This window comes from Anopheles maculipalpis, chromosome 2RL (assembly GCF_943734695.1).
Source record: "Anopheles maculipalpis chromosome 2RL, idAnoMacuDA_375_x, whole genome shotgun sequence".
In the NCBI taxonomy this organism is placed as follows: domain Eukaryota; kingdom Metazoa; phylum Arthropoda; class Insecta; order Diptera; family Culicidae; genus Anopheles; species Anopheles maculipalpis.
Genome location: NC_064871.1, coordinates 92,202,268 through 92,274,356, shown reverse-complemented (window position 1 = coordinate 92,274,356; position 72,089 = coordinate 92,202,268). Strand labels below are relative to the sequence as shown.

The 72,089-nt window shown below is 43.3% G+C and overlaps 1 protein-coding gene across 2 annotated transcripts; it reads left to right on the top strand.

The window, feature by feature from the left end:
• The first annotated feature begins 29,031 nt into the window (after window positions 1-29,031).
• LOC126568380 (zwei Ig domain protein zig-8-like) lies at window positions 29,032-59,873 on the top strand. Of its 2 annotated transcripts, none has more exons than XM_050224849.1 (9): window positions 29,032-29,049; window positions 37,110-37,247; window positions 44,060-44,205; window positions 44,453-44,523; window positions 47,382-47,545; window positions 57,135-57,346; window positions 58,242-58,347; window positions 58,657-58,707; window positions 59,739-59,873. In XM_050224849.1, the coding sequence occupies exons 2-9, from the start codon at window positions 37,175-37,177 to the stop codon at window positions 59,858-59,860; spliced, it is 945 nt and encodes a 314-aa protein (XP_050080806.1). In that variant the 5' UTR covers window positions 29,032-29,049; window positions 37,110-37,174; the 3' UTR covers window positions 59,861-59,873. The 2 variants fall into 2 exon arrangements, with proteins under 2 accessions (XP_050080806.1, XP_050080805.1); XM_050224848.1 differs by lacking the exon at window positions 29,032-29,049 and adding an exon at window positions 29,284-29,306.
• The last annotated feature ends 12,216 nt before the right edge of the window (window positions 59,874-72,089 follow it).

The window sequence follows — 72,089 nt, the reverse complement described above, 5'->3', positions numbered from 1 at the left end:
CGAAAGTGCACCACGGACCGAAAAATGCCGGACGATGCAAACTCTCGAAGGGCCAAATCCATTTAGTGAGCTTAGGAAATTAGTATTAGTTGCCCGGAAGAAGGCCAGTTGCGCCGGTGTGAAGCTGTGCGGATTGTTTTCGCTTGGTCGCAGCACCGAGGGAGATCGAGGGAGATCCGGGAACGATTTCATCGAGCGAACCATTTGTCGTCCATACGGGAATCCACTTGGAATGGTGAACGAGCGAGCGAACGAGGGACAAAGCGAATAAAAAAAAAAATGAAACGAAAAGATATACGGCAAACCAGCGTATCCTAAGAGTGTCCCTCGGATGATGGTGCTGAAACGCTCGAAGCAAATCGTTTCGACCACGACCGTAACCGTTGAGGACAACTAGTTGGAAATAGTTCCGAATGGGAATGGGTGGACTTTCATTCGTTCAATTTGCTTTTGTTTTTGGGAAGGTTTGTGGAAAATGTAACAAATATTGTTGCCGACTCGAACCACACGTCGTTGGACACGTGTGTGTGTTTTGTGGGTGGATGCTGCTAGCTGGGAGTTTAATTGTACCCAAGTATAAATTACTAGTTTTATGATATTTGATGCAATTCTTACGTTTCTGGATTGAAATGTGTACTTTAAAGTACTGAATTCAGGATACGGAAATGTTACGTTTTGCTTTCAGAACTCCTGCAAAAGTAACATTTTAAGTCAGCATAAACCTTATGCCGGAAATTAAATATCAACTAAAAATATTTCAAAAGATTTTTCTTAAATTTAGGCTCCTTAAAGGCTAACTATGTTTGGTGATTGAAATGAAATAAGCTCTTCATACAAACAGAAAGTAGAAAGAATTACAAAATAAGACTTTCTATAAGCATTTTAGTCCTGCAAGTATTAGGCATTTGGATGGGCTTGTACATTAATTTTAATGTCCTTCCTCCTCTAAGCAGGGCAGATATTGTTTTTACAATTTTTAGGCCCAAAACGAGTTTTTAATACAAGAAGGATTTCACCTCTAGCTAGGAATATTTATTTTATATTTTTAATATTGTACTAGTTTTACCGTAACTCTTAGACACTTTCCAAATCTAGATTTAATATGAACGTGCCCGAATTTCCCTCTTTCCAATTGGAGTCTCCGGAAAGCTTAAATCTAACACTAAATTTGAAGGCAGTTGAATAAGATTAGCTAATGCTTCTGTCATTACTTGATAGCTTAAGTCTTTGCTAATAGATCAGGCAATAGGCTTGGGTTTTCAAGGATGTGCTTCCACTTTTTCTGATGAAAATTAAGCTTAATTATACAACATCATTCGAAGGTATTCTAATGCAGCATAAACCAATTGCTCAATCTGTAAAACTAAGTATAACAAATGTCCCAAATCAATTATTGATGACTGACTTAGAAATTTAGGCTTCAAAGATATACCTAAAGTACTTACTGTGTTTGAAAATTTCATCCAGCTTACTTTAATACTCGGTCAGATATCCAACACTATCCACCCTCGGTACTGGATAACGGCAACAATTCGTTAATCCTTCCCTCGATCGGTCACAAAACCCTCTGTACTGCAACATACATACACATACACACTCAATATTGTAGTGTTTCTGGCACACAAAATGACAAAACACACATAAGTACGGTTGCCTGACCCTGGCATCCTTCTTCAAGGGTGCTCAGAGAAATGGCAACGAAATTGTGCCCGGTTTTAGTAATTCGGTCTTGCTGTCCCTTCCACCGTTTCTTAACGTTTTTCTTCCATTTTCGAACACACACACACACACGCTTAATCCAAGCTGCTTTGTGTCTATTGGTTGACCACCTAACGGCAAACAACGGAACGGTACGAGACACTCGCACGGGGGCGAAGGATGTCGGGTGTGATATACATTACAAAAAGATTCTCTCACTCACTGGCTTCCTCTTCGGTTGCCGCCCAATCTTCCGCCCCCCTTTTCCGCTCCCGGACATGGGAAAATAATTTAAATAACAATGGTAACGTTATCCTATTGCCGAACGAGCATACATACGGCCCCTGTTCCGGGTTTCTCCATACAATGCTTAAACTTGAATTGTATGCGGATGACACTTTCTAGTCGTAACACTCTTAATCGGGCAATGGGACACACACACACAAAGTAAGGAGGACCAAGTTTGGTGGGATAGTCCGGTGAGAAAGGGAAGGGAGTAAAAGGGGGCCAGGTTGATTGGGAGGCAATCCTTGAAAAAAGCGCGTTAAAAAGAAACGTATGCCAGTACGTATGGACTATCGGAGAAAGAGTATGCCCTCCCCGGGGGCCACCGGGGGTTGTGTGAGTGACAGACGAGGTAGCTCTGCTTCCCCACACGGGAGAATTGGAATATGCATGCTTATATTTAAATTTTCAACCTACCACCATTAAAGAGCTAGGCGAAAAGCTCAAGTGGAAAATGCAAATACGGCAGCAGTGCCGATTATCGGCATACGATTAGCGCAGTAGCGTTAGCCATTGTCATTTGGTGCGTCCCGGTGGTACCTGGTAGAACAGGAATTTTAAAAATGTTCCCGCCTTCAATGTGAATAAAGCTTGCCTTCAATTTATACAGCTAGAAGCATCGCAGAGAGAGAGAGGAAGAAAAGGGAGCAACCAAGGCTATAAACCCCCGCCAAAAAAAAAGCGTAGGAAGTGTCCCCAGGAAATGTCAGTAAATTGAAAGGAAAAATAACGGAAACGATCCAGGAAGATGCTTCTGCTGCTGCTGCTGCTACACACAGAACAGCTCGTCGTCCTGCAGAATTGTAGGTAGGATGGAAAATAAATCTTTCCCCAATCGAATAGCGGAAAGCATTCAGCAGCAGCAGCCAGCACAGCGCTCCATTTTTTGAGTCCAGTTCGGTGAAAAACCGGGAAACATACAGCCAGCACTGAATGGAGCTGGAGCAGAAGACGACACAGGTGATGCAACAGGGCAACCGGAAGCTGTCAGCTGCTGGAATGCAGGGCAATTTTTAGACGCCTTTTTTTTTTACATACATATCTGGTTCGTTGTTCGCCGTTCGGCAAACCGTTCATCGTTGCTTTCGGCATTACATGCACCATTTCAAGCAATTGAGGTCGTCACTAGAATACGCACACACACACACACACACACATAAACTCCATGAATTCTCTGGCACGCATACTGTTGCTGTCTCCGCACCTTTCACTCGGCGGAACAGAATGTGATACCAATAGAAGGGAGAGCGGTAGGCGGAGAAGGAGAGAGACCAAAAAAAAAAAAGGAAAGGAAAGAAAAATTATATGTATTGTGCTGTGTGCGCCCTCGGTGTCGTGGAGTTTTGACATGACTTTACCATTTGGCGACTGGCGACACCAAAATGCTAGCAAAAGTATCCCCGGCGGTCGTTCGCTGGCTAGCTGGACATGGAGACGATTTTTATACATACAAGCAACTGGTTCACCCACAAACACACTTACATAGCCGCTTGGGAGGAGGGAGGGCGCTGCTGGGCCATATACACCGGGTTGGTTGAGTAAATGGGGAAATGGGGGGAAAAAGTCAAAACGAAACACACGCGCGGTAAGCATCCATGCGGCCAGGCACGCGCGAAGCTATTCATGAAGCTGATCGTATCCTGGCGGGCAAAACCGTGATACGAGATATCTCGGCTAAGCGGACTGTATATTAAAGTTGTACATCGCAGGGTTCGTTTGTGCATTCGGCAGCAGGGTATGGTGTGTTGCAAACAGTTTTGTGAATATTAACACTTCTTCTTTGTTTAAATTTTCAACAACAGTTGTACACGAATTTCGCTTAGACGTGGAATACCTGAAACTCTAAAAATTTGAAATATTTGGGAATCGCACGCACGCACTCCCGCTGGCACAGGTTACAATACGGGAGCAATGTGACAATGTGGTGAGTTAATCTCTAAGCTATAAAGAAGTCTATAAGCTTTATGTTTCAGTTGGGAATATGACAAAAGATAAACAAAAGACTTTCTTTCTAAGGCACATTCGTTAGTCAAACTAAACATCAAACAGAAGAATCAATCCTTCAGACTCAGTGGCTGGTGAAGTGGCTTTTTGAACGGTCAACTTCAATCTTAATGATTCTGAAGAACCGAGATCACTAGAAAATGCCATAGTTCGATCTCTGGCAGTGGTTAATTTAATTTTAAGACGATCTATTACAGAGAGATATTTTAGCAGATCACTACTGATTTCATACCTTCTGTTCGATGGCTCTAATAACTTCCTCCAACCAGAGTTAAAATCATGCAGTGACTCTCTGCGCTTGGTCGGGTCTACCCTTCAGCTTATGCTTCGTTGAGATCCATCGTGATGACAATACGAGGAATGTTCCGTAATAGCAGTAGTAGCTTGTTGATCGTACATCAGCTAATTAGGTGTATATTGTCATTCTTTTTTCTCCTATTTCTTGCTGTGTTTTCGGGCTTTTCTTAAATATTTTGGTACCAAATCCTTCCATCGCGTGAACCCTGCAGAAATTCAAAAAATAATAATAAAAACATAAGCCTCAAAAATATGGCGGGCACAGCAAGGCACCACAGCGCAACCATAACCATTACAATTTGACAAACGGCATGACATCCCGGGGCATCAACCCCGTGCATACATACAGATAGGAAAGAGAAGACAACAATAAAAAAACACACACACACACTAATAACAACAACGAAAAAGTTCCCAGTACCGGGTAGGTACGTATCGCGCACGGCTCTACCGCAAAAGTTCGATACCGTTGCGGTGTGTGCAGTGTTTCGCTGCGAATGCGTATCTCCGCCAGCATTCCGATGCATACAAGTCTGCCCTGCAGTTGATCAAACATGTTGAACAATTTGTGTGCGGTAAATGCGCAGCAAACATTGATTCACAAAACTCATACGGTCGTGCAATAGACCGGTGTTTGCTTTAATTAAATGCGTGTACATGGCATTTCGATTTGTTCGGTGGGTGAGAAGGAGTGTAGGGGGAGGAGAAGCGAATAGGGGGTTCAAAAATTGCCGCGGACAGTTCATCGAAAGCGATCGGGCTACAGTGATGCAGGGGAAAATATTTTGTGTGGTAAGCAAATGCAGCCATTACCGGGAGCGGGCAATGTTAGGCCAAAATTGCTCTTTCCAGCGCAACTGTTAGACATTGAGCTGAGGCTTTCAATTCATTATACATATTTAAACAGGTATTCGTTGGAAGTTAAGGAGAAACCCCTATCACCCTCGAGAATTCTTTGTCGTTTAACGATCAGCTTACGAGGGTTGCTGATTCCAAGTAGTTGGATAAACAGTCCTCACTACAGATGGGAAAGCCACTACAGATGGTCAGCAAAGGTACTATTTGTTAGTTATTTAAAGGAGTGTCCTTCGTGTGTAAAAATCAACTCAATGTTGACAATATTGTAATTTCACCATCAGAAAATAATCTACCAACTATTAGCAACATAAACATACTTTATGCCTGTTCGTGTGCTTAAGTGATTCAAATTAATATTCCACGCTTCAACAAAAAAAAAAGAATGATAATGATCGTAAATGAACCCAGCATCGCTCTAGGTCGGTCGCTCTCAACGCTACCGATCGTCCGGCCAAACGGACGATGGATGCAAGCAAATTGGTTCCTGTTTCCAATTCGGCTTAGCCGTATTATCAAATTAGGACGAGTAAACTTCCGCACAAAGTGAAATTCATTACAGTGGCCGGTTCGCGCCACTGCGCCTGGTGCTGCTTCGGCGTGTAAACAACAATAAAATGCATCCGCAGGTCAGTAGGGACACGGGAATGGGCGGTGCGGACCAAAAGGGTGAAAAACGGTTGGAGAAGACGCGGATCGTTTCGCTTCGCTGACCAGTAATGGTGCAGTTTGCGCTTCGGTCGCGGGTAAACTTCATCAGTAAAAGTGATTTGTATGTACTTTGTTACCGAATAGCGGGAGTGTGCGGCGCCTGTGTGAGTGTGTGTGTGTGTGTGTGTGTGTGTATCAAGCAGATCCCTTTTGTGTGCCCGAAACCGGGGCCTGGGAAATGGAAATGAATGTTTCCCACCTGCAAGTGTGTACGATCGCTGTCATGCGAGTGGCGCACTTGAAATGGATGTAACCAGATAAGTGCATATGCTAAGCAGCTTGTTAACGATGTGTGCAAAGGATTTCCACTTCCCTCCCCGCACATCCGTCTGCCAGCCCCGCTGGATTAGGCAGGTGTAGGCATTATGTTACAAGTGGACATCAAAACCTCATCGAGAAACGGTGGGTGTGTACATTGTTTGGAAAAGCGGCAATGGCAAACGTATACGTTTGCTTCCTGCACGCTGCATACGAACCGAAGCTGTAATGGTGTAAAAACAGCAGAACAAGACCGGAACAAAAAATCGTTTGATGTCGATACATTCATCGGCACTCTTCAGCTTCGAGTGGCTGTGCTGAAATTATGTGTCCTTTCCTTCTGTTTTCCTCCCCAGTTCCGCAACTATTCAGCGTTTCCCAACCAACTTCGTAATACACTTTACGATGATTTATGCCTTTACGTTTTACCCCAGCTACCTCAAAGTAAATCGTCCAGGGGCAGGGGGCTGTTTTTCAGCATCCTTTCACTCCCATCGAACGCACCACCGCCTCAACAGTCAATTAATCATCCACTGCACATCGGACAAAGCGTGATGTGCTTTTGCTGGCTGGGCGAGAAGACACACAGCAACACAAACCGCTTCCTGCTGTGCTTTTCCACCAAACTGATCAATTAATTGAAAGGCGAAAGGCGTGAGCGATTGGGGAAGAAAAATGCACCATTAAGCAGGAGCGATGGTAGCAACAACAAAACAAAAAATGGTTGCATTCAATCCCAGATTCAATCAATTGCTCATCCTCGCTGGCTCACCGATGAAGTATGTATTTGCTGTTTTGTAATTGTGCAGCATTTCGCTGAGTTTAGATTTTCTTCAAATTGAGTGAAGCTTTTTTGTTGTTGCCCTTTTTTGTTACTATTAGTGCGGAGGAGGTTGCATTGTCTGTGCAGCAAAGAGCTTGAAGTAATTAATTTTAACGGTAATCAATTGCACTCGATGATTGTTGGAATTTTGTGTGAGAGGATTCTTAGGACTCGAGGTTTTACAGGGGTTCGTCGGATGGATACTTTAAATGCTTCTCAACTCAGCACTCAATTACTTAATGATTCAAGCTAATTAAAGTAATGCTCATTTCATTGTAGCTTGACACACTTGCTTCCACGAGTTATGAGTGGTTAAAGAAGGCTGAAACATGCAATGAATTATAAATCGTTTTGTTTCAGATTCAAATCAATTTATTCACCATTGTGAAATGACTCATTGGCTCTGGTTTGGTCGTACCATTCTCTGCATGCCGGAAGATTCCTTGATCTTAAGGTCTTTTATGCCAGTTTGTTAGTTAGAATTGTAGAAATATCCATCTTTCCAATCCAGAAACCTTGCTCCGTTCCGTTATCCGTTATCGTACGTATTGTTGGTTGGTCCAAGCTAAGTTGGGATCCAGAGGAACGAAACTGCGGACCTTCTTGGCAATCAAGGCCGAAGAGGAACGACAACATCACACTATCCAAAATTGACATACTTTTCTTGTCCAAAAATGAGGTCTCTGGCACCTGACTGTAGCAAATATCAAAGTATTCCCATAACGCCTTTGGAAGAGGAAAAGGAGCCTCACACACCAACACCAACACTAAATAGAGAAATCTACTACTTCAGCTACTTCTATTGGTTTCAGTCAAATATGTAGACCATTACAGCTACACCTACGGCTTGCCTCAACAGATTTGTGTATGAAAAATGCATTATCAATAGTAAGCGAATAATAATGGCAGTTAATTAGCAAGGAAAATCAACCGTTCCATGTCGTATTGTTGAAATACTTTGAACTTTTACCATTATTTCTGATCTGATTCTGTTACTGACACTTTGACAGGTAATTTTGACAAATGGTTTTAAGTATCAGACGCTGCAATATTCACTCAATATTCAAGTACATTGTTTAATATATCAGCGCTCTTGCATTTTCAACTGTTAGCTTTCCATTGAACTCTTCATTTCCAAAATCAAAGTAAAACTCGCAAATCTAGCTTTCGCTGTTAATCCATATTAAGCACTATCGGAAATTTCGCATAATCTCATTGATGCTTCACTGCTTGCGTTTAAACTAACATTGTAATAAAGTTGTTCTTTTGAAACACAAAACCATCAATCGAGCCCTTAGCAGGGATCGTTTTTGTATGAGTTCCAGCTGTTTGATCGTTGCGGCTACTCCCGTAAATTATTTGCATCCCAAACTCCATTTAACCCGGTCAGTATTGGGCGCGTTTTCATTTTTTCATTGAAAATAATATTATTTAATACAAACCAACGCACTAACTGGTACTGGAAGACTGTCACAATTACATCAACTTTATAATGAAAAACCGTTCCACTGCATGCCGCCTTGGTAATTTGGAGGATTGTTTTGCTTAATTTCATTGTGTGAGAGATATTTTTTGCAACTTTCTTTGCGCCCTTCGTGACGTGACGTGCTGAGTGTTCGTTGAGTTTCCAATTGTTGTTTTCTCGTTCATCGTCATCATCATCTTCCTGCCCAGTGCTGGCAATGGCGCCGACTCGACTGCATCACGAGGATCAGTTCATTCGCTCTGCGTCAAATTCAATGTAGTTGATTTGTACTTGCGAGGACGTGCGGCTGGATGTTTGTCATGTCCCATTTTCTTAAACCCACCACGCTCGTTAACCGTCACAAATCAACCGGCACAAAAATGGCGCTAAAGTCTGACCAGAATGCACATTTTGGGTAGCGAAAGCAAGAAGGAAAAGCAATTTCGTTGCTCACTCTGTTTTTTTTTTTTGCTGCCATTGTTGTCGTTGTCGCTGTACAGAAACATTTTGTTTCTTGTATGCTGTGTACACTGTTTGTTTCGGGAATATTTTTGAATGTTGTGCATTTTTGTGCAAAGTTTTTTCCCACCCCTAACAAACCTCTCTCTCTCTCTCTCTCTCTGCCTGCTCGTAGCTTGTAGAACAAAATCCGCGACGTAGAAAGAAAACGTGAGTGAAATCGGCCTTCGAAAATGTTAGTTAGAAAATGGGGCGAAAAAATTCGAAATTGCACACCAATGCACCCATGCACATGCTGGTAAGGCAAGTAGCAACAAACGGGAGGGAAAAACTTTTTCCCAACCCCAGCCCCTTCTCTCCCTTTTCCTGTACCACACCACACTGTCCGTTCCCAACATCCCAACGGGAACAATAAGAATAAATTGAGTAGTTTTACCCGAGAGCGGAACGAATTTCCGCCGAATACGGCGACTAATGAATAGTTTGTTCATTAAAAGTAATATGGGGGCTTGGGCTTTTTTTCCCTTCGTCGTCGTTCTTATGTTTTCAAACACAGGCATTTGGTGCAGTGAGAAACAAGCGGCCACATTTCAATCGGTGAACGAAAGTTGCTTTGCTGGACCGTAATAGGAGAGAGAGAGAGCGAGACTGCGAGCACTCTGTGAAACGAATGATGATCGAGCAAAGCAATAGCAGTTTTTTACTTTTTCCACTTTTTTTTTTCGACCACCCCTTAAATGTCACTAAGAGTAAGGAGTCTGCAAAACCCATCGTGTATAGGCGATCCACGATTTTCCGACATGCTCTCACACGTCCAGTGCTGACGCAAGCCGCGCAAACTGGCTGCTGGAAGTCAGCAGCTATGGATCAGTCCGGCTAAGCGGATTGGACTCCCAGTAATGGGAGCTTGATGAGGAGGGAGGGTGCGTGATTCCGAGGAAAATGAAGGCGAACAACAAGGCATGAGGGATGCAAAAAGAATGGAGAAAATTTGAGAACAATTTCTGCCTCCAGGATATGCATTTAGGATGTACACGGCTGTCGGATTCGTGTCGAGTGCGGTAGAATGGTTTTATGAGAAAAAAGGTCCGGAAGTGTGTCAGAGAGAGAGAGGGAGGGAGAGAAGGAGAGGGAGAGAAGGCGATCAGTACAAGCTAAGCTTTTAGACTTTCCGAACAATGGGTTGTGCTGTGGTTGAACTGATGGTTACATCGATAAGCATTTTCATAACAAAAATTGAAAATTTCGCGCATATTCATTCCAAACAATTATAAATTTTAATTGTTTTTTAAAAGCTGAAAAATTCGTGGCGTAACGACTTCTGAGGTCACGCCGGCCATCTAACGGCTTACTAGACTTGCTGATACCACGTAGTTGGGTTTGGATGGGATTTGATCACCGGTCCTGGAGTATGAAGATCGGTTCCGATGTCGCTTACAGCACCGGTCCGCCCCCCTTTCCCCCCATTTTACTAATTACATTTATGATTTTTTAAATCATTTGTTGATACACTGGAACCACCGATTTGAAAGCTTGCAATCAAAACAATTCATGTTTTACGACGCCCAAAAAGCACTGAAGATGTCAGATGAGAGTTTACGATGTATTTGCGTTGAAGGATAACAAATTTTATGAGGAAAAATTGGCTACGTGAACCTTGTATGGAAGTTCAAACGAATACACCTTCTACGACGGATTATTTAAGATAACTTTGGGCCGTATATTGCTTGAAAGGCCTTGTTCAATTTTTAATGCTGCATCATAAGGCTTTTTTTGACAAAGTGCCATAAATTAAAGAGCTTTATATAGCTCTATATAAGCTTACAATTGAAAACATTCTTAAAGTCCGAGAAAGTTTTTAAACCTGATAACACGCTGTTCGTTTACAGAACGCTATTCTGTCAATATTTTTTATCAAGACAATATAAAAGAGGTAAATGAATCAACATCAATGCGGGTACAATAACACAAAACCTGGCTATAAATCAATGCAAATGAGCTATAAATGTAAAGAGCAAAAAAAAAAAATAGTTTTCCTACTCCAGCGCTTATCTTTCAAAGCGACCACTTTTCCGTCCAGTCCAGCACACTATCACTCTGAAAACTTTCGATGACCACCAAAATTTTACCCGTTGTGACCACCGCCACCACCCAACAGCATCACCCACACACAACCCCAGGCTCCGAGAAAAGCGGACCGGCATTACAGTGCTACGGGCTGATGATTAAGTTGTTTGTACATTATGCTGTGTTCCGTTCCGTTACCGGGGGTCCGAAGCAAACCCCCCAAAAAAGGGAGCAAAAACAAAATGCGAAGCAAACGCCCGTTCTTGAGTGCGGGTGTTCTCTTGACTCGAGGGACGATGGCGTTGTTGGTGTGTGTGCTTTTTTGCTTCTTCTTCTATCGGCCGTACGATTTTTTTTATGTCATTTGCCGTTTATCGAATGTATGTGTGTGTGTTGGGCGATGTATGCGATATTCGCATTTTCGGTTGTTTTCTTTGGGTCATTTCTCCGGCGTGTGACGCCCCACGTTTTCCCATGCTGCCAGAAAATTCACATTTTCTGCATTCTTTCCATCGCTCTTTCTCTCTTGATTTTATATCGAAGCTCACTCTCTCGCTCTCACTTACCATCCCAAACCTCCCCACAAAAAAAAGCTCTCCAGGTACGTCGAGTGGCAGCAGTTTTCTCATCTCATCTTGTCTTGTTCTCGACCGAAGCTCCTTTCTCACAATTCCATTTGATTGCTCTCCTTATGGATGGTGGCATTGCGAAGCGGGGCGCGTGTACGGTGCGAAGGTGCATGTTTCGGGAGTTTTGTTTTGCTCGTCAGTATCCTACGTTTCCTAACCTCCTTGCAGAAACTCGTGAAAAATTGACAGAGAAAAATCGGCCAGTTTTGCGACAGGAAGCGCCCCAAAAAAAAAAGCACCGAAAATAAAGCATGAGCCCTAGCGTCATGCAGGACAATCCATCGTCATAACCGAACCCTGGGTCGTTGTCACGAGAGATCGTGGAAATGGATTCTTTTTTTTCTATCTGTGTTTGTTTCGGAGAATGCCCTTTTTCCGGGTATGGACACTGCGTAGTGCGTCTATCTTCTAATGGATCCAATGTTCGGACCCAACCGTTTGCATTACGTCCATAACCCAGCAAAGTCTGCCGGTATTGGTAAGATTACTGTAACCGATTCAACCATCTTGCAGTGCGACAGTGTCCACATGACTGGACGAATTCTACGAACCCGGTGGCGTCCGGTTTCGTTGCATTACGTAAGAGCATCCGGACCTCAACTCCATCTTTATACCATGTGCGCCGTTCATGGTGATGATGCCGTTACTTGCGCTCGGTTTGACTTATTTAATCGGATATCAGATTCTTATCGTGTTTTTTTTTCCTGGGGAGAAGTGCTCATTTCTGGCCTCCGCCAGTTAGGCGAAGGCACACCGCCACCGCCAGTGCTTCAACGTTCAATGCGGCGAAACGATCATCCACCCCGGGAGGATTATTTTGCTTCCTTTGACACCCACCCTCCAAACCGTGAGTGCCCATGTACGAGGGTTCGTCAGGATGTGGACCGTAATAAATCGCCCCGGACTATTGAAATAAATGCAAACATGTTAAAACGGTGATTTACCGAGCACTACGGCACGGTGTAAGACGCTGCAGCACTAGCAGAAACTACAACAACCAGCGTCTGGTGGCTAGGTCAGGGACGTCAGGGCGCTGGGTTTTTTGGAGGTTGCTTTCGAGTTGGGAAAGGAAGCGCGAGAAAGAGAGAGAGAGAGAGAAAGCTTGATTGTTGGGATGTTCGATGGCACAACTCCAAACCATCTCTGATTTTCCAACAAAGGAGAGCGAGAGTGAACTTTAGACAATAGCTGAGTAGCGAGCATGCGCCCTGAACAATCCCAGTACAACTTCGAGAGCTAGCCGGGAGAGTGTTTTTCTCACTTTCTACAGCCCGAACTGTTCGAGAAAACTTTTCCACGGGGACTCTCCTACCTATTGTACGAAAGGTGAGCGTGCGCGCTCATTTCATTCTCACACGGGCTAACCTTGGTTGACAGAACAAGTGTAGCTAACCGTCATGCTATTTCGCTCACTCAAACGCACCCACAACGCCTACTGAGCACAAGGTTTCGGATTCGAACTGCTCAGGAAGAGCTCCAGCAAACAACATCACAGAGGCGCAACGGAGAACGCAAAACCAGATAAAAAAAAAATCGGCTCGGTCGCTCATAGTTTACCAAGCGGGGCGCACCAGGAATTTCTAGGACTGCGTGCGTTAGACGAGTGTTAGCATCCGTACCGTGCGCACAGTGTATGCGAGTGCAGTAGCCCCAAGTGTGTGTTAACCCATAGTTTTGCCTGCGTGTTCGTCGCCTGTGACAAGCAGTAGCATAAAAAAAACACACACACACACATATACATACATACAGTGCATCGCGGTTACCTACACGCGGGTAGGGTTGGTAGCAAAGGAGCAAACCCTGTGTCCGAATCGTGTGGCAGCTTCCGGTGTATGGTGGTGGTGTGTCGTGAAAGTCAGTTTTGTCAGGTGGAAATTCCAAGACCGAAGATATAGTACCCATGGTGAAGCTGATATGACAAGCGACCGCAAGCGGTTGTGTGTGACAGTGGGTGTGTATGTGTGAGTTGTGTGTTTTTTCTCCTTTCCATAGCGACGAGCCTTGAAACACCAGAAACAGCAGGCAAGAAGAATAACAACAACACGCACACACAGCGGCATGCACGCCATTGGTGGGTCAACCGAAACTGTCAAGTAAAGGTAGCCGAGTTAGAGGACTGAAAACAAGGTGAACTTGAGCTGTACTTGGTGTACCGGGCACTTCGTGGTTTCAGGCTCAGGTGAACTCAAAACGCAATCCTGTGCGTGCATGCGTGCGTGCGTTCGTGCGTGTTTTGTTCCTCTTCTTTGGCTGCATGGTGGTGGTGCCTTCATGGGACGCGGCGGCTTTAGCCAGTCAGTCATTTAAGAGGATTATCATCGAACCAGACCACCAAAAGCGCGTCGCATATCGAGCGAACGATTTACTTTACCCTCACGTATAATTAAGCACGTTAGTGCTGAGGGCCACCACTATACCGGTGTGTGCTGCTTGAGGAATGGAATGTGAAGCAAACGAGGAGAATGGTAGGATTATCAGACACAGAAGAAAACAATCCTCCCTGGGTCAATAACAGTGTGGCGGAGACCGGTTACGTTGTTGTGTTTAAAAAAAAAAAAACGTGTGTTACATCGAATTGCCTACTTTTAGGGGCGTAAGGTGTAAAGCAGCTTTCTTGCAAGACATCTCGTGAGCAAAGGAACTGTGCTAAGAGGATTTATTGTTACGTGTACTTTAAGATAACGGTAATAGAACCGAAGATAACTATTTGAGCTGTTTAGCTGTGTGTAATTTCGTCTCCCAAACATTGCTTCCCGTGTAAAGGACCATGCGCCTCCATCGAACAGACACCGGGCTGGGTCAACCAGTATCGATTGTGAATGTGTGCAGAAAAAGAACTACAAGCAATTTATTTCTGGTTTTGCTAAGTACATAAAAAAACCATTGCTCCTCGTACAACGAGAGGGAAAAAAATGGAACAACAAAGCAAAAAATAAGTACATAAAAAATTAAATAACCTTGCTCACCCTTCGCAAAAACCACGAAAACAACACAGTTTTTTTTTCCTTTGCGTGGCGATTCTCTCCGTGTGTCCCGTCGGTGCTTGGAGGCAGTGGGTTTCTGCGTCCTTGTGCCCGATATGCGTGTCCAGCAGTAGGGTAGCGTGGAATGTGAACGCAATTCTCGCAATTCGCCTTTGTAGGCGAAATGAGCGCGCGCGTGTGTGTGTGAGTGCGTTTGGCTGTGTGTGTGTGTGTGTGTATCTGTGTTCAGAAGGATGTTAAAACCGAATGCAAATAAAATACGAAATACGCGACGGTAACCGCAAAACCGCCTATTTTGCTTCATCAAGATTAGTGGGCAAATAAGTGGTGGGTGGTGGGCGCTGCTGGTGGTGGCTGTTGAGCGGTTGCTTCGCGTTTCTGGCAAAAACCGGCATCAAAACTGTGACGTCTGTCTGCAGCCCCAGCCTGCAGCTCAAGCTGTGCCAGTTACTAGCGCAAAGCGGAATACGAAATCAATCGGTCGCCTCCGGGCCAAGCGGGAGGTCCCGGTCGTTTACGACAATTCAAACGAACCACCCGAAGTGAACAAGGATTCCGATTCCGACCCAATCTCACCCAGCACCCGCCCCACCCCACCCCACTTGAATGCCTGCTGTGAATGTGCGTTACATAATCTGATCTGATCTTGCAAGAAGCAGAAGAGCTTTCACGAGTGAGTGTGTGTGTGTGAGTTGAGTGAACGAAACAGCTACATCATGTGTTAAAGAGAGAACGAAAGAAATAGAGAAAGAGAGAGAGAAAGAAAGGGAGAGAGAAAAGGATGAGAGAAAGAGATCGAAAAGCACTTTAGTACTAGCAAAGAGCGGGAAAGAGAAGGCGAGATAAATCGAGCTTTTCAGAAGCATCCTTTGCGTGCATGTTGGTGTTTTGTGTGTGCCGCTGAATGTACAAATAAACCTGTTTTTCTTTCATTCTTCTTTTCTTCCTCTTCATCTAAACCGTTCATGCGGGAAAGAAGATCACAGTGAGCAACGGAGCGGGAGAGATAACAGTGCGAACGTCGTAGTGTTTTTCGTTTATCTCACTGAATTTACTGTGCAAGTGGCTTCTGTTTTTGTGTGTATGTGCGCGTACATTTGAGTGTGAGTGTGTGTAAGTGTGCGTGAGGGAGGTAAAAAACGAGACAACCTTTGGTTAGAACCGAGCCACTCCGGTCCACCCGGAAGGAAAACGTGGGAAAAATATTATAAAGTCCAAAATAAAGCATCATACCTTCGACGTGGTGTTGGTGCTTAAAAGCTCTGGTGCGAAGAAACAAGAGTTTGTGTGTGTGTGTGTGTGCGCTAATAAAATCGCGTTTTTCACCCCGGCAGAAAACTGAGTTTGGATAATTTAAGTACCCAACCAACGGGTCCACCAACGAGCGTGTGTGGTTTTGTGAATGTTCGTTCGCGGGCTTACGAGCAGTGTGTGAAAATTCGCGACCAGCGGTAAGCAAGAAGGAATAATCTGCATATACCGTAACATACAACTTTAGCCCTCCCCACGTTTTTATCGGTGTTGTACGTTGTTTCGCATTTATTAGCATCTGAAGCAGAAGTAATAATAGTAGCAACAGAAGCAGCAGAAGCAGCAGAAGCAGCAGGAAGCAAGGATACATATTACATACTACTTCTACAAAGTACATCGAGCAAGAACAAAACAATTAAGCGCTACAAACAGACAAAAAGCAAAACAAGGTAAGTGAGCTTAAAACAACATATTGTAACGTTCGTGAGCACATGTTTTTTCATGTGCGAATATAAAGTTTTATTACATCAATTTTCGTTTTCCTTATGTAACTTTTCCAACACCCTCGAGGAACTTTTGGCGTGAATTGAAGCGATTTATATGGATTATGAAATCGTTTCTCGCTGGCAAGGATTTGGCTCCGTTCAATAAAAAAGAAACATCCCTAATCGAGCGTAGGAAAATGAAAAAAAAAATCCCACCCCAACCCCACCATGCTACTTTTAATGTGCGTGCTGTCTTATCATTATGCCTCGACAATCCGCCAAACAGCGCAACAGTGTGAAATATAAATTAGGATCGCAGAAAAAAAACCTCCCCTAATTTGGAAAATGAAGGATGAGAAAATGGAAAAAAAGGCTCGTCGATTTCGTTCAAGGGTGATTGAAATCCTTTTCCCCATTTTAAGGCAGCCGTCTTCGGCCAATTTTCTTTCTTTCTTTCTACGTTTGTTGGCACACCGCTGTGATCCATCATTTTATCCTAAATGCCAACCCCTTGAGATTAGAACGCAGCGCAAATTTTGGCCCTCGCCCAAAGTTCAAATGGCTACGCACATTCTCCAAATGGGGTTTCCTTTTTAAGGGGGTGGCTCGTACTTTTGCTCGATCCTTGCCTTAAAAATTGTGTAAAGCCCGACGCTAGTGCTAATTAATGAGAGCCTTGAATAATTAATGGAAAGACAATGTCAAATTGGTGTTTGCATGGCGTTCTGCGGATCGAGTAATTTATCTGTAAGTAGGAATGGCAAATGCGTGGATAAAAAGGGAATTATTAAAATGCGTCGGTTGACGTGTAGGGGGCGGGTAGATGAGAGGGGTTGGGTAGGAGGGATAACAGGGGACATCTTTTTGCTCTATGCCCCGGAAATAATTAAATCGCACACCACTCCCAACGCACCGGATGCTCCCTTTCCGGTGCTCTCTTTCTTCTGGCCCTGACCAATGGATGCTGACGGTGTTGGATAGCTTTTTTTCGTATTTCGTTGCGTACGGTGCATTCGGAGAATTATTCCGAACCTGGCCGGAGCGCCCTTTCTGCGTAACGAGGTGGAGAGTAGAATTTCACTTCATTTTAATTGATGTTTGGGTGCGGTCTTTGTCGGTTTTTTCGTGGAACAGGTAGTGGAGCACACGTAAAGGCGGATCGACACAAATTCTTTGGCGGGTTTGCGAGTTTCATGGTTTTACCTTTTTTTTTTTTTTTGAGCTCCTCCACGTGCCGGATACCGTTACAGCGCTGACATTTGGGAAATTTTCTGAAAAACCAACCGACAAGAGAAACACCATATGAATATCAGTTTGTTTGATAACGGCAAAAGATTCGACGAAGCGCTCGGTTGCTTTTCCATGCGCAAATTTATTGAAGTTTGAAGCGAAATGAAAGGTTATTTTTGTAGCTGAATGGTAATAATCTGACATTCATATCTGTTTGTCTTATGCTAATGAGCGGCTTACCATTTGGGATTGAAATTGAAAATGGTATCCGCTTTCAGTCTATGGAAGCAGTCTGAAAGTAACGGCAAATAAAGCTTATAAAAAGCGTCATATTAACCTTACATCTTTTTAATTCTTTTGGGAATAATTTGTATTCAAATTAGCATGTGTATCAACCGAGTATGCCCGGGATAAGGCAAAGAATAAGGAGGAAATGCCTTATCAATATAATTGTACTTTTTTTTTTCAACACAAGTGGTGTTGACAATACGGCACTGGACCGTCATATTCAATTGTAAATAAATAAAATAAATAGCATGTGTATCAAATGGAAATACATTTAAACCAATGGATTTTCAATCATATTTACTACTGCTTACATTGTTTCTATTGTTTTGATTAATTTCATTTTTATTTATTTATATTTGACTATAATTTAATTTTACATGATTTTAATTTGATATTATATTGGAAAATCGCTCTCCACCGTATTGTCATCGCAATTGATCCCTTTTGAGAAAATTATTTGTGTTTTCTGAAAAGTTTTTGGCATTATTATAATCGAAATGATGTAATATTTAGTACATCGTTAACAATACTGTTTTCAAGTTTATCTAAAATGTATTGTTCCAGTATTTCCTGCTAATGGGCCGAACTTGTTTCAATATTGTTTTGATCTTAATACAGTTAACGAGCTTGGAAGTATTATGTGTCATTATGCGTATCGCTACGCAACCATTCGAATCAAAATCTTCTAGGAAAATAATGATAACGAGATGCAGTGATCAAAACAGTAGAAGAACGAGTATTTTTAGTTCCATGAGTGCTATACTTGGGTGAAATAATTTGAGATAGTGAGCTTCCTGTATACTGACCACAACTATTTGCGCTTAAATAATATCCTCTCTCATCTGGACATTGAGACAATTGAATGGTGCCAACTTACTGCCAGTTTCTAGAAAGAATTGATCGTATTTTGTTAAGATTGCTGATTTATCTCTCCTCATTTTATTTTTATCATTGTTTAATTCAGATAGTTTTTATAAAAATCCTTACAGTTTTTAGGGCTTTTAGTAACAAATATTCATTCCTAAATAAAAATTATGGCTTATAGATATAACATATTAGTATCCTTCAACTCCAACCGATATGGAAGCATTTCCTTCTGTAAGGCTTCTTGTCCCGAGATTCGGTGTGTGATGTTCCGTGATCAATTTGACAAGCCCTTTACTCTGGTAGTCCGATAAAATGGCCAGGCCGTATTGCCAACAACTAATTTATACATAAAAACTTGTTTCACATTATTCGGAGGACAGTTTCTCCTCCGAATCGTGTAAGGGTACCTTTACCCAGGTGTGTTCGGTTGAAGGGTCAAGCTGTTGAGTTTTAAACATAATTTTTAACGCCATACTAAATCAATAATAGAACATGGTGTACGATTGTTTTATGTGTATTAAAAAATCTGTTAGTGGGCAGAGTAGTCATCCAGCTGATGCCCCAGAACTGTCTCGTATTTGGAGTCTGTTGTAAGAATTTCCGGCAGATTTTATTTGGTACAAATGTCCAACGCTAACTCGACTTAATTTGCCACCGATAATAAAGAAAAATATTTGGCAGCTATGTTTAACACAACCACTTGACCCTGGTCCATCACGGCACCAAATGCCGGACACAAACGTACAATTCCCATTTGAATCTGAATCGTTTTTTTCCCCCCGCATTAATGTAAATAAAACCAAAGCTCCCTTAAAAATGCATTAATTTTTATTCACAACCGCACTATAAACCATTAAAGATAACTTTCAACTAAAAATAATGCCTTTTTAAGCAGTTTCACTCTCACGCCGTTTGTGTCCACTTTCGCTCCACCTAAACAGGCCACAAATTCTTCGCGCGACCACAATACTGGCACATTTACCACGCGTGCAAATGGTTGCCTGCTTTTGCAGGGAAGCAAAAGGAAAAATTGTGGACGATTTATTGCACCACAAGCAAACGGTCTGTCCACCCGAAAGGTGCAAAAATAAAACACATAATTCAGAGCGCACCGTACCTGAAAGCTGGCGCGCGGCAGCATAAACAGGACACACGAGCAGGACACATCTGTTGCTGCGAACCCATAATATGGTGGCGAGGGTGTCATGTTTACACCTTCTTTTATGGCCACCACAGTACTCTTAGCGTTGGGGCCTGGGCATTTTTCTACTGGGCTCAAGAATCAACCTTCACCGAAAGCGTTACCTTTTACGATACCAATCTCTTGACGGTGGAGTTTATGGCTGCCAACTTGTGGAGGGCGACACCGGCAGAAATCCGGACCATAGTTCTCGCTTTTCTTCCGCTTTACCTTCAAGGACTGACAACACGCACTGATAGTTGACACCGACATTACGCATGTATTTCTGCGAGTGTCATACGACCGCTCTAATGTCACCGTTAGCGCTCGTACTTCTCGTAATGGTGGGATGCCTTTTACTGTACCACGGTAGGGTTGTTTTTTCTAATTATTTTTCTTGCCCCATTCCTACCCGTCAACTTAGTGAAAGTGTGGCTAAGTAGGGTGTGTGTGTGTGTGTGTCGCGCGCAACACTTCATCTTCCCACGTCACGTTATCGGTGCTGCCGCACGGGTCCCGTGATTGCTTCGGTCGTTTCGAAGCAATCGAATTATTCAATTTACTACGATGACGTGCGCGGGCACTAAAAACAGTCAAACCCGACCCCGGCCTCGCTTTTGCCGGAAACGTCATTAGAAGTCAGCAGTGTGATCGCCATCAAGCGCACTGCTTGGTTTTACGTTTATTTATTTTATGTCACACCCTGTCATGAAACAGAACTTCAACAAGTTCTCCGTGTAATCCTCCGAGACCGCCCCAAACCGATCGGGACGGATTGGCGCTTGTTTTTCCGGGTGTTCCGTGACAGCGTCACCGTGCTCACCATCAGCAGCGTGACTGGCACGGGGGGCACGTCAGAGCCGTAAATTCCCCTCGGGGGTAATGATTCTCGTCACAACGGTCTCTGTCTGCGGGACGGGACCACTTCTCGGCAAACTCGACGCAACTTTGCAGGCGTGCTGCGTCATGACAAGTGTGCGTGTGATGTTTTTTCCACCGAAACCAGGGAACGAGCGCAGGAACAAAATCGGGACCATGTACTTCTTGTGTAAATGGAAAAATAGTACTCTGACGCTTGTTCGAAGAAAATGTATATATTTATATGTATTTGTTTGTTGCTCACTCTTTGTGACATGACTTTTCCACTGTGTGTTTGCTATTCTCTTACTTGACTGCTCAGGTTCTTTACAATTTAACCGAGCGCATAAACCTGTGCTACACTTTTGCACGGAACTTATGTTTGTGCGGACATCTGCAAGAAGACGACAACGACGACGAAAGCCATGTCAAAGGGAATTGAATAAGGCAGCAGCAGCAGCAGACAACGAACGTTGGTGGAAAGATGGATGCGATGCATTTGATTTGCCGCGCGCTGTGGGTAGCGCCGGTGCAGATTTTTCTCAACTACCGTTCGGCTCATCCAACACAAGTGGCCACTCGTGCTACAGAATCCACTTGAGGCGACACGACACAGAAAACTTTACACAATCCATTCGTTTCCTTGCTGCTGTTGCTGTCGCTTCTGTACCTCTGCTTTTGTTTTTCCTTCCAACCCATGTCCTTTCTTTGTGGAGTACACACACACACATCGAGGACGATGATGGAGGGTGCTTGTGAAGCGGGATTTCACTTCACGTGCTTTATAGTCTTTTTTCACCTTTTGCTAAGATATCCTTTTCTTCATTGCAACCAATTTTGAAGTGGTCGATGGTTGTAGAACAGCTCTAGCCTGGGTTAGTGAGCATGGTGAATAAAGATTTATATTTTTCGTTTGGGCGTACATGGCCGAACCCCCGGGAAAAGTTTTGCATTCTTTTTTCGCAGAACTATGCGTTATCGTTCTGATTAAAGGTGAAATAGTTACAAATAACGCTTGACATCATGTGGGTGGTTTTGTTTTCTTTTTCTCGTGAAATTACATACTTTTTTCGTGTCCGTTTTTATCGAAATACCTGACAGAACGGACAGTCGGAAAATGTCGGTGTTACCCCTATTAATTGCACCAGTGATTCACTGAAACTCATAACTCGTTGCAATACGAGCATAGAAAACAATTTTTCATGTTCTTTATGATGATTTTGACATTCCAGTTGCATTAGTTTGTAATTTTACTTATGCTGCTTTTAACAACTCTACGAAATTGGAGGTTCAAATATGGTATTTTTGGGGTGGAAAACATCACGACACATATTTTCGCTTTTTTCTTGTCAGGGTTTCGTACCGGAGAGTGAACCACAAGCTATCTGGAATGAAAAGTGTGATCAAAGCGCTAGGTTTCATGTAATTAAAATAAAGTTTTCGTGTTAAAAAGTTTTGCCTACAGCACGGTACACCGGTGAACTTTCTGCTTAGTTGCTGTTGCCATTTTCACGGGAACGATAAATTTGCTTATTGTAATGAATGCTAGTTCATAGGAAGAGAAAACGTACGGATTCGTTGAAGGCGTTTTATTTTGTACCCTGTCTAATTTGTCGGAAATGTCAATTAGTTACGATCACGTATCAGACAAAACAAATTAATTAGTAAAGTGTAGCATGAATTAAAATGTCAATTAAACTTATTTGTTTTAAAAAAATTTGTTTGTTTGTTTCAATATTTTGTTTCAATGACACTGTTAGGAGCTGAGGGCTTTGACTGAGCCAACTGACCTCCTGCGCATCATTGACTGTTCAGTCAGCATGAAGGTTCTAGATGAAGCTCTCCATTACTGGAACGTTGAAGATATCGAGTCCATATGTTTGGTAGGTGGCCTCTCGATGCGGAAGAAATAATCCTTATAGGAACTCCGGGGCCGGGCGGAGATCGACGCTGGTCTTCACATGCCAGGACGGCGTTCAAATCTCAGATTCTCCCCTAGTCAGAACTGATTATCAAACTACGTCTTCTTCTTATTCTCCTTCTTGGCTTAACGACCTTCTAGATGGCTTACTAGACTTGCCGATACAACGTAGTTGGATTGCCAGTCCTCACTACGGGAGGACGGTCCGGATGGGATTTGATCCCCTGTCCTGCCGTGTAAAGTTCGGCTACGTGTTACGTGCTCCAACGACGTGTTATCAGCAAGTCTAGTAAGCCTATCGATGAGTGGTGTGGCCTAGTGTGTTGTTAAGCCAAGAAGAAGATGATCCCTTCCAGGCATGTTGTAGTTTTTGAGGCCTGCTCGTAGGTAGCGAGACACTCAAAAGCTCTTGAAATATTTGAACGCCAGGTTTAGCTGATTAATTCATTTAAACTCGATTCTTAGAATAATTTTTGCTCGGTTATTTTGTCACTGAAAAATTGTTACAAATTTGCCGTTAGCTTCTTTTGACGACTGCGCTTGATGCACTGCGCAATGATCGATCGTCCTGCGATGCATTTCTTGCATTCTCGATTAAATGTTACTTGAGTGTAATGAATTGTCTGTCTGAAAATTCATGAAGTTTTTTAATCAAATGGATTTTTTTAATCGAAAGAAAGCTTAAAGTAAAGCAACTACTGGTGATTGCCACAAACTAACCATAAGCAATTTCATAAGCCAGTGTTATAAAGCAACAGAAAATAACCAATCAAAACTCAATACGTGTGAATGTGTGTGTGCTAGCGTCCTAGTTTCTCTGTATCATCGGCACCAATCAAATTCAATCACTTCTTAAGCCTCTCACAGCACTCAAGTCCATCTTGCGTGCCTACATGCTGCTGCTGCTGCTGCTGCTGCTGCTGCTGCTACTGCTGTTGCTGTGTATGTTTCTCCTTTTTTTCTCCCATCTTTTTGACATATGCTATTTGTAACTACACGAGCAACGAATCGATCGAAGCGGCCAGAGAAAAGAGAACCCAACAGTCAGACCCGGGTAGTGGTCTCGAGGCCCCCCAGTTTGCCCTCGATTGATTTTTCTCATTAACGACGGATACACGTAAAGGCTTATTGCCTCCTTTGATCCAATTCCACTAAAGCGATACGACACACGTCCAAACCATTCAAATGAGATTATGCTTCATTCGGGGCAGCACCAAATTGGCAGAACAACACGACTGACACGAGCCGAACATCATCATTCAAATGCAGAAAAGGCTGGGCAGCTACCCGCCTGGATGCAGCACCGGGTCGAGATCCTCGGGCGGACAAACTGTTCCTAATTGAAAATCCTTTCTTCGTCGGTAAAGAAGTCACCCGAGAGTGCGGCAGTACGAAGAAGCAAGCCAAACCTCCCAAAATAACCCGCGCGGTTGGTTCGGGACTATAGCTTTACCGCGAAAAATCCCCCTCTGGTAGTTTGGCTGCTGGTGATGGGTCTATTTTGGATGTCCCATCAAAAGTGCTTTCGTTTTGTTCATGTGTGATTGTTGTCGGTTTTTTTTTGTTGCTCTTCTTGTGTTTCCTCCTTTTCCAGCTCGTGCTGGGAAGATTTTTCGCTTTCCCAGATTCTGGGGTGTTTCTTTTCTCCGAATATCTGACAAGCTTAGTTACGAGCTTTTGCAGCTGCTTTTGTGTGCGGAGGTTCGCCGGATGAAATTGTTTTTGCACTCTAGTTCGCCGAATACAGAGCACCTTGGCAGGTTGGCAGGGTGCTCTTTTGGGGTTTTGAAAATTCAGTATTCACAAGTTTAGCCTTCAGGTGGTTCAGGTGGTAAATCTTGCAAGCGTGGCACAGCTCACGAACCAGGGACCTTCACTGAACACACATTCCACTCGAAGTTAGCTCGGCTGTTGGGATGAGGTGACAAAATCTAATAATCTAAAGTTGTACACGTGCGTTCGCCCATACACACACACAAACCTCACTTCCACATACACAAATACGAAAGCAAACCGGTGCAAGAGACAGCATGTGAGGCTGAAAAATCCGTTGACAGCTTATTAAAAATCGATCCATTCCAGGCACGTCTCGGATTGGCTTTTTAGCAGCCATCGTTCACTGTGCATCGTTCGCGTTGCCCAAGAACGGTTGAGTTAAGCGGATCAGAAACAGCGACAAGAACAAGCTCCTTGCTCAACATCGTTTCCCGCGTGCTTTCCCGACACCAGCGAACCCAGGGAAATCTTGTCTTGTCATTGTGGCTATCTGTACAACCGCTGCTTGCTGTCAACCCCGGGCCCGAGTAGTTGCAAGTTGACTGCCGCTTGACACATTTGTCGACCCGAAGGCGTTCGGCCCGAAGGTTGACGGGTTTTCTTACTAAGCGGGCTTAATTACTCGTGCGGTACTAAACTTCTCACCACGCTCGCCTCGTCTCGTTCGCTGCAGATGTGTCCCATGATTTCCCGGGACGAGCTATCTTCAACACGTAAACTTCCTTCCCATACTGGACCATGGCACCTCACGAGACAGCATGCGGGTAGATGCATGCTCGATGACGTTCATCTAGCGGGCCCCACATAATTATAGCTGGATATTTATGATCCCAGCCTGACAGCCGCTTGTGTCTACTTCGCTCTGTGCCACAAACACACTGTTGGCTTCGTTGCGCCCTCGAGAGAGATCCACTTCTGGCTGGAAGTCATTTCGGGAGTTCATGACATGACCATTACATTAACGGGAATTGTGACTGGGCCCCGGAAATGTTGTGTCCGAAGCGCTCGTCCACTCTCGGGTGTGTGTGTGGAAAGCGCGCACTGATGACACTTTCATCGGCATTCGAAGCCATTTTCACATCACCAGGCTGGCTAGGCATGGCTGCTGGTGTGGCTGGGACGATGACGACAACGACGACGTAACATTCGACGTTTATTGCTGTTTGCCAAACATTGATGTGTCTTTTTATTGAAACACAGCACACCACTCGGCCTGGCCGGGCGCTTTTTGTTGTGCTGCGTGTGGGAAAGTTTTGATTCAATTGTAATGTTACTTTAGCGCGTTTCTTCTGATGTTGCTACTGCCAGCTGGAGTAGCTTTTTAATGCTGTTCCTCGATGATGAGCTTACCCATAAACACAGCTCAACACAACAAACAGCAATAACCTTTCGGGATTTTCGCTAGGGGAAAGGTAAATAATGGGGACGATATACTTGGTACGCTGCCCATAAAACAAGAAATCCTGATTGAGCAAGAATTTCGAAATGTCTGCCAACCATGAACTGTTGTTGGAACTGTTATTAACCTTTTTTATGGTGAAAGCTTACATAGTGTAATGGAAAATCTCATGTCATGCCTGTTGGACGGAGTCTGCGTATCTTGTCCAGAGTGCTACTTACAATCATGCCCATTAATTGAATTAATAATGAGCTTTCCGGAGGGTGAACCAAACTTCCCATGTAACAAATTATTATTTATCCTTCACTATTCCGACGAAATGCCCACATCAGTCGGCAGTACAGCACAGTGTTTGCCAAAACGCTTCACATCCTTTCTGGCCAAAAAGTTTGCTAATCTGTTCCGGCAGCGGGGAATGCAACAGGAAGAAAAAAAATATCAAACGCTCAACTCTAGCACTCTATCCCATAAGCCCCAACAGCATCCGGACTGTCAGAATTCTTCTCACCGGTTCGTCAAACACACAATCATCATCCTCATCGTCATCATCTTCAAAACGTGTACTCGTCGACAAACGCCTCTTGGGCATAACTTTTAATAAGTTTGCCTCCGTACAGGATGCCTCTCCCCTTTCCTGTTGCTTTGTGCACGCTGCACAAACATCATCAGCACGTCAGCAACGCAACCAACGAGAATGTGCAACGAGTGCTGACAAACGAGTGGAACAAGTTAGTGGTTGCGCTTGGACTGCGAACCGAAAACTCTCGTCATTACGTCGCAAACGGTGGGCGTCGGGATCGATGGATGTGGATGAGGACTCTTCGCCCACCACAAACTAGTAGTTGAACTAGTTGCAGATGATGCCAACAAGATGCCTGTTTCGTGGAAAGGCTTTTGTTCGGGATGGGAAGTATTTATCGTAAACTGATGTACTTTCGCTTTAGTTCGAGTACCACTTCATATGGTTTTTGGGATGGAGCCCGAATCAAGATGATGCTGTTGGATCAACTAACAGCCACAAGAAAAGCCCGGCTAGCCCGGACCGGATCCCATCATCAGCGGCTAAGGATACTCCACCGAGCTGCTGCTTCTGGTTGTTCTGTTTTCTTGATGTAAAATTTAAATTTTTTGTTTGAAGAGATTCCCTCTAGAAAGTTGCCAGTACTGCTGCTGAAGTTGTTAACAAGAATCATGAAGTCTCGCGTGTGTGAGTGTGATTGTTTTTGTAGCGAAATACTGCTTCGTTCCAGAACATAAAACTACAAATCGCAAAACTTTGAACGAGTCCGCAAACCTCTCTGGAGGTGAAGATCGTTTCTGATTTGATGTCCATCGTCACTGGGATGACTTCCCTGGTTATGAGATCGTTTTTATGGCATTAAACATCGACCCACCTTCCAAAGTCCCAATAAAACCCTTCCACAAACCTTGTTCCTTGTGTGTGTTTTTTTATGTCCCTCGCTCGAAATGTTGTTTGTCGTGTCTAAGTGTGTTAGTTACGGATATAGATCCAACCATAAATATTAATTGAGCGAACTCAATCCCACCCGAGTCCCGAGCGCAAAGCGCCACTGGAAAGGAGTTAGTTAGCAACATTCCGATTAAACTCGGATTACGTACCGTCATTTGTTTTCTTCCGCATTTGCCAGCGGTCAGAAACACCTCAGGAATCGGGACGGGCAGTCGTCACAGCATCAAATACTAAGAATACTTCTAAGAAATCAACGAATCGAAAGAAAAAATCTACGAATATAAGAAAAAAAAGAGCTTAAGGGTTGGTTAATAAATTGCGTATGGCCTTAAGGGCTGATATCCAAGGACGCCCCAAGACGGTGTAAAAATCGGAAAATAACAACTCTTGCTCTCCAGTGCCGGCATCAGCGCTGATACGAAGAATGTTTTTTTTCTTCTTCTGAGAAGCGAACCCATTCCGTACCGTTCCGGTCCATTGAAGGGTTTGCTTGCGATGGCCCTTCAGCCTTAGCCATTTGGGATGGGATGCAAATGGGTCCTCAATTCTGACCATTACCGGGTACCCGGTAGGCCTAAGGGGAACTCGGTGAATCTTGTTACTTTTTGCACAATTCTTTTCCTTCGCCCCTTGGTCCCGTTTGCTCGTTTACACGTAGCGAAACCATCCTTTTTGCAGCCCGCCGGCCTGCACGATGGACCGAGTCAAGCTCGCACCTTCTACACACGCGTACAAAAAACAACCCCGCCAGAGGGCGCTCGTTTACACCCAGCGTAGCAATTTTCCATTTCGCAGCGCGACTCTCTCAAATCGATCCGCCCGAAACGAGACGCTGTGTAGCGTTGTTGGTAGTGATCGTCGTAGTTTTATTCGTCCTCCTCCCAGCCCTTGTCTCTCTCGTCATTCATTCGCGTGACGTGGGATACGTTTAAGGTGTGAACAGCTCACACTGTTCGCTCGCTCCGGCATGTCACCGCGTTGTGTGAAATTCATTTTTCAATAACCTTTTGCAGTGCTGCAAGCATGTCAGTGATGGCTTCATTTCCCGGTTGCAAATGGCAGAACCGGCGAAAAGGTTAAAGGGTGTACGCCCGGGGTTACACAGGTCGGCCGCCACTTGGTCAGCCGTTCGACCGAACGTGACAGCCGTGTGACAAAGCTATTTATGGGCGCTGGGTGCCGTTGCACATTAGCGTCGATGGGTGTGCGATTCTTTTTCCTCTATCAGATCGGTTAATACACGGTGTGTAATCAAGTGGGGGCTTTGGCCCTGCTGCCCTTAACGCACTAAAGCCGAGCTTCCGATGGGCTTGGTCATTTTTTTATGGAAACGTTATCAGTGGAAAGCGTGAAAAATATAGTTATTGTGATAGCATCTGTGATTTATTTCAATATATTGAAGCTGAAGGTCGATACTTCCGTAAGAAGGAAACTGGCAATATTTTTAAGAAAAACAGCAAACGATAAGATGTGAGCGCTAGGAGTTAAACTATTCTTAACGATGCATTATAACTTGTCAGAAAGATAATATATTAAGAAAAATTTGTCCCAAAATTTGTTGCTTCTTTATTCACAATCTTTCGTACTATTTTCTAATTATTTTGTCACTGACCAGTATAAAAATTCACGTACAATATTGGTTAAGTCAGCAATCAATATAAATTGAATAGAATGATTGCATTTTTATCCTTGAACATGAATATCAATTCTTCAAAGTTTCAAATTTCGTCTTAACTAATGATCGTTTTTTCACTCTTATTTTTTCTATTACAGGTTTTCCAGTTTATAGTACATAAAGCAACACAAACATTGTATAAGAATCAAAGCCAGCTCCTTCCCCAAAATAAGCAGCGTATATAGCTTCTTAATCAATATTATAATTACTATTATTGTAAAGAGTTCGTAGAAACAGCAAACCCCGATCGCACGATACATCTACCCGTAACCGATAGGCTTGTGTATATTTCAATAATTCATTAGCTTATCGGGCGAGAGCGAAGAAGAAGAAGAAACGTTCAATTGTTCACCTTTATGAAGCCAAACAGGTGAGCTCATATTTGCTGTTAAATAAATTGTATGTGAGTGAACCGCGTGTGGGAGACTTCGCTTCCATCCATCGGAAAACCAAGCTCCAGTCAACTCCTCCAACGCAATACATTACCGTAACAAGGGGCACGAGGGAAAGAGAGAGAGAGAGCAAGAGAAAAACGACATAATAAGTGTTAATACCTTCAAGGCACGTGTGGGATAAAGCATCAAGGAAAGGAAATTAAATCCCTTTGCCAAGCGATGAAAGCAAAGCAAAGCGCTGTGAGCGCTTCTGTATCAAAACAATAGCCAAGGTGAAGAGTTGTTTCGAGTGAAATAAAAAAAAAAACACACACTCGCACAGTAAGTGAAGCCGGCACGAAAAAAACAAAACGCTGCAAAAAACGCCGGTAACGGTGGAAAAGTTTGTCGATCGAGATCATCGAATTTTGACGTAACGCAAGTCACACAGCCAAAGTAAAGAAACGGGGAGGGCAAATATTGCCTTGGAGCAAGGGAAAATTGAAAGCGCAAAGAAAAAAAACGCACAAATAAACGAAAAGCAAAACACAAAAACAAGCAGCATCGTCCCATCGCGCCAGACAAGTTCAAACGATGTGAAACGGTCGGGTGTGCCGTAAGCGGTAAGGTTGAAACGAGTGAACGAGCCGGAAACGGTAACTCAGCTTAGCCGCCGGGAAAAAGAGAAAGGAGGGAAAACCGAGTGGGGAAAAATTATACTTAAAGTAGGAAGAAAAAAACCCGGCCCAACACAACCAAAAAAACAAAAAAAAAACAAGGTGAGTAAAATATTAAGAGTTCAATTTGGAAATGAGTTTAAGATGAGCCGCGAGCCAAGCTTGCGCGGGCTTCGTTGGCCCGGTTTTTCCCCGCTCATTTGTCCTCCCAATGTCTTTTTCCCCAACCGCCCGCCCGCTTACAGGGAGCGGTGTGGAGCGGTACTGTGTGCGTTATGCGTGCTTTGTTTGTGTGCGGAAAATGTAGAGCTGAACTGAGGCTGAAGCTTACACAAAAGTTTCTAATGAATTTAACATGAAAGGAAATCAAGTCAACTGTCTCGTCCGACAAACTTTTCCTTTATGTTGATGTTTTTCCAAACTGGGATTTTTTTGGTTTTTGTTTCACTGTTTTTCTCTTGCTCGCTGTTAATCTTACCCGCTCCACTCACCCTGTACTGCAAAGCATAATTATTTTAGAGTTTAATTTCTCGCACAGGGAAGCGTTTTCGTGCACTTTCTTTGTGTGCGTTTGGTGGCCAACGGCACAACCTTTGCCGTACGAGCATCGAGATGATTGCGACGATTACGTGGCTTGTTTTCAATTTATTTCAAATTACTGTGCTGCTGCTGTTGCTGCTGTTGCTGTTGCTGGTTGCAGTTAAGCGCTCCGGGTTGCGTAGGTTTTAAGTAACCCCATTGCTTAATTCCACATTAAATGGATTTCCCGCTGGGATGAAATGAACTGGAAAACTTTCACGCAGAGGGAGGTGATGGATCAAGCGAAGGGTGAAGAAATAGGGGAGAAAAGAAAAGAAAAATCTTTATAAACCTCTTGCAGCTTCTGTGGGCGTTGGTTTTCATGTGCATTAATCCTACCGGTGTGAGATTGGAAATAAAAATCACAACCGCCCACCGTGCGGACACTGAGCCAGCGTAGGTGTGTGCTTGCGTATGTGTGTGATTGTCTGTTTTATTCACAGTTTTTTTTCTTTAAGCGAATATTATTTCAAACCCCAGACACCGACAATGGGAGCTTGATGGTGGTTTTCAGCGACAATTTTCACCCAACTTTGCTAAGGATCTCCAGGGAGACACACGCCATTCCACCTATAGTGCACCCCTTTTTCCCCCCAGAGCGCTCATTATGGTGTCCGCGTGGGCTCGGTATGCGGCCCATTCTCGTTATCGCAGCCAAACATGGAAAATCTCAAGCCCCCCAAGGGGCCTGAGTTTGGATGATGTTGATGTGCGCAAAAAGGGTTTTTTCTTTCGGGCCCTTCTTGCTCTAGTGCCAGCGGAATAAAGTTGACAATTTTACAACATTTAACTGCAACATCCGCTCCATCCACATTCCCCGCTAGCTTGACAGGCTTTGTTTTGTGAAGGGAAGGTGGTGGGAAGCGAGCCAACTCGCACCTTTGGGTCAACACCTCGGCGGGTGCGGTGCGTTTCACGTTTGCGCCTTTAAAAAATGAATATTTATATTCTACGGGCACCGTTTAGTCACCGGTCTGGGGTAGCAAGTGTATGGATAAAACCGTGAAGCTAGGCAGAGAAAGGAAAACGAAACAAGAAAGCAATACACAGTTGGAGAACAATAAAACAGTCAGATTTTTTTTTCTCTCCATTTTTTTTGGGCTTCACCATGAAGTTAGTTTGAAGCTTTTTCGTTGTGTTTTAAATATATTTTTACATGGTGGTTGGAAAGGCTTTCTTTACATGCAAGACGCCTCCGGTAGAGAGTGGGAAAAAAGCACAGGAAATGCTTCACCACGCACACATACACACCCACACGAGCGCGCGAAAGACATTCTGCGGCCATGCCGTAACATGGTGCAGGTGTGTTGAGGTAAAACTTTTGAATAAATATTGCTATTTTTCATACCATTTACGCGTTTCAGTTGGTGGGGTTTGGTTGTTTTTTTAGCGCTGCGAAGGCGAACTAAGATTCTCCGGAGCGTACGAATTTGCTGACAGTTGTCAACTCTTGCTTTCGTTTTCTTTGCTGCTTCTTTTCGAAACACACTACTGCGGCTCGTACTTTATTCTATGGTTCTTATTCGTGGACATTTATTTCGCCATTTTTGAGGCTGTGGAGGCTTTCATTCTTTTTTCTACCTCTTTTTGGTGGTGCTCTTAACAACATTCTATATCACTTTTTATGAGGAAAAGGACATTTCTGTGCTGGTGTGATAATGATGGCAGCAGCACTGCCAGTGGAAACTGCGACGGTGTCCAGAAATGCCAGTAAAAGACTAAAGGGGACTTATTTTAGACAAAAGAAACTAAAACAACTGCAGAACTAGCGCAAAAAAAAAAACTGAAAAAGAAACAGAAAAGATGAGCCAGAAAGCCAACATGATTCACATTCACTACTTCGAGGTGTAAACTCACCTTGTTTCCTGGTGGTGGTGTGCTGTTCTTTTGTTCTTGTTTCGGGAGGTCGTGATTCAGAAATAACTTCTAGTTTTTCTCTAAACGAGATTGTTATTTTCTTCTTCTATGTTTTACCTTTTTCTTGTGTCCTGGAAATTTGTTACACTTGAGGGTAAAAACAAAAAAAGCACACGAGATAGTGGGAGAAAAAGACTAGGAAGAGGTAAAAAAAACTCAAGCCCAAACCACTGGACCAAGGATGGTCGGAAAATCATGGCACCTCCACAACCCCCTCCCATCCATCCGCCAGCCCACCGTCATAATCCGGCTATGGAATACGTTTTGTTCGTAACTGGCATTTTATTCGGTCGCGGGCCCTCACGGGCGAAAAGCGCTTTTCATTTGATTATAATTTATGGGTGGCAAAAGTTTTCAAAATTGCTTTCGCTCATAAATTGTGCAAAATTACTTTAGGAGTAGAGGCAAACACACACACACAGCCCTACAAAAAAAAAACACTGCTGACACACACACACACACATCTACACTAACCTGGAAGAAGAATGATGAAAGTATAGCTCACCACCTCAATGGTTGGATATGTGCTGGTGTGTTTGTGAACTTTTAAGGAGAAGTACCAACCACCAAAGAACAAAAATTGTACCAAACGAGATGGACAACACTAGCGTAACGGTTGGTAAAGGTATATGAGGGAGAAACTTAACAAATGGAGGCGCCTGGTGGTTTGTAGGATTTTTCGGTGAAAAACGAGCGTTGGTTGGTTGTCTACGGTAGCCCCCAACCTCTCCAACCAGAGAGGAGAGGAGGAGAGAGAAAAATCATATAAAAAGGAATATTTTTCACAAGAAAATACGGTCATCAAGTTTTTTCCAACCAACAGCACCAACCAGGAGGCATCGTTTAGGCGGATTTTTTTTCTCATTCGTTTTCGTGAACCTTTTTTTTACCTTGTAGGAGTGCTTTCGGTACACATTGATTGCGTTTGAACGGAACAGAACCCGGCGAAAGACGAATCGGCACGCACCCCGAAGAAAAATGACAAATGAGGGTGAAAAAGTTAAAGTTTTTCGCCCAAATCACCCAAACCATGCTGCCCGCCCGCCCTACTTATGCTTACTTTTGCAATGAGCACTCAGTGCCTTGTTTGAGTTTGAGTTGCTTCCGTTTTCTTCCGCTGAATAACCGAGTAAATGGGGCACTCGCATCCTTCGGTACCCGCTTTTTGCAAAAGGTCAACCGATCGTCTCGAGAAAAGATCGCACCGGCTGGCAAATGGTGGTAAGGTTGGATGGAGAGAGAGAGAGAGAAAAAACAGTACACAAAAAAAAAGTATAAAAAAGAGACCCGGCGAGTAATGCAGTGGGTCAAACTAAATTTCCTAATTCGATAGAGTTTACCCGAAAGTCCAAAATAAACACAAAGAATTTAGTTTTCCCGAGGCATTACGGCAAAATGGAGCAACCGACAAATGCCTCCGGGTTGAAGCAGTTAAAGCACCAGAGCGAGAAAGGTAGTCCGTCCTAGGGAAAGTTTAAGCCTAAGCATAGTCCAATGTTTCGAAGGGTAGGTCCCGCAGTTCATCGCATCCGAGACACACTCGGAACACACGCCGCTATCTGTCTGTCGGATATAAAAGGACAACTAATGAACTTATATGAATTTTTATCCATGCTCAGGCAAACGAACTGAGTCTGTATCCGAACCGGGTAATGGAGAGAAGAAAAAAAAGAAGCAGTAGCAAAGCCAAAATTCGGTACACAAAGTTGTGAAGGCGGAAAATTGGTTTTTCTGGCTGACCAATTCTGATTCGTCTCGATCGGTCCTGTTTGGATGTTGAAGCTGTTTCTGCAGTTGCGATGGCTGCGCGAGAGAGAGAGAGGGAGAGAGAAAGAGAGAAAAAGCATGAAAGCAAGACAATTTTCACTTTTGCATAATCAACCCCCCGGTGCTCAGTATTATCGAACACGCTTACCCATTCGAGGGTTTTCCCCGTTGCTTACCAGTGTTTTCTTCTTAACCAAAAATGAATGGATTTGCTACCTTCCTTGCCCACTTCAAGCACAACTAGTAAACAAAACGTTAGCCTCCGGCACTGGAAATGGTCTCCGCTTTGTTAGCGATCTTCAAGCTGAAGATCGAGTCAAAGACGGTTAACTTAGCCGAGTTCTTTCGAAACACTTCCCCGGGCGAGGAAGGGCAAAATATGATGATGATGAGAATCAATCTATTGTGTAATAGGTTGCCTGAAATTTGATCTTTTATCGGTGGTCAATTCGTTGGAAAAGCTCGACCAAAAAACCCTCCCGAAAAATGCTTCCGACCCAGCCGCCGTTATTATATCGTCACAGTGCTAGCTTCAACGGACGGAAGTAATGACAGACGGTGGGACCGTAGGGGGAAGGGAAAAAGAAGCGAAACCCCGTAGGAAGTTTTCCCATGTGAAAATTTTTCCCCCGTTAAAAGGGAAAGGCCCGGAGAGACCAGACGGCAAGAGCACCAAAGAACAAAGTGTCGCCGAAGCAATTAGGTGACATAAAGTGTGCCTGAAATTGAATTTTAATTTGGCCAGTGGACAACGTGAGAGGGGGGGGGGGGGGCGGGGGGGCGGCCGGCCGGGCTCATTTGCAGCTATCAAACTGATTGTTCCGAAATCGTACCATTAATGAGCAGAAGCAGCAGCAGCCGAGAAGTGGTTTGCTGTAATTTAGAGCCCAGGCCATTTTACATGCAGCACGCATTAGGAAGCCCAAACAGTGGCGAATGCGCGTGTTGGAAGTAATGCTGCCTGCTGGAAAGTAAGGAAAATAAGAAGCGCAAAAGAAAAGAAATGAAATCATTATAAGAAAGTACCCACATCCTACACGTTCCGGAACGCGTTTGAGGAAAGCAAAACGGAAGGCGAAATTTTCGGTCCACATTATGCCAACCCACCAAAGAAACGCGCAGAACTGTACGGTGTTCAACGTTCGCGGAAAAAAACTCGCGTTTTAAGCAAACAAAAGAAGTCAGCTAACACAAGACAAGGCAAGAAAAAGACGGAGACCACCCTGCCATCCTGGTTCGTTTCTTTTTTTTTGCAGTGAAGATTTTAAGCTTTCGATAGCTAGCCAGCTGGCTGGATCGCGATACGGGAAGCTTATTGAAGCGTAAAGGCGTGGGATGGGATTGGAAAAGCTATGTGGAGGTTTCTGTAATTTCGCTACCTTCAATTCACCCACTAGAATGGGTTTTTTTCGCTGCAATATGCTGTTTTTGTTTTGGAAAGATATCCGGCCAACTCTCTGCCAAGAGGTCCAGAGCGAGAAAGAAAGAGAGCGAAATATATGTAGAGAGCGGAAATCGTTTGCCAAAATGGACGACGTCGATCATCGGACGGTTGCATTTTTTGGAAAATTAAGATCGTTCGATGGCACGACTGGCAAGGAATGGGGATGCTTGGGGTGGGATTTTTTCGCCTTTTCTCCATAATAGCTGAGTTTGGGATGCAGCCAGGTGGAAAGCGTCGGGACGTCGAGAGCAAATGTCTAAATAACCGGAACCGTCCAAGAAAAGGCCAAATAAACTCAAGCCCAAACCTAAACCTAGCTGCTAGCCAGGACTAAGAGTCTTTGTGTCTTTGTGTGTGTGTAAGTCTGGGAGATTTTGCCTTTCCTTTCTTTGCATAATATAGTCAAACAACCTTTGGAACGGTTCCCAATTCGTGCTGGAGGCAGACAGGACTTTATCGTCGCCACAGATTGCATTGGATAGCTGTGGTTAGGCATTAAACACACACATACATACACACCTATTCTCTATTATCACTTACAAGCTCTGACTCGCAAGTGGTGGGCTTCGGTTTTGGACGAAATGAAGACAAAGCTCATGGAGGGAAAAAAAGCGATCAAGCTCGAACGATTCTGGGAAGTGTTCTAAATTCCAAAAAATGTCACCAACCACCCACCAACCAACCATTACGTAGGCATTGGGTTTGTGTCGCGGAACCAGCCAACGGATCCGTCATAAGATTTAATCGTGAGCATCTGTTCTGAACGAGAAATCCTGCGGCCTTCGGCATTGCATAAACCATTCGGTACTGGGCGTTATTATGGGGCTTTTTTTTCCTCCTCTGATCGGTGTATGAGAATGAACACTTCTTTATTCCTTGGCTGCAGGAAATTATACTACCACTTCAAGTGTAGCTCAGGCCAGCTTCGGGAATTGCCACCGCTGCTGCTACTGCAGGAGACGGAAAATTGGATTGAATTTGCCTGGGCGCTCTGGTCCCCTTGGTCGGTGATTTGGAAATCGGCCAACTGTGTAATCGGGTTGCAGTCCCGTGGTCGAGTCTGGTGCCTGTAAGGCTTGCGCCATGATGAACGTACTCCCTGCCCGATACCCACAAAAAGCCCGGACTCCATATGGGCGCTTCGGAACGCTCCGAATGTACAGAACAATCGACTGTTCCGGTTACAAAAAGCAGCACTGGAGTGTTGCTTTTGGTCGTTTTTTTGTCCTCTTCCTACTGCTGAACGAACAATTTTCCGGGTGCATTTAGGAAAAGTTTTATTCCATTTCCATTTCCCATTTTCCACTGCTCCCTAGCGGCAATCGTGTAAGAGCTAGAGTCGAGTCGAGTGAGTAATATTTATTTCATGTTTTCTTCTGTCTCTCTCCCTTCGTTTCTTCCTTTCGCACGCACAGGTTCAGTCTTCTATGAATTGTGACACGTCGGTACAGCGCACCGTAGCACGAAGGCCGCACGGAACATGTCCACTCTGAAGGAACGCAACAAAATGTGCCATTCTAATTTAATATTCATCGTGCTCTTCATTTGTACTGGTAAGTATTAAAACTTTTAGATGAAGTTCTATCTGCAGGCGATTGGTTTTCGCAGCAGAAGTGTTTAGTGCTAGTGAGTTAGCATAATCCGAAAAGTAATTGCTATTTCCGGGAGTTTAGAGGACATCATAAGTATATGACACTTATTTTATAAAGGACGTACTTTAATAAATTACTTAGCAAGCGCGATAACCGATGGTAATAATGGTATTGCTGGTGGAGGCATCGTAACTTCATCTCAATTTTAACCTTCTAATGTCTACTTAATGTATGTAGACGTCGTTTGATGGACTGGCCTCTCAGGTGTAATTCAAGTTTCCATATTGAGATCGTTTGCACAGGTTTTGAATCATAGAAGTGATAGAAATTGACCTCTAGTATATATTTAATCCAGCCAGTTAAGAACATTTTGCCAGATTTTTACTGATTGCACTTAACTTTTAACGCAAAAAAGCTTAGGCAGCTTTCGGGACATTTTCTCGGCGAAACTTTTTGAATAAGGAAAAGAGCCGGTGTCCGTTGTCCGGTCCGGTCTCCGTAGTGTCCAGTCTAATGAATTCTATTTTGCTTTTTTCTGCTCCAATTACTCATGATTAAAGTCTGATCGGCCTCAGAATCCTTCCTGGAACGATCCCTTCTACAAATTGGACATGTTGATCCAAAAGAGTTTGGGAAAAAGCCTTACAGACGGCATTCAATACAACAAAACATGTGTAGTTGTAGCATTCGAGCCTTTCCCTCTCCTTGCTTAAAGGAGATACGATATCACTCGACGTTAGTTTGACCTTTTCCGTGTAGTTCGGCTACTATTTTTGCGTGTCTTGTTGTTTTGCTTGAATTCTAGGGAGAAACAGATGACTGAATAATTCATCAAGGTACTAACTGTATTCAACAGATTACCTTACGTTCAATGCTGTTTCAATGATTTCAAATGAAACTCTCTTCCCGGTAGATAACACTCTGTACTGGGCTTTTTACGAACTAAAAATAAATTAAAATCAAATTCAAGAGCATTATTGTACTAACTCTACTAACCACAACCTTTAATGTAAACGATGAAACTTCATGGCTGAATTAATTACCCCAAAAATGTACTTGGGTTGCATTTTCCAATTTCCTAATAAAAATAGTTACCAAACTACAATCGAAACAATATGCATCTCGGATGGGAAAATATTTTCCTGCATTAAACAGAGCCACAATTTCCATCAATTTTACTCGATGTTATTTTGGTTCGATTTTTGAAGCACAATTTTGCAAAATGAAACATTCCAACATTAATTAAGCAAAAGCTCGTTTCGAAATTCCATACACCATTTTGGGGGGGTAGATTGAATTGAAACGTGTATTATGCTTAACCAAACCTCATTAAAACATTGCTTAGACTCACCCACTCGGAGGCAAAGTGAGTGCTGAGTGTGCGTTTACATCGTTTTGTCTGCTTCCTAGAGGAATTCACTCGTATCGAAGTTTTTTGTGTGTTTTCAACCCCCTTTCTAAGCAACTACCCATCAGTACTGTCCTCCCCCCCCCCCCCACTCCCAAAAGCTCGGTAAGCTGGATAAAAGGGTGGAAATAATTTTCCATGCTGGTGAAATAATTTCCATTATCGTGCTTTCGGTGTCGGTGTCGGGGAATCAAATATTTGTAAATATAGTTCATAACTGCCACTCGTGTGTGCACACCGCATGTTCACACACACACACACACACACACATAATAGACGTACGTGTGTGTGTCTTTTTTTCTTTTCCACGTGCCACATCCTTCCTTGGACCGGAAGCCCAAAAGTCACCGAACAACGGTAAGGCTTGGTTGGAAATGATCAAACTTTTGATTTATGTGAGCATGCGTGTCTGCCTACGGTGGCACTTTCCAAGGCACCGCACCGCATGCATCTACACACGCGGATGGCTCGTTTGGGGTTTTCGTGTTACATTTTGTTTTCGTTTCCCCCCCGTCCTTTCCCATTATGCCATTCCGGGGGACGGCGTCGGTGTGTGGCGACGAGTCCAACTTTGACTCGTGCGCTATCTACGATAATAACAGCTCATCAGTTTACATCTTCGGCACGGCTTGGCAAAAAGTCATAAATTATGCGCGGGAAAAAAAAGACACGGGGTGAACGGCGTGCGCGATTGCGTCCCACCGATCGAACGAATTCACAACGCTTCGGCAGTGAGTTTGCGAGCAGAATATCATTTAGAAAGGGTCCTAAAACTACCGGAAGTATTTTCGAACCTCGTCACGTGAAACGGGGAAGCTTTCGCAGGAGAATTAAATCAATACGTCCCAGAACGGGAGAAAGTTCTGGCAAAGAGTCACACTTTGAACCTTGAGGAAATATTTGTGTTTATTCGTTAACTGTAGTTAGTCATTGCCAAACGGCCAAACGAGGGTGGTTTAACTGAAGTTCATGCTGTGAAGCTTTCGCTCGCCGGTATGATAAATAAATCAATAAGTGATTGCCGTTATTGCGACCAATTGGATGGTTGCTTCAATGAAAGAAGCTCTCTAGGTGGAGTGTTCTTACTTCTAATAACACATTGACATCCGTGGCCTTACAAATGATTACAGGAACTGCGAGACGGCAGTGGGTAGTGATTAAAGGTAAAAGGAAAATTAGTTTCCAACTACAATCGCTCGTCACGGCAGTGCTGTAACGAGGCGATCTATACTTTGCTTTAATAATTGCGCACATAATTGCCAATAGCAGCAACATATCCGCCTGATTGGTATGATTGAATAATCGGTCGATGAAAATCAATCAATCTTGTGCGGCTTAGCGGAAGCACTACCCACTACAATGGTTAGCATAATCTCTTCAAGACATTAAAATAGATTGAAAATTACTTGCGGCGCATATGCGGCGCTCCGACGGAGCAAACACAAAAAGCGCCGATCTAGATCTAGCCTCGCATCGCCTCTAGGCTAGCGAACCAACGAGCTAATAATGTGCCGTACATCACCTTCTGACGTCAGCTGATGCCAGCTGTGGGCCAAAATTTCATCCGAAAACACTCGCATCGAGCCAGCCCGGGATAATGCTTCGGGCGTGTCCCGTTTAAAGTTTCCAACTTCAATTATCTCGCAACTGCAGCTAATCAAACATTTCCGGAGGGCTGACCACTTCCAGCACCGAACATTTCTTTCACTAGACCACCCTCGAAGCTTTCAGCGCCCGTGTGTGTGTGTGTCCTCGGGATTCACAGTAGACATTGTGAGCCACAAAATAGCAACATCAGCACGGCGTCCCATAATGCTAATCATACGTATAAATGAGAGTGACCCTTTTGTTGGCAAATAATGCAAATGAATGTAAATATATGTTCCGGGCTGTATGTGGAAGGCTCTTGCATCACTCCCGGGTGGACCCGGGCGTGTGGCTATTCTTACTGACCGCAACGAAACTTCGAAACCCCGGTCCGGTACGCCCGACCGAACAGCAAAAGGCTTTGTGTGCGAGAGTGTGGGCGCGTGACGAAACAACAGCAGTTGCACCTTCTGCGGGATTGCATTGCTCCGGTGTGTTTGTGTGCTGGTGTAATTCAATTCGATTAGCTTCAACGGCCAACCACAGAAACCATCGAACTGAAATGGTAAAACCGTGGACGAGCTGCCCGGCCGGAAACCTTTGCTGCCGGCATTCTCCCGGCAGTGAGCGGTGAGGGTCAATCCGAATTCCGATAACCGCCAAGCAAAACCACCCGCAAAGTACGAAGGTGGTACGAAAATGTTGGCCCCTTGGCACGCTCTGGTGGCGTGACGTGAGGAGGGTGTATCGAGCAGGGCAGATAATCTAATTAATTTGATGGTAACTCTTGCGGCTGCGGTTTTGTACGCTATTGTTGGACAGTTTTCGACGAAAGCAGAAATTGGGTAGAACGTACGTTGCCGGGTGGTACGAAATGCAGGATGCAGAAGTAAAAGTGGATAATGAATAAAAGGACACATGACGACGAGAACGTCGGTGACCGGTCATGTGTGACGTTCGCACCCATTCACCCAGCGGTAGCAAAGGGCCGCACATTGAACGGTAAAGGATCATAACTGAGCGGGCGAAAAAGGGAACTGTGACGACGGTTCAAGGATTAGCTGATGCTAGCTAAATGCGTTTGCCCGATGAAATGGAAAGAATGGGCTAGAATGGATAAGAGCACGAAACAATCGCCAAATCCGGTATATTTCCCTCCCGGGTGAGGGTTTCCATCAAGGTCGAGCGTTCGTGAGGAAGGGGAAAGGAGGCGGTAAGGCATCCGGTTACTTGTTGACTATCGATTAAATCAAGATCATGGCTCTGAGATATAGTCCATTTGACGATGTCGCTCTATTGATAGTGTTCCGAGGGATTGTGTAGGTGGACGGCCATTGCCATTATGTGAGCTGTGCCACGATCCTGCTGACGAAATGGAGCTTTCAATGCCTTCGGCGAGTCAGACGGAAGCATTACGCCTACGGGGCAGGAGCATGTGATAGTGTTTTTTTTATCTATGCAAAAGGTCGGCACTATAAAAAGAGGACGCGCAGGTTAGTTGTAATCCTTCCTGGGTGTTGGATAGTTTTATGTAGAATTAATGAACCAGATAAGTACACCTTGTGAAACAAAAAGGGTGATGGTAAGGTTAAGCCATCGTTGATGTTTATTGCAAACGTCCACTTTATTTGGGTGAACTGTTTCTCCATTACGCTGATTGCATTTTGCTAGGGATTTCAATTTTAAATTAACTTATAGCATTGAAATTTACTGTTAAAACGATGTGTTTTTAATGGGATATAAATATGTACAAGAATGTAATATTTATCGTACTTACTAGTTTGTCTCAAACAAATCTTACTTAAGATTTGATCGAACCAGGTTCAAATTCAAAAGGAATGGAATCATTGCAATAATCTGTCGAGTTATGTTGAGTTTTTTTGAATAATCTGGACAAGTAGTACTTTATGATATTGATGCTTCATAAAAGACGGATCTGACAATAAAACTACTGTTCATTTTATTTCTTATTAATGAAAAATAATGGAGAAAATCAACTTCTTAATTATAGTGAAATAATACTGACAATTGCATCTACTCCACAAGTGTATTAAAAGGATTCAGACGAGATATTGTCCACGTTTGTCGTAAGAAAACTGATGATTGCATATTTATAATTTGCAGGTTGTCTGTTGTTAATATTGAACGTATCCGAAGGCTGTAGAGTGTTTATTTTTCTAGAAACTGTTGATAGGAGTTATTTATCTTCCTAGCAGTGTTAAAAAAGCTTCTGATTTGCTGTTACTAAGACTAAGAAAATAGACTAAAGAATAGTTTTGAAGGGAAGTATGAGCTTTTTTATTTTAGTATTAGCGTTGAACGAAAAAATGTGCTCAAAAATGTGTAGATTTTTGTCTGTCTCAAGCTCTACATTTGCTTGTTCAACCAGTAAACCCAGTGAAACGAAGCTCATCAGTCTCACCGAACGTTAATCAACACACATCTTAAGTGAAGAAAGAGCGTTGTGCTATATTGATATATCACTATCGATCTCTTTATGTGATCAGAACAACTATCAAAAATGCTTTCACACAATTATTGAACTTTTTGTACCCGTTGCGCAAAACAAACATCATAAGCTGCACCGTGCCGATAGCTGGCAGCAGTTAATGTGAGTCCTGATGTTTGATGTTCCTACTGCCCCCGCAGTTCGACTTTTACTGAGCATTCTTCTAATTAAGGACAGTTTTTGGACTAACCTAAGCGAGGCACATCATGGCCGCGCCCATGCCAACCCAGAAACGATTCTTCCAATGCGTCCACTAATCGGCTTGAACATCAACCAAGTAATACAAACACAACCCCATACATACACACACATGCACATGTGGCATTGCACAAAACGGGGGCCAGCAAGGCTCTCGTGGCTGCGAATGGCACATTTCACGATCTGTTTTATCGTAATGTTTACGTCACGGCTGATACTGACGCATAAACTGGGCGCATAAACGACTTTGGAAAACAACTCAATCAAACCAGCAAAACCATGGCACGCACATGCAGGAACGTTTCACCCGTTGGCCGCCCAATCTTGCACAGCCCGACCGAGAGTGCAGATCATTCGGAATCTAATCCAGATTCTACACTTCCAACACTATCATCTTTTGGTGTTGGCGTTGTTTGCCGAGCGCTCGTTTCCTTCGAAAATTGAGGCCTCCATTCCATCACACTACGTCACACTACGGCGTGTAACCAGGGCACTCTAGTCGATGCTCAGATTGCGCGAACAAAACTGTATTTAATTATGTGGCTCATTTACTTCTTGCGCTCCGTAAGCTTCCTCGCCCGTCTCGACACACCAAAAACGCCGGCGACCTACGGCGTACGGATATGACGACTTTTTTACGACTTTTTTATGAACCAAACCGGTCGAAATGGTCCGTGTCACTGGGCGTTTTTTTTTCGAGTTAGGGGTTGTGGCGCCGGTAGCTCCGGTTGGGAACTAATTTCAAACTAGCAAAAATTCAGAACACCAAAATTGGGTACGGTTTGTGGACGCTTTGGAACCCCAACGAGAAACAACTCGCTCGAAAACTACCGGAAAGAAAGCAAACTACATTGTAGAAAATTTATTATGATGTGCACGATGATGCTCCGGCGAATGGGTCCCGGCGTGAAGCGTCCTGTACATGGCAATGGTTGAGGAAAAAAGCAAAACACTAGATACTAACACTAATGTAGCTTTACGTGAATGGTTGAATATGGGTGTATGTGTGAGTGTGTGTGTGTAAGTGTATTTGCCCTCGTTTTCACTGCTCGTTTAACGCTTCCGTTTCAGATTATGTAACGGGCGATATCAGTACATCCTTAGCCTTAAGTAAGTTGAACTCTGGTGCAACATTTTTCGCTGGACCATACCTAGACGGGAGCGGCGTTAGCAATGTAACTACACAAATCGGAACACATGCATATCTGCCGTGCAAGGTAAGTGTGATGAGCGTGTCAGGAGCTCGAGATTTGACCCCATTTTTTGTCACTACCTCGTTTACACCTTTCCGTTTTTATTTTTTTATTTTTGGCGAGATGGGAGTTGGGTCATATTCATTTTCATTGTCCCCATTTTGTGACAAGTGCACATTTTTATCCCTTGCACACACGCTGAATGCAATCATCATTTATACTGTCTTCTTCATTTTTTGTCTCGGGACATTCCTTCCAACTCTCATTACAGGTGAAACAGCTAGGGAACAAATCTGTTTCGTGGGTACGAGTGAGAGATGATCATATCCTCACAGTGGACAGGTGAGCAAAATTTTCTACCGTGATTGATGCGTTTATAATTAGCCTAGCAACCCGTCGGATGCTGCCGGGTAAGCTCTGCCTGCCTGCGAAAACGAATTCCGTTGCCATACGGACAGAAATTCGATTTGCGCATTTCGGATGACAGCATCAGGCAGCGGCAACCTGTGCCCGGTGGCGTAGGATGAGCAGCGTTTACAAAAGAATGTTCATAAGGGTGAACCTGGCTGTCCGTACACACGGCCACCGTTGCATCGCGTTTTGGGTGGGAACAATTTCAATGGATTTTGCGCTACTCGGTTCTCAAACCCGTTCCCCATAACGCCACCGTCAAAGAGGGATTATTGACAACTGTTTGCACTGCAGCAAGCCATCGAGCAAACAGTGGCACGCTGTGGTCTGCAATCGACCATGCCCGCTTTCTACCCGATTTCGTCACATCAAAGGGTGGAAAATTCCGCACACCCATCCGCCAGACGTTCCCGTGGTTGGCCCGAGGGATATACAATCGTGCCGGGTGCTCATTAAGGGCTGCCACCAAGGCACACATTGAAGAAGGACAATTACCTGTACCTTTAGCCCACCGACCGCTCGATTTACTGCCCCGTTTACTTCCGCATAAACGCGGTTCGTATTGTGACGATCGCATTCAAGTGCACATTATTAGCGACTTGTTGTACGAACGCATTAACAAAATTATCTTACATCAGCTCTAACGACAACTGCTCCAAAACATACCAATGTACCGCACCGGTGTAATTGTGTCCCTTTATGGGTTAGCGGGGGGAGCAGCAAAGGTTGGAATGTGGAGCGCAGGGTACAGAAGGGTAAATTATCCTTTGAAAGTGTCCCTTGCAACGCGCCGGCTGGATGTGCAAGCTGTCGGAAGCACGATTAAAGTATTCTCTCGATTAGAGCGGCGCTCGATTGAATCGGGTGCGGGCCTTTAGCTTTAAACGGTCCGGGAAGTAATGGAATTTATTTTTATGGTGCACTGCCGGTTCAATAGCCCATTCATGGGTGGGATTGAAAGTAGTGCGACACGCGATAACACGAAAGGAGGAAGAAGAAGAAGAAAAAAACGGAGCAACAGCAATCGATTATGTAAACAGGGAATTACTTCATTTTTGTGCTGATGTTTATTATGAAAATGCGTCATTTGTTTTGACTTGGTCGTGGGTAGGTGGTGGTCCTTCAGTATTTGTCTATTCCAATATTCTGAGTATTTTCCAGGCCGTTTCACAAGAATAAGAATATTGTTGGTAGGCCTTATGGATGTTGTTGTTTGGTAGGTGAGGCCTCTAGAGAAGAACTCTAGAGTTGCAACCAATCTTAGTGGAATAGTCACCAAGAGTTTTGAACGAAAAAACCTATACAACAACGAAGAATAGATGTAGATGAAGCTTTGATGGCGACATCCATTTTAATACGAGTACTCTTGATCAATCAATTCAATTGTAAGGTCTCTGAGATTCGATTAAAACTTCTTATTGTTTGAGGTGTTTCGGTAGGGAAGACTCTTTCTATGATGAAGATTTTTATGAAAAAAAAACGACTCCAACTATGAGGTTTTATGGTAGAAAGTGATTTTATGGCGAGGAACACCCTTGAATGACAAACCGAGAGAAGGTTTGGTTTGGACTGTACGATTACGATCTTTCGATTACGATGTATATCAAAATTTTAACGAATATATCGCAAGGTAGGCGATACTCGGAGGATTCTTGGTGGAAGCTTCACTGAAGGACCTCTTTAGAGGAGAAGATCTTATGAAACGTTAACGCTTCCTGAAAGATAAGATCTCTTGAAAAAGTAGTGGAACTATTAAACGAATATGTCCCTTGAATGAATTCCATTGGTGGCTTCTCATTGCTTACCATTCGTAGAATATGAAATTCAATCTTTATTCGTGGAAAGTTTATTATAGGAAGAAAGCGCTGAGTTAAAAGATATAAAATCACGAATGATTTAATTATCAATACATACACGATCTATAATTGAACTACCATAGCAATAATACCAGTACAGAGCTTACCAAGAGAAACCGAGCATTGACGGTATTTACTGGCTGGGCAATTAGAAGCGGATCTCAGTCGCAACGTACGTCTGTGTCCTTGGGTATGTTCTTTTTTTTAAACACGGTGCACCTGTCACAGTATTATGTATTTGCTGTGCAATCAAACCACACACTCTCTCCCTCTCTCTATTACCCAGAATGCTTACTCTTATCACATGTCTTCTGTCAACGTTGTAAAGCATACCGTTTGTGGACAAAGCGAGCATCCCTTTTCGATCGCATAAAAGGCATGCACAATGGAAGTAGAGATCAGTAGCAATCAATTTCGCAATGAAATTCAATTTTAATTGAACGTAGCGAGCGACGGCATGAAGATGGTGCAGGAACTGATCCTGCCAGTGATTCTGTTGATTCTGTCCCATCTACGATTCACAGGGCTTGGTGAGCCGATGTTTGCTTTCAGCATATTAATTCTCTCGATGATTTTTACATTTCATTTCATTGCACAACCACACCAACCGGTACAATATGTTTGCCTGCTGATATTTTACACCAACATCAACGTACCGGAAACCGGCCACAACACCCACAAACACCCCGGGGCACCTGTTTGCTGTCTCTCCTTTTTTCCCCCTCTTTTTCTCTCTCTCTCCCTGGGAATGTGCTGACTCACCTGGACTCATCCCCGGCAACGTCAACTCGGAACGAACGAACGGATGGATGGATGTTTCTAATGCAAATCTTCTTGCTTCACACTGTGCCGGATGTGTCGATCGATCGCAATTCGACCGACACTGCAATCAAACCGACACACCGGTTCGGCCGGGGGTTTTATCGAGCGCAGAATGACATTTATAGCCGACGAGCGCTTTCAATCATTCTACGTGGAGAGCAGCGGCGTATGGACGCTGCAGATCAAATACGTGCAGGCCCGTGACGCTGGCATTTACGAGTGTCAGGTGTCGACGGAACCGAAAATCAGCGCCCGAGTACATCTGCATGTCGTTGGTGAGTATGGACATCGATTTTCACTTCCCTCCTCCTGTGCTGTCTATCCCGTTTTGCGTTCAATTCCATTCAATTGCATCCGGTTTCCAATTCTCTTCGAATCGAAGGGAGGGTTTTTTTCCCCCTGTGCCGACACGAATTGATAAGTTGTACGAATAATGGATGGCTAGTCCACTCTGGAGACAATGAAAACGACGCTGCCCTCTTCTGTCAGTTTAAAATTCAACTAAAATCTGTAAGACACATGCTTAAGCTTGTTTTTTCCACGGCTTCTCCAAATCGCCAAAGGTAGTTCTTCAAACCCAACGTCAACGTCGCACTGAGCTGTTACTTATCAATTCACCACTCTCGAACAAATCAAGCAATTTTCATCGCCAATTGCAAATATTGATTCCTAATCCTACGTGCAGTCGGGTGCACTGGTGTCGAGTAGAGAGCAGAACCAAGAGGAGGGGGGGGGGGGTTGGATAGATGTTTGTTTCTTCTGGTGATCTCCATCGCCTCCTTCTCTTCCCTTTCGGTACACATCTCCTACCCAACCGTTCTATCGACGCTCGGTTGTGATTCAATAGAATCCCAAAACCCATCTGCAAATGGTCGTCCACCACAGCTACACGCCACACGGGGATTTGTACTATGACATACGTGCACGTGTACACATATGCTTGTCTGTGCGGGGAAGACTGTTTGGGAAAACTGGCTTACGTTTTAATTAAATTTAGTATCAGGTAGTTTGAATGAACGTTGGTCGAGTTGTCTCTTCAAATTCATTTTCTTGCAGGGTTGATTACTTGCAATCCACAAACAACTTTTGCATTAATCTTCATGCATGCAGGACGAGCATGGAAATGGAAACATTCTAGCAAAGCACCACCAAACCGAACCGGGCCAGCTGTGGTTTTTTTGCGAGCAGTAACGAGTGCAAGGCTGTGGTTTGGTCTGGTTTTGTGTCGATACGGTCGAACAGAAGGTAGTAGCAAGTTGTGCCAGGGAATTTGTATACTAGGAACTAGTTTGTGATACTGTTTTTATTGAATTGCCAGCCAGAAGGAGGGGTTTTTTTTTCTAGTTCCCGATCATACTCTCGAATCGCTCAACTATTCCGCTTGACAGTAGTTGAAATATGAAAAATGTTTATTACTGCCAACTTCTGTCTAGCACAGCACACAGAACACAGAGCTGACGCTTAATCCCATCCACCGTTCAAGCCATTTTGTGCGAACAAACGTACATCATGACATGATGACTCTTGACTGGTCGATATCTGGAACGATGACGTCGTCCCCGGCGGTCGATGGACTGCACTTCATGTATTTCGAGACAAGCGGATAATGGCTGTTGCTGGCCGTTGAATGATTAAAACAAAAAGCCGGTTCCGAAAACCATTCCCGTCCGCCAGGACGATTTGCGGAAGGAGCGAATGTTGGGATGCGTTGATTTTTCGATAGCAGCAGCACCGGTCTCACCCGGCGCAGTTGGGTTCAAATACGCACCCAGCTAGTCGGGCAGGTACGAAGAGAGTCGGTTCGCTTTTTCCCTGATTCAATATTCATCATATTTCCAGTTCGAAACAAAAGGGCATGGTTCGCTCCAATTTCGGATGGACGCAGACACACGCGTACAGATAAGGGCAGGCTATCTGGAGCTACTTCCCAGTATACCACCGCCACCGCCCGAGCAGTCTGCCAGGTTTTCTGGTTACGGTTGGGTGCACTCGTCAAAAAGTAATACGGTACGCTGTCAAAAACACAGCACAAAGTACAACTTTTCACCATCCCATTCCGGATGTACCACCAAAAAAGCGCACGTGTACGAGATTACCGAGCCGCCGTCTCGGCTTTTTGCGCGTCCTCCGTCGCGTCCAGAATGGGGCAATGACGCGCCATATGTAGCTGGTGTGCTACCCGTAAAGCTTCCAACGGGAACTCTGCAATGTACACGAATGTCCCGGGCCTTACCTATCTATACACGTATCTACTACTTCTAAACCAGCACTATCTTCACATCCCGTAGCCATTGTGTACGAACTGGTCATAAATCGATTGTTACAAGACACTTATTACACAGGTGGGCCTCCTGGCCGTTCGAAGTAGCTGCAACAAAAGGGCATCCCGCACATTCAAAGTACTTGTTCCTGGGTCAAAAAATTGTTCCAGTGTTTTCTTCGTTTTTTCTACTTCTTATGGTACTACCTTTGATCCACCATCGGAACATGCCATCCCGAAAGACTTTCCCGGTACATTTCCCGGGCACGATAAATAACGTTCGCCTTGTCCTGCAGAGGCAGGCGACTTGAACGGGCGTTCAAAGTTTTGCTGCGTTCTTAATTAAATGCCAACAGTTGCAGGCATACATACTTACCGGATTACTATCAAGCCCCTCTGTCACGGTGGCAGGAAAGAAGTTCTGCCTCAGCACATGATATAGACACACACACGGAATGTATACACACCGTGGCTGGTCTTACGATCTGATTTCTCCTGTGACCATCATTAGTGATTCGGTGCACGAAGTAAATAACAACCCGAGGGGCTACAGGGAGTGTAGCGTGTTTTCGGGACAAGCTAACAGTTCCGTACAGCCGTGGCCTGGCTGCCAGCACAACAGCAACCAGGGCATCGTCATCATCGTCCGCATCGACAGCCTCGTGGTGGGCTCATGGTGAATTCATGCGCTCATCTGCGCTCGTACGTGGTTTTATTTTCAGCCGAGTACATCCAGGTTGCCATGCCGGAAACGACCGCCGACCGCCCGTGTGTACGTGGAGATGTTCCCTACCCGGATGTTACGGGTAACCGAAACCTTCGGGTTTTGCCATTCCGTGCGCACGATGCCAGCAAGTGAACGGCACCGGCAGTTATTAGACCGATCGAGCAGAAATGTATGCGTCGTCGGTCCCTAGGCCACTCTGTTTGTTTGGTCTCGGGGTCTCAAAAAGCTTCGGAAAAGCTTCCACCCCGTTCACTACATTAAGCCACAAATTATTGAATCTCGATGCCAATGAAGCCGAACGCCGCCACTAGCACGTCAGTATGCTTCCCAGCATGGTAAGGTGTGGTGGGCTTTCTGTTGTTTTTTTTTTTCGATTTTGTCCGGGAGAAGCAATAAACATGAGTTTTCCCTCCTGTCATAATCATACACCCGGGATCCCAGAGGGCCCCGGGAAGAGGTATTTGGGTTTGGTGGAAAGGTTTACATCGCATTGCTTTACCAAAATCGTCCTGCCATAAAGTACGGTTTACAAAATTTCGCCCAACCGCTACCGGATTCGATAATCCTTTCTCGTAGCATTATTTTTCGTTTCGGTAGCACCGCACGAACCGAGCGGCCTTGTGAATGGCTTTCGAGAAGTGGTTTACGGCGTTCGGAGCTTTATTTACCACGCTTAGTATAATTTGCTGGAATTATAGACATGAAAGTTGCAGCTTTCAAAACCAGCAAAGTAATGCTCGGTTATTAATATTTATTATTCACTATGGCGCCATAAACTCATTTCGCTCGTGAAAATTTGTATTTTTCACGCTGAATAAGTGAAAAATTATTTATTATTTGTTTGAAATGTTTTGGATGGAAAGTTTTTAATTTTAAATCAATTTCCTTTCATTTTCTTAAGCTACCACTTAGTGTAAACTTAAGCTGGCAGCAGTTTGTTCCGCGAAACAAGCTGAAACAAGTATGATAATTGAATGGAGTGCTCGTGGTAAAGTGAGTCGGCGCTCGGTGCTATACATCTCATAAACGAGGATCGAATTTCATTGAAACTAGTTTTCCCCGTAGCAACGGAAGAAGCTTTTTCGATGTATTGGCCATCATATGGTCGGTGCTCTCATAAAAAAATGTTCCTTTACTATAGGGAGTGTATCGAATATGATTGCTTTGTGGCAGATAATAAGCTTTTTATGCATTTTTTGGTATTATTTCGCAGCTGCCCCGAAAGTCTGCTCAAGAAAACCGCAAAATTGCTTCTTATTATTAAATACAATTTCACTACTTTTGTGCACTCCCAACCAAAACTTATTTCTGACATCATTCCGCGAGCCATATTTCACGCAAATAAAATAACAACCGTTTCAGTAAAATCAAATCAAATGTTTCGCCCCAACGAGAAACCCCACACTCACAACAACATCTAAGGTAACCTGAACCCTACTTTGTAGGCGAACCCCTTGCAACTTCACGCGCTCGTTTGCCGAACAAACCCCAACGGGTAAAAACTAGCGAAATTTATCGAAAAGCCTTCTTCCTTCACCACCCGAAACAAACTTTTACCTTATTCAAATTTACAATTTCCATCGCAAACTTTCTGCCCAAAAAAAAAAAGAAAAAATAACCTCGTGCCAGCCTGCCTCGGGTAGGATGCCTGTTCATCCAACTAACAGATTAAACCGCTTCTGCTACCGGGAACTTCTGGGCGGAACTTCAAAAGATGACCGGATGAAAGTTTCTTCGCCACCCACATCGCAAGTTTGGCAAAGAAGTTTCTCAAATTTTCTTTTCATCACAATTGCTCACTGCTGGCAAATCGGTGGTAACGGGGATACAAAACTTGACCTACCGAGAAGGAAGGCTGTGTGCTGGCTGTGAGTGTGTGTGTGTGCAGTATGTTGGTCCTGTTGGGTGGATGGCAAGAAATGGCTAGCAAACTCGTTTCAGATAATCCTTTTCGTCCTTTTCTTGGTTCGGTTACTGCTCGCACAAAACATTCGTCATAATTTTGGACTAGCTGCGTTGCTGTAATCTTTTCAGTTTGGGCATTTGGTTGTTTTGTTTTTGTGACAAGTGGTTGAAGTTAGTTATAGCAGTAGTAATAGAAGAACTTTGCTAACTGCGAGAATTTACAAGTATTAAGGTTTTCTTGTGTAGTTTGTAAAATATTACATTATGAAACTGACAGCAAATGCAGCAAATCAATAAACTTATAACTTATTTTGTAGTGAGAGCTCTTGGAAACAGTTTGTATTAATAGAAATTGTTTGTTGGTTCTCAAAATGCTATTAATTAACTCAATTTTGTTGTTAAATACATATTAAGCTTTAGAAAAACAATTGCAAAGTGCAATAATACTTTAAAATCCATCTCAAGAATTTATGGGATTGACAAGAGTGTGTAGAACTGATGTGATCAGAATTCGAGAGCTTGTAAAGTGGATTGATGTATAACATTAAATGATACAATAAATGTGATCGCTTTAAGCATGAGGTAGAACTCTCTTTCCGTTGCCAGAGAGCTTAAACACGATGCAAGTTATTTTATGTAGAATCCATCCTGTATCGAACCCTATAATGGAACTGTTGCATCACTCAATATTGATGGAATCTTACAGTCAGTTAGTGGAAATTTGTAACTGTACTGTGGAACTTTGCAATTAGCTGTTGAATGTCTTTTCACTCATGTTATCCTGCTCTTTTAAAGAGCACGTCGTCGTGACATGACCCTATCAACAATAGATCTCTAGGAAACTCGATCCTCGAAACTCGAATACCTTCTTAGCGAGGCATGAGTCCGGCATCCTCATAACATGCCCCAGCCATCGTATCCTGCCGGTCTTTACTACCGTCAGGATGTCCGGTTCTCCGTATAGCTCAGCAAGCTCGTGGTTCATCCTTCTTCTCCATACTCCATGCTCGAACACACCGCTAAAGATGGTCCGGAGGATGCGACGCTTAAACACGCCAAGAGCGTTTGCATCCTCCGCTCGGATGGTCCAAGACTCGTGGCTATATAGGACCAACAGGCGAATCAGTGTGCAATATATCTCACATTTCGTGTGGTCTCGAAGCCTTCTAGATCTCAGTAGATGGTGAAGATCGCAGTTGGCTGGATTCCCCTGAGCAGTGCGTCTCCGGATTTCACTGCTGACATCGTTATCCGAAGTTACGACAGTCCCAAGATAGCAGAACTCCTCTACTACCTCGAGGATGTCGCCGTCGACTAACACGCTGCTTCCCACTCGGACTCTATCTCGATCAGAGCCTCCGGCAAGCAGGTTTTTCGTCTTCGTCGCATTGATCATCAATCCAATTCTTGCTGCTTCACGTTTCAGTCTGGTGTACGCCTAACACACCTTCGCTGTCGTCTTGCCAACGATGCCAATGTCATCAGCGAAGCCAAGAAATTGAAGAGAGCGGTAGAGAATCGTGCCACGGATATCGTTGTCTAAGGCTTCCAAGGCTATATTGAACAGTAGACAGGAGAGTCCCTCCCCTTGCCTCAGACCCCTGTGAGATTCGAACGATTCCGACTTTGCACTGCACCCCATTCATGGTGGCCTTTAGCAGCCGGATCAGCTTTCCAGGAAAGTGGTGCCGGTGCATTATGTTCCATAGCTCATTTCGATCCATGGTATCGTAGGCCGCCTTGAAATCGATAAACAGGTGGTGCGTAGGGATCTGGCGCTATCGGCACTTCTGGAGGATCTTCCAAAGAGTGAAGATTTGGTCGGTGGTGGATTTGCCTGAATGTCTTCCAAGCTCAAATTTCTCTCCTGTTAAACCGAAAAAATGACAAAAAAAGACATCAAATACTGTTTTCATTGACAAGCCACATCATTTCCTCTCCACATTTGAATGGGTTTAACGAAAATATTGGATGGAAGTTTTCCTTAAGCTAAATTCCACATACTTGTTACTAAATTTCCTCTGAGTGCATTCCGTTATACGGATCTAGTTGCTGAAATTTGAAAATCAAAATACTAATACTAATTAAAGCCCTAATTCGTGTGACCAAACATGTTTACTTTAGTCTCTAGGCAGTTAAACGTTGTTATAAGAAACGTACAGCAGTGTCCGCATAAAATCATTTGATATAATAAGCCTAGAACTCCTGGGCAATTGTTTCGACGAACAATATTTGTTTTCCTCCAAAGCAATGCTGTTCAAAATCTGTCTTAAAAAATTGATCTAGTAACTGTTTTAATCATGCAAATCCATAGCTCATTAATACTGTCATTTTACATTTTAATTTAAAAAAAAACACTCACATTTGCCATGAATCATTCAGCCAGCATAACAATCGTGCTACAATATCCTTCCACATCGTGTATTAGCCACCAGTATCATTATTGCTTAACAATGAACATGTTCAACACCGAGCCAAACATGGCGAAATGGCACACATAAAACAATCATCAGTCTCGTAACACAATATACCATTGTCAAGGATGGCGAGGGAAGGTTCGAGCGTAACACACCCACTTCATCCAGCACGACTAGAACAACAACAACAAGCACTAAAATCTGGAAATAGTTCAACGCGCTCGACCGTCACAACACTGCAATAGTGTGAGGAGCGCGAAACAAAAAAGCTGCAGCAACGTGCCGGATCGACCAACAACAGCAAACGCTCGATTATGTTAAGTTGTTCGTCGTTATGAGCAACACCCCGCCTGATGCTACAGAAGCCGCCAGGTTGAGATTTTATGTTTTCCAGTTTTTATTTCGCACTTGCAACGCTGATGCTGCCGGTGGTGGTGATGTTGGAACGCGTAAAACAGCGCTTTTAGTTTGCGGGATGTATTCTAGCTCGATAGTTTACGCGCGTTCGTGTGTATGTGTATTATCCTCACCCAATGATAAAGTTGGGTGTGCGTAGCGCGTTCGGCATCCGCGAAAATCGACGATAGTTTGCTTAAAATGTGTAACCGCTTTCACAAAAGTGTTTCAACGATTGAGTGGCTTGGCGCTGCAGTGGAGCATCGAGGAGTGCTGCAAATAAAGCAAGCAGTCAGCAGCATCAAGCATTGTGCTGGTACAACCATTTCCATTAAATGACCTTTTTTGTCGCTCCGATCTATGCTCTCTCTTTCTCTCGCACACACGCGTATACAAAGTGTGCTGAAGTGCTGTTCAATGTAAAGCAGCCCAGGATGGCACAGCAATGGATGTAAAATGCGCCATTCGGTCGATGGCCTCACCTTGCTGTAGGGTGTAGATCCACTTACCAGCCGGGCGACGGATGTGCTGGGGTGATGAAGATTGCAGCAGGTTTTATGAGCTGTTGCAAGCACTTCAAGCACTCTTTTGCAACGTTTCGTAGCAAGTGCCGCCATATAATAGGTGTTGTTTGGTGGTTTTGGATCCTTGTGATTCGAACCTACCGATTGTGCCCCTCCGATCTTTTGGATGATTTATTCAAGTAGATTATATTGCATTAATGGGCTGCCGGCTTGACGTTTCACCAGCCCGGACCCTGCCAGCGTGGACCAGGTGTCGGCGGTGGACACACTTCGAATCGAATACACATGCATCGCATAACAAATTCGAATGTTGCTGCCGTTGGCATGGATCTCGCGACGCGAAGCCCTATTCGTGTCTGTGTGGTGCCAACGACCCAAAAGCCAACAAACGACCTGTTGTAGCAAAGCATCTATCGCGGCTTACATCGGTCGCTAGGACCTGACGTTCCAGCTAGTGAGGATTTCGATTGACGATAAATAAAACCGTCCCAGCAATCGGTAAAGCACTCACAGGGATTAGCAAAGGCTTTTGCAGTAAATTTAGAACCATTAAACCGCAAACCTGCCGAGACCTTCCGCTTTCCTGCAGGGAGGGCGGGCAGCTCGGCTGACTGCTGTGGGCCAAACCGATAAACGATACAAAAAAAGTGCTTCTTTTGCACTGCTCAGGAATTTCCCGAAGGGACGCTAGGCGACCTAGCGCGACTGTCCAAAAAGTACGGGCAGGGCAGCCCGGCAAGCCTGGGCCGTCAAACGGGGGCTGTCGATCGGTCGCTCGTAACGGTGGACGGCTTGAGACTGGCTTAAAAGCGCCATAAATTTCCAAGCCCAACAGTCAGGGTTTTATTTTGCGATTGTGGCCACCGTAATAGCGCAGGAAGAAGACGCACCGATGTCCTGCCGGCCGTGGAAAGCGCCCGGCGGGAAAAGGATTTCGCGTCGTTTATGTTCTGTTTTTCTGCGGTGCCGCCCAACTCATCGGTTTTCTTTTCTGCTTTGTAGAATTTATGTGGCCCTGTTTTATTTTTCCCATCATGCAGCCCACCACTACCAGAAAGCATATTATACTTTTGCTCGCTGTCGTCCCGGCCGGTCCTAGCCAGTTGTCTCAAACACTGTGTGGCCGATGGCAATTTCGTTGGAAAATTTGCCGAAAATTGACACAACTTTAGATCGTCGAAATTGAGTGGAATGAAAATTTACTGCCTACTTGCCTGTCTGCCTGTTTGCTTCGAGGTGGAAGTTGCTGATTGGCCTGGCCGAGGCTGACTAGAAACACGGGTTAGTTGAGCCCGAAAGCTCAACCGTGCACCGGGTCGTACATCGTTGTTCTAGCCGTCTTTTTGGACAACAAAAAGTCGTTCGGCTTTATTGTTCGTAACTTTATTTAAGTCGAGGTGTAGATAGTTATATATATAGCACAGCTGGCTCGCTGTCTTCGCCATGGTGTGGGAACCAATTGATCCGGTTCAACCGTTTCGTTTACCTCGATTCACTTCTCCCTTCTCCAACACCCATACCCGTTTAACCTTACCCATTGTGTCGTCAATCGATAGAGAGATAAAGTGTTACAATCTTATTTTGGGCCGCTCGTCTTTCTTTGCCCGTTTTTATACTCCTCCATCCACAAAACAGTGCCAAGAACCGAGCTTATAGGTGACTCCGATCGCTACGTCAAGGCTGGCAGTGCCGTCATTTTGCGATGTGTGGTCCGGGGTGCCCTCGAGCCACCTTCCTACATCATCTGGTACCACGGTACGCAGCAGATCTTTACCGAGAGCCGGCGTGGCTGGAAGACACAGCTGGATCGTGGTGCACCGGATCTGGACGGGGATATCCACAGTACGGTAGGTGATTTTTTTTTTCTCTGAACGTATTATTTTGCCATTTTGTCTGGGTCATTTTATCACCCCAACTTACAAATTGTAATACTTTTTTATTTTGGCATTCTAACGAATATATTTTATTAAATAATTTTCAACTGGAAACGATAAACTATAATAAGACACGCGAATTTACAGCTCTTTAGCCTGTTAAAGTTAAAAGAATAATTTCTTTATTTTAAGTATGATAGCTTGCGACGTATTGTCGTAAAAGAATAATTTATTCAAGTAAACTTTTGTGATGAACTTGCAAAACTAAAACCAACATTCAAATATCTGTTTAGATTGTCATATAATATTTTGGAGTCTCATTCCATTGTTTAGCAGTTTAATGTCTCTTTTTAAATTACAATTTCATTTCATCATTGGAAAATGTCTGCTGACTGAGGTTTGAAGGTTCCATTATTGCTAGTGCACTGCATAAACTACATTACTTACATGTAGTTGCTGCACCTCTTTAATAAAATGTCGGTTCAGTTTTGAAGTCTTAAGAATTTCCGATACGATTGAGCTGAGCTACCAAGTCCTGCGGTGGGATTACTTAAAAATGATTGACTATGAGCTGTGTTCACTACGTTACAACAGTAAGTGTCCAACGATTTTGAACTTCAATGAAAACTGAGCACAGATCCAATAAAAACGCGTCATAAACTTTCTATGCAACCCTTGTCACCAAGCTAATCCAAACTAGTTCCAAGCCTTTCGTAACTTCACACAGCTGCAGCAGACACTATCGAAACGTTGTTAAAATCTGATCATAAATCAATTGTCTAGTTAACTTCCCATACACCCATTTAACCGTATTCTCGTCTGCCTTTGCTCTCTTCCTCCACTTTTACGCACTCCTCGCCAAAACCAGATTGGCTCGCTGATAATAGAATCGACGAGAAAGAAGGACTCCGGAAATTACTCCTGCAGCCCATCCAACAGTCCACCGATCACTGTCTCACTGCACGTTATCAACGGTAGGTTATCGACATACCAGCACAAACCCAAACCCGCAACACAGCTAGATAAAACGGTTGCGCGCGGATATGAGCTTTTCTGTGCAAGTGTGTGTACTTTACAAAGGCGCGTCCTTCTCATGCAACCACGCCGCTAACTATATTCCATTTTACATACCCTGATATTGATCTGCTTGTTTGTGATTTCGTTTGCACCCGTTATCCCGTCCACACACACGCGCGCTCACTGCCTGCAAAACCATCGATGACAACTCGATGTCAACCGTCCTTTGCCTCCGGTATACTGCTCGCTGGACTCGTACCCGACAGGAGAATCGTCTGCATCCGCTGTCACGTCATCGGCAAGATCGCTGTTTGATGGTAAGCATAATTGAATTCTCATTACTGTTGTTTATAGAGCATTCGGTACACCGACCAACCTACCCACCCACGATGATGACTTGTGGTGCCCACTCGCCACCACCACCACCACTTAGTCCTGCATAAATCATGAACTCGCGGGTGCTATTGACAACGCTGAAGGTACTTTCGTGAAGTTACCGAACCCCCTTGATGGTGGGATTGGATCGTTCAATGGCGTTCGGTGCAGGAGAGTGCATGCACGCTTTGCAGCTGTGACACACGGATCTGTAAAATGTGCCACAGCTGGCATTAGTCTGTTTGTTGTGGGACTTCATGTGCAGATATTGGGCTTTGTATTGTGCACCGTCCAGAGTTATGCCATGCAGTTTAATGTTTGTCTGATTATTAACATTGGCTTCGCTGACATTGGTCGTTTCACGTGCAGTAGTTGTTGCGGGAAATTATAAGCGTTTGAACCAAGGTGTTTGTTGATCCTCGATAGGATTGATTTTTAAAGAAAAAATTTCATACAGCTTATTATTTTTTTTAACCTTTGATTTTGATATCATTTGTTATACAATTTTGTTGAAAAATATGCAAACAGTAAGCAGTAAAATCTGTAATTTTGTTCTTCGAAAAAAGAATGAACGATGACAATTCATTGCTAACATTACTTGTCTGAAAGAGTTGTCTAAAATTTTTCCAAACTAATTTTAAATGCTATTTAAATATTTCACAAACACGATTTTAAGCTTAACTTTGTGTTTTATCAGATGGCGTGATTAAACAGAAATCAGCAAACCATATTCTAATAGTTTTTTTTTCGATTGATATAAACAGCTGAATCAGAAACCTGTTTAGAATTCCTAATGCAATCAACCGCACTGTGTCCACCAGGGAAGAAAATTCAATTTCAATCCACCCGGCGCACATCAAACAAATTCATCGCTTTCTGTTTGTTTTTCATGTTTCCAAATTGCTCGCCAACTAATTCCTCACCGTTGGGTCGTGTTTCTTTCTTTCCTTTTCCTTCCCACTTATCTCCACAGACAGCATATCGATGTTCAAACAGCGCAATCTGCAGATTCTACACCGGCATAGGTCATTTGTTATGCTACTTGTATTGGTTATCTATGCTCAGCTAAGCTGTCATGTGAACTATAGTCTCTAAGTAAAAATCCTAGCGTATAAATCGGGGACAGCATTAGAAAAGCAAGCAACGGGGAGAACACACAAAAATTGCATCTCCTAAAAGTTATGGGGGTCTGAAGCAGAAGCGCAACTTATCCACAAATAAGTAAGTAAAAAACAGAAACAAACCAAGCGAAAGGGGGAAAACGGAAACTACCAAAATCAAAGAGCAAATACACTGTACGGTACACGACGCGAAGCTAACGATAAGTTAAATAAAAAACAAAAGGAAACAAAGCAACAAAAAAAGAGACAAAACAAAAAACCAGTAAAAGGTAATTCGAAAATCATCCACGTCCATTCTCTATCGCTAAATACACACTTAAGAAGAAGGAAGCAAAAAAAAAAAACACGTAAAGCTGGTGGTGCGAACGATGATGTGAAAAATTTTGCTCATATAAACACAAACACACTGACAACAAACGAATCGCGCGACCAGAGGGAAGCACTAGAGGTGTTGGAAATGTAGCAAGAAGGAGTCGGCAACTCTTCGCCAAACAGACCACACCCCGCAAACAGCTCATTCTGATGACTGATAAAAAAGCAAAAAAAGAGAAAACAAACAACAAAACAAGGTAAAATAAAAGAAAAGTTTTGGTTTTGGTGGGATTGGGAAACTGGACATTGCAAAACAAGGAACTGAGCGTAAGAATTCCAGCTATTATATCCAGGAGTGGAGGAGACAGCGAGCGGTACAAAACGGGCTTGGCCCGTGACCGGTCGTAAAGCTGCTGGTAAACCGAGACCCAGCAAAAGGACTGATAAAGCGATATGACGAATAAGTGGATGGTGCGGCACCTGCAGAAAGGTTTGAGGTTTTCTTTCCATCTTCTGTTGATGGCCGGTGTCCAGTGTTTGCCCTCGTTTCCTTACCTGATGCTGTGAAAAAAAAAAAACCCGGCTGTGGTCACTTGTGAAGTGAGGACAGCCCGTCCGCATGATGGTTGAGCATCTGTCGTTGAGTTTTAGGTTATTTCTATACATTTTTGGTTCGCTCTCCCTTTGCTCTCACGGTCAGCAGTTTGTCTCGTACACGCGTGTTGGGTCAAAAGGTGGCGGGAACACACACATCCACACACACACAAAAACATCATCACAACTCCCTTCAATTCCCAGCGTTCGTTACCTTCGGTAGCCACGATGATTGTGCTGCTCCATCGAGTTTCAATTTCGTTAAGCAACTCCCCTAAAACTTTACTCCATCAATGTCACTGGATGTGTGTGTGTGTTTGTGTGTTTTTTTTCTCTTTATTTCTCTCGTGCGCTTTTGGCAAGAAGGATGAACATTTCCTACTCCATTCCATAGTTATCGCTCGGTGTCAGTTTTTTCGGTAGCAAGTCCTTGGTGTATGTCCTCCGTTACTCGTGGATGAACTTTTTGGTGGGGGAGTTGAGTTGTTGTTTTTTTACCACCCCCTCCCCTGGTTTTAGTTCTTGCGTCTGAGTGTATTTGCTATTCGATCATGTCGTTAGCCTGTTGGGTTGCTGCCGTGCGCGTCAGGATCGCGGTGACGTGGTGACGATGATGAAGGGCATATTTTTGTTAGCAATACTCTTTCTCCGCGCCATGCAAACGAAGGTGAGACCGTATGTGTTTGTATAAAAATATGATCTAGTCGTATTTTGTTGTTATCGCCCGACCAGGGCCAAGCATAACTTTCCCACAGTATATTGTTGACTCGGGTTGCGGGAACGAAACATAGCGTCCTTTTGCGGGTGAAAAACAAACGAGTGGATAAGCATTGCCACTGAGCGAGGAAAAGAGACAGAAGAAGAACAAAAACTACACACACACACACGTACACTTAAAAATATTCACCCAAAAATTGTGGTACGTTCACGGTGTGGTGAACGCAGATATAGAACAGGAAAAGGAAAAATAAAACGAAACAAAACAGAAACGAGAATCATCGTAAGCATCGTCCTACTGATACGTTAATATAAATAATCATTTTATTGAACCAAAGCAAAAGAACAACAGGAGAGAAGAAAATTGTGTAAGAAACAAAGCCACAAAAAGCAAAACACCCAAACACCCCGATAACCGAAAACGGAAAAGACGAACACTTAAATGACAGGACCGTAAGAAGACGAAGAAGAAAAAATAAGACAAGAAAATCATCACACACATTCAGCCAGTCACAACGTTATAAGTCTATGCGAGCGATAGTATCGAGATGGAGGCGCCCAGTAATAACTATTTAAATTAAAACCAGTAAACCAGTATGCGAGTGCGAGAAAGGCGAGACGAAAGCGTGTAAGAAAGAAAGGGCGAAATGAAGTGAAAAACCAAACACAAACAAACAAAACATACAGCAAAAGAAGAAGAAAAAAAACCAAACAAAAAAAATTATCCCATACCACTGAGCGGAAGCGAATAGACACTCGCTCACTGGACAAAAAATGTAAAATGTTATAAACTTACTTATACTACTACAAAATTGCCAGCGGGAAAAGCAGCGTGTTTGCAGCGAGAGACACAGCAACATACATAAACACAGAGCCATCCACAAGCCACATAAACAGACGTACAAAAACAAATAAATCGAAACCAGTTGAAGCCACTCAACACAGCAGTCATTTCAACACTACAACAGACAAGCACACACTACAGGGCCAGTAGCGAGCGAGCGAACGAGCGATCAGTATTTTCAAAAAGGGGGAAAACCGATGCAACATCGATTTAAAAAAAAATGCCAGTGAGTGTAAAACTTCATCAAAATAGCGCTCATAATGCAAATGCTACGGAAAGGAAAAGGTTAAAACAAAAACAAAACTGGCTTGCCATAAAGGATGCGATTAAATGTTTCAGAAAACGAAGGTATCAAACGAACGGCAGAAAGCAAAAAAACACACAAAACACAAAACCAAACAAAACACACACAAACATACAAAACGATACTCCCGATCACGCATGGCGAAGAAGAGAAGCGAATGTGGGGGAGGAGCTGAAAAAAAAGAAGGACGCAGAAGAAAATATTGTAGTTATATATTAGTTAGGTAATTCATGAAAAATTATATTGTACATATTTTTATATTTTAATCCTCAGTTGAATAAAAAACCAAACATATTTTTTTTAATGAAAAAAAAATCTTCACGTCTCATCGGGTGTTTTTGATCCCTCGCCGCATCCGATCGTGAGCATTTTGGTGTGTTTATTCAACTCCTTTCTTTTCCCTAGCATTCAGCCAGAGCAATTAAGCGTAAGACAAGTGTGCGGGACAGATGGATCAAAACTGTAAGTAAAATGTGATATTACTTTAGTACTTCTTGCAATGAATTTATAATCATACCGGTAAGCCTTTGTTGTAAGCTTTGTTTGCATTTCCCATCTTCCCCTCGGGTTTTCGCAACGGTTTCGGTGGAATATTTCACGCGCCTGCACTGGTCGACCTACTCCTCGTTTCCGAATGGACTTCTGCAAATCACCGGATCGAGTGTCATTTTACGCCAAGCCGCCAGCGCTCGCTTCATTATTCCTACGGCTGTCCCACGGCTCATCATTTGTACTAATTGCCTAGATTCGGTTGAAGGATGCTGGGTTGGAAGGTGTGTGGTTTGTGGTGTGATTTATTCACTGCAGTGCATATCTCTTGCATCGTATGCATCCGCACCGCACAAAACACCCAGATGGAATGATGGACGCGAAGCAATGGTTTCATTTTTATTTTTCCGACTTTTGTTTTTTCTTTGGTTTTATTTTACTGTTGTGGTTGTTATCTTTGCTGCTCAACTCATCAATTCGAGAGTTTGTCACTGGGAAAACCACTAGGGAGGTATGGGTGTCTTTTTTATTATTTTCCACTTGCACATTTTATCATTACACATCTTTCTTATTTGCCTTGGGGCCAGAACTGCAAGGCGTTTCTTTTTTCTCCATTTTTTCATCACCACTTTTAGCGGCTTATTTTCTTTGCACATAAAGTGAGTGTGAGTTGACATAATTTGTAAGACTTTTTATGTTCATATTTTTGCATTCTTATCATCATTTTCATCACAACCATCATTGTGTTTCGTGGGTTTTCAGTGAACATTTTTTTACAACCTTAAACCACAGACAAGCTAACAAGGGAGAAAAACATTCACTTATTAGAAAAACCGAATTAAAAAGAAGCGCCTCGGTGGTAACTAGCAGCTGCTTACTATTTGCTTGTTGCTGTGTACGCGTGCTTAATAGAACGCTTCAAAGCCAATTGATCGGGCGAAAGCTTACGGAAGCTGTTTTACGTTTTCTTCCCAACTTCCCAACGGTGTGTTTTTATTATCCTTCTCATTTGCTAGCTTCTTGCTTCTTGTTCCTCTGATAAGCCCGGGTTCCAGCATTAAAATGTTACATTAATAATTTCTTTCTCCCAGCTGAACGTGAAAAACAGAGGAGCGAAAAAAAAGCTTCGCACCGACAAAATGGCGCTTGTTAGCACCAAGCGCAAGCATAACTAAATAGTCACAATTTATTTGCTTTTTGCACCCGGCAAGGCAGTAAGTCACTGTTTCTTCTCCGTCCATTTTACTACATTCTTTTCGTCCGTCCGGGCCTGTGTGAAGTGTCGAAATATTTCCAATTTCGGATTCACTGGACGGATACGGCGCATCATGGGTATACCGTGTGTAATCAGCATATTTGTGGGAAAATGAAAAGAATGCCTAAATGCTTCAGTGAAAAAATGGACAGAAAGAAGCTTCTCGTTCGTTGTTGTTTCCTGACGACCAGAGCCGGAAAGGAATAGCAGCCCGGCAGGAATGATAAACTGGCGTAATCTGAAAGAGATTACTTCCTATTTGATTTCGCTCATCCGGTGTCACGGCTGGCTGTGACAGAAACAGAGCAAAGTGGCAGACGCTAAAGTGTGGCTTCCGGGTGAAAAATTTAGACAAAAATTTGGAGCGGCAATACGTTTTTTTCGCTCACAGCGTCCAGAAATGGGGAAAGCAAAATGAACATAATTTATATGTGTACGTAGAAGCTTTTTCGGGGTTTTTCTCTTTCTTTATTTTTTCTACTCAGAAAGCTCGCTTCCCTAATCTGCCTACGCAAGGCATGCGGCTGCCATTTTGAATGCGGCCAGCATTAGACGATGGAGTAAACCAATCAGGCCCTTGCTGTTGTTTTATGTGGTTGTGTATCTGCGTCTTATTCAACGAAGGATTTGATGTTGCTCCGTCGCTTGAAATGTAATTATGGAAGTGAATGTATTTGTGGGTGCCATGACCATGTTTAACATATGCTGCTAATTTTAATTGTATAAAAATGGCAATGGAGATGGGCCAACAACTCTGTCGAATGATAAGGATTCATTGGATTTTCCCTCGGGAATGTTTAACATTTGAAAGAACCATTAAGAAACTTAGGGAGTTTTTTTAACTTGCTTTGAATAATTGACCTTTGGTTTTGTAGAAGAAGTTCGTGCTATTAAATTCTAATAATTCATATAAATCGTTTGAAACATAGTTAATCAATCTGAGCTTTGCTAGTCGAAATCGTTTTTATATTATCTCTACCTCAGTTTTGTAAACGCGATTCCCTGTAAATGTTAACAGTGCAGGTAGCTGGCTGGAAAACTCCCAGCACATCAGCAAAGCTTGAATGCCAAACAAGTACCACCCCGAAGCAAAATGTCTGCACGTGCGCCCGACTAAACTTTATTCCGCCAACGAGTCTCGCGTTGATTTTTTTTTCCTTCTCTGTTTTGCCTGCGATGAAATATCGCACGATTCGACCGTCAGGACGTAGCAAATCATTTTTTGACTTTTCACCATCGATTAGCAGCTTCCACGAAATGGAACGAAACCATCCCGGGCTAGGCTAACAAGGCTTCAAAGAGCGTCTGGTGCGGTACACACGCAGATGAGAGCGTTCGCAAATTTGATGAAAATTCAGGAAGTGAAACCGAATCACACAGCAGAACAGGGACAGTTCCTGGGGTTTTCCGGCCGGGTTGTTTTCCCTCGTTCGCCGGGCGTTTGATTGTAATGAACAGATTGGTGAATTTTATTTCACGCTCCAATGACAATATTGGATGGATTAAATTGCGTTTTATTTCCACGCCGAAAATCAACAAACGGGAGCAGGAAATGTGATCAAAGAAAATCGTTAGAAAAAAGAAAAAGAGAAGGATTTTTTTGCCTAGGAATCAATGACACCGACGAGCGACACTTGACCGGTGCTAATTGTTCCTTCCTCCATGGATGATGGTCTGTAAATCATGTTACAGAAAAATTGCAAGCTTTTTCCCAACCGAAGTAATTTATTTTTATTATTGGAATCAAGAAAATTGCTTTTCCAAAGATACAAACTCACACACAAACTTCACAAACTAAATATGAGTGGCAGCCAACGTAGTGATGGAAACAATGAATATTACAATGAAGTACCAGGCGTCTCCACCATATGTTTTCGTGTTGTAAATATGACCAGATTTAGTCCTCAGCAAGCTACATAAAGTTGTGTAAAACTATACCCTTTTTTCTTTATAAAAAAATTTGTATAACTCAAAGCCTCATACCACCCAAAAAGTGTAAACTGTTCTTCAAACTGTTACAGATTTGATTGGCTTTGAACTGATATTAATGAAAATAAACATCCCTCAATGCATTTTTGTTCTTCTCGCGAATGGTTGTAATTATCGTCACAAACAGAGACGACGATTCCAACAGCTCGTATTACTGAACTGATCGATACGATAATTTACGAAAGGTACGACCGAAAGCCGATGAGCTTCCCACGCAATGCATCATTAAATCTGCAAATTGAAGTATTGCACCGAGCGCCATTTCGTTGAATTAAGGTGCCACATACTTTGATGTTAAACAGTGTGCCTACAAAGTAAAATCCTTATTTGATTGCACACCCGGAGTAAACATTCGTTTGATACTATTGGGCGGAATTTATTTACCCGTTTCGGTACACATTCGTCGCCGTTACATGCTTCCGATGTGGGGTATATGGCAATAAAAATAGAACAGTTTTATAGAGAGCAAATAAAAGCGAAATCCCTATTTCGTTTATTTATTAACCGTTCGCAATCGATATGAAATTTGTTCTTACAATAACAAACACAAAAAAGGCACCTGAACTTCAATGGATCCGTGAGCAAATTCTTTGCTTTATTTATATTCACTTACCTCCCAAACTTTTACACACTTGCCACACAGGAAAAAAAGCACACTCGGTCATCATAAAAGTCACCTTTAATTTTTGGACCATTTCACCAACCTCCCAATCACACCACGACGACGACGACGACGACGACGGTGACGAGGGTGATGATGATGATTTTCATGAATTCATAAATGATCATAACCAACATTACGATCACCGGGTGCACAGAAAAGGGCGAATTTTTCCCCCTCGCAAAAACATTTCTATTCGACTTCTGCCCATACTCGAAAATCAACACCAACTTACTGGTGGTTTATTTTCGTATTTTACTGCAAATCGAAGCAATGAGCTGCTTTTCTTCTCCTTCCCGTCGCTTTCCGCACCACAGTATGGTCGAATGTCTCAAAAGGAGGAGAATGCTTAAAATTTCGTATGCATCTTTTCCGAAAATCGTGAAAATGTAAATTTGAACCGCTTGAACAGCGCGTAAATTGAAATGTGCCATTCTGGCAGTTGGCTGGAGTATTTTTATACGATTTACGAACACACGCGCACCGAAACGAAGCAGAAGTGGGCTCCGGTAAAGTCCCTTTCTTTTCGCCAACTGCTACCATTTCGATTTCCTTCGCGATCACGTAGCGGAAAAAAAAAGAAACGACCCACGCCTCAGATCCAGTGTAATCAACTCGTCCGCTAAAAGTTCAATAACGCTTTCAATATTGACTCGAAGACACCCAGTAGTACATCCAGTGAACTGCCAGTGAACTGATTTCTTTCACAGCTGCACCCAGAGCAGCTCAGGTCGCGTTCGACTCTATCCACTCCAGCCTTCCCTGCCCAGGAAACTCCACAATCGACACGGAGGAAAAAGTAACCAAACCAATAAGCAATGAAGCTACTAAGCGGTCGATTCTAATCTAATATTGATTCATTGCTTTATTGCTTGACGCGCGTTTCCAATCCCGATGACGATCGTCATCGTCACCGTTGTCAATGTCATTGGCGTGAACATTAGCAAACTGGCAGTTTAACGTGAAAGTGTTCGCGTGGCTGTGTTCGTGGCTGGCAATGGCGAAAAGGGTGATAACGGGAGCATTCAATCGCGCTCTCTCTCTCTCTTTCTCTCAGTGTCTCTCGTTCTTTTCCAGCTCCCTCGGAACAGAACCTTAAGCTCAACTTGCGAGTGAATCCTCCACTCAGAAGCTGAACTCTAAAAGCTCCCTTCAGCGAAAAGGGTATTGATCAGGGTTTGCAGAAGGATGCAGGGAAGAAAAACGGGCCGTTATCCTTTCCACCGGTGTTTCCACAAACTGGGCGGCTGATCCTTTGGTGGCTTTTTTTGTTGTTGTTGTTGTTGTTCGTGCACACCCTACCCTTGGAGGTTTGTTTTGTTTTGCCCGTTGCTTACGATTTGAAGGCATCGCAGCCGAAGGCGGTGTCGTATTTACGGATGATTGGCTTGGGATTGCGGGATGCGAGTAGGTGGTCTGTTTTTATGATAACAATAACCCCCTAACGCACCCATCTCCCTTGCCTACCCGGGGTGCTGCCCCGCCGAAAACCCCTTCGCATTGACCCGATTTACTTTACTTAAGCCGCTTTGCCATAACCTTCAATCAGCATGGCGAGGTTACAGGGCAGACATTCAATGTCAGACCGTTCTCGAACGAATAGGGTGATTGATTAGTGGATTTGCAAGACTGTTTTAGGATGGTAATTTTAAATGCTTGGTAGAAATTTGAAGTCAACTATGTGTAGCAAATATTTTACAAAACAAATTTTAGATTGGTGAAATACTTTGTGATTTTATGTTATGTTTTCCACCAACAATAATATTAGAAGATTCTATACAAATTGTTTCGTTAGTTTCTTTTCGTCTTCTTTTCATCCGTTTTGTTCTGCTTATTCACGTGTTAATTCTGTTTTTGGTATAAAGAATAGAAATTGAAATTTAATTCTACAAGCACGATTCCATCGATCCATTTAACTTAAAACTCGTACCAATCGATTATACAAACTTTGTCATTAGCTATTGAACTAATGGATGCCAGCTTATAAATAGCTTGTTTACTAGCATTAAATATGAATATGAACACCAAACTCTAACTAATTATTTTCCATAAATTTGACTCTCTAGCCAGTGTGTAAATACCACTGTGCACAGCATCCACACACGGCAATGGTTTTGAACAGTTCTAGCACCAAACCAATCTCCGTGCCTGAAAGCACACACACCGCACCCATACACACAGATCAAACCGGCACAAATAAAACGCATAATGTCTTTCTAATAGCACACGGGCCAGGTGAAATGAACGTGCCCGATACGAAACGGTTTCCGGAACCGCAAACGCAAAGCTTCCGACTCCGAATCGCAAGCACAACAAGGCCTGCTAGCAGCGTTGCAGCGTCATGAGAGAGGGTGAAAAGGTTATTCGGGCTCGTTTCTCCAAACGGCACAGGCAAACCGAACCGAAGTCAGTCATTCGTTTTTATCTGCTGCTTAACACAGCCATCTTGGAGGCTTTCAGACACAGCCCCTTGCAAGCTACCTGCCGTCTCCCCCAGCGATAGGCAGCAACAACAAACAAACAAAACAAAAAAAAACTCCCTCACCACCCGTTACACCCCAGAAGTATATCATTGCTGTGGCAAAACGATTGGGTAGCATGGTTGTTCTTATTCGGATCAGAAACGGTGAAAACCTCCCACAAGTAGGCACCAGCAAAAAGGTACTGTGAAATCGAAATGGTCGTAGCGTCTTCCTTCCATTTGCTTCTCATTCCTTACAAAACAGAACCAAAGAGTGGCGATGGAGCGCCCTGTTTTTACTGAGTTGCTGTTTTATTTTTCCCACTAGCTTGAGAAGAAAGACAAATTTCTGTTGTTATTTTTCGTCACAAGAACCTTACCTTACGCGCTGGGAAATGAAGTAAGGAGGTATAAATACGTACAGGGTTTTAAAATGGTAAAGCGATTACAGGAACATGTTGAGCAATGGGAGCAACCTTACCACATCCTAGTACTGAGCTGCTACTGGAGCTCAGTTATGCTGCTGAGTAATTAATTTGCAAGCCAAACGATAAAGGGTTGCCCCCGTGCTACAAGCAAATCGATTGGGAAGAGAAAATATGAGTTGTTTAATTAAAGGTTTTAATTTAGAGTCGTTCTGTTTTATACGTTTCCTCATACTTAATATAAATAACTATTTACTTAGAAGAAAAAATGGGTGAAAATATCAGTTTTTGTTTGCGAATTTTCTATCTGGATTAATTGGTTTACTGTTTATTCCTGTTCATTTAATTGCAACGGAATTTTGAGATAGAAAATTTTAAAGGATATTATTTGCTTGATGGGTAATTGTTTCAAAATGGCTGATCTGCTCTAAAATTAAAATTACAAGTATAAAAAATGCAGCTAAAAGTTTGTTGTTCGAAATGAATATCTTCATGTTTGGTTCATATGGTTGAACGAGTTTACTGGTGATTGATTGTAACATTAATTTTTCCGTTGTTGTAATAAAAAAATACTAGTTCATTTCGCAATTGGAATAATGTTACCTAGATTTTGTAACACTTCTTATAATAAAAATAAATTGATTGGAAAGTATATTCTCTTATCATGATAACATGTTAATTGATGATTTATTAGACAGTTCATGTCCTTCTTTTTTGCCTCTACCACCTCTAAAGTTCGACTGCACTTTAATCCTGTGTACTAATGTGTTAGATTCTGTCTTAAATATCATACAAGAATCCATTGGCTTCAGTGTATAGCAAGAAACCCCATTTTTAGAACATATTTTTATTGGGTCAATCATTCATCTAATTAAATTTTTATTCGATTATTTTATTTATATTATATTGTTACGGCTTACCGCCGTATTTTTATCATCGCTTTTGGTGATTAGACGCAATATACAAAATATTAACAAGGAATATCAGCCCTGTTATTTGTCTCATCCCGGACATACTCAGTTGATACGCCCAAATTAATGTTGTTATAAGAAACAAGGTTTTATCCCAGCCAATTCGATGCATAATCAATTCACTTATGTATATTCTTGGTTTTTATTTTGCTAAAATGATCTAAACAAACTAAAGAAACCTTTCTTCAGATCATTTTCCTGTACAATCCACATCACCTTCACACCACGTTTGTAAACAAAATCATAAACACGTGTCAGCAAAATAAATACAACTTACATCGCTTCCGGCACCACATTTTCGGAACTATGTCAAGCATAGAAAATGATTTGACACTTAACTAGATAAAAATACACAAACACTTCCCCATTACAGGCACACACACACACACGCCTAGCTAACTATGCCACCCAGTGAGGTGGAGTAGAAATCAACAACAAGCGCTACTCTAATCACCGCTCGGAATCAGAAGTGTTGATTTTTCTCCATCCTTTGCCCCAATAACCGCCACCACACCACTGTGCGTATGCATACAGAAGTGCCCCAAGTACCATCACTCTATGTCAGCAATAGTAGTAACCTCATTTGGCACGGAATGATCGGGAGCGAAGGACATTCACTGCCAATTACCGCTTTCCCCACCTCCAACCTGCAGCATCTGCAAGGGAGTCGAAAATTGGAAAAGTATCGATTTTTGTCCAACATTCCCAACTTCCGCAATTGAAAGAGACCGAGAGAGAGAGAGAGAGAGAGAGAGAGAGAGAGGGAAAGAAAAAATGAGACTGCGTGAGTGTGAAATGGACATTTTATTTTCGTTTCTGGCGCTCGGTTCCAATCTTAGAGCGTAGCTAAGTTTTCAAGTCTTTTTTTTTCAAACAGATGGCAAACAAATGTGCTTTTTCTTTCTTGTGTGAATGATGATCGATTTCATTACGCTGAGTGAAGAAAAATGAGGAAAAATTATGCTTTTGTTTATGTTTTCAGCATCAAGGATTAGGGTAACGCCGAACTCCTCAAGCTTGAAATAAAGATCCAAGTAGGAGCAAGGTTTTTTCTCTCTTCAAGTAAATACTTTGCGTAAAAAAGGGGAAAAAATAAAAAAGCATCATTTAGAGTGCATCAAAAAATAAAAATAATTCTTTAGTTTGCTAACGAGCGGAAATATAAACAGAAACAACAACCA

Excerpts from the sequence above, each read along its gene's own strand:
- LOC126568380 (XM_050224849.1), top strand. The coding sequence starts at position 37,175 with ATGTCCACTCTGAAGGAACGCAACAAAATGTGCCATTCTAATTTAATA. Across the intron at positions 37,248-44,059 it reads CGTGCTCTTCATTTGTACTG|ATTATGTAACGGGCGATATC; the intron begins GTAAGTATTAAA and ends CTTCCGTTTCAG. Across the intron at positions 58,348-58,656 it reads CTCACTGCACGTTATCAACG|GAGAATCGTCTGCATCCGCT; the intron begins GTAGGTTATCGA and ends CGTACCCGACAG.